Genomic DNA, 72089 nt, shown 5'->3' on the forward strand with positions numbered 1-72089 from the left:
CATTAAAAACTAAACAGAAGAGTTCTGTGAAACTGCTTTGTGAAGTATGAATCCAACTCACAGAGTTGAACACTTCCTTTCAAAGAGCAGTTTTGAAACACTCTTTTTGTAGAATCTACATGTGTTCATTTGGAGCGCTTTGAGGCCTATGGTGGAAAAGGAAATATCGTCACATAATACCTAGACAGAAGCATTCTTTGAAACTTCTTTATGATGTGTGCATTCAACTCACAGAGTTGAACTTTCCTTTTCATGGAGCAGTTTGGAAAGAGTCTTTTTGCAGCATCTGCAAGTGGATATTTGGAGCTCTTTCAGGCCTTTGTTAGAAGCGGGAATATCTTCCCATTAAAACTGGACAGAAGCATTCTCACAAACTGCTTTGTGATGTGTGTGTTCAACTCACAGAGGTGAACCTTTCCTTTGCTAGAGCAGTTATGAAACAGTCTTTTTGTAGAATCTGCAAGTGTTCATTTGGAGCGCTTTGAGGCCTATGGTGGAAAAAGAAATATCTTCACATAAAACCTAGACAGAAGCATTCTTTGAAACTTCTTTATGATGTGTGCATTCAACTCACAGAGTTGAACCTTCTTTTTCATGGAGCAGTTTGGAAAGAGTCTTTTTGCAGCATCTGCAAGTGGATATTTGGAGCTCTTTCAGGCCTTTGCTAGAAGCGGGAATATCTTCCCATAAAAACTGGACAGAAGCATTCTCACAAACTGCTTTGAGATGTGTGTGTTCAACTCACAGAGGTGAACCTTTCCTTTGCTAGAGCAGTTATGAAACACTCTTTTTGTAGAATCTGCAAGTGTTCATTTGAAGCGCTTTGAGGCCTATGGTGGAAAAAGAAATATCTTCACATAAAACCTAGACAGAAGCATTCTTTGAAACTTCTTTATGATGTGTGCATTCAACTCACAGAGTTGAACCTTCTTTTTCATGGAGCAGTTTGGAAAGAGTCTTTTTGAAGCATCTGCAAGTGGATATTTGGAGCTCTTTCAGGCCTTTGTTAGAAGCGGGAATATCTTCCCATAAAAACTAAACCAAAGCATTCTCACAAACTGCTTTGTGATGTGTGTGTTCAACTCACAGAGGTGAACCTTTCCTTTGCTAGAGCAGTTATGAAACACTCTTTTTGTAGAATCTGCAAGTGTTCATTTGGAGCGCTTTGAGGCCTATGGTGGAAAAAGAAATATCTTCATATATAAACAAGGCAGAAGCATTCTCAAAAACCCCTTTATGATGTGTGCATTCAACTCAGAGAGATAAGCCTTCCTTTTGATAGAGCAGTTTTGAACCTGTGTTTTTGCAGAATCTGCAAGTGGATATTTGGAGCCCTTTCAGGCCTTCGTTGGAAACGGGAATATCTTCCCATAAAAACTAAACAGAAGAGTTCTGTGAAACTGCTTTGTGTAGTATGACTCCAACTCACAGAGTTGAACACTTCCTTTGAAAGAGCAGTTTTGAAACACTCTTTTTGTAGAATCTGCAAGTGTTCGTTTGGAGCGCTTTGAGGCCTATGGTGGAAAAGGAAATATCTTCACATATAAACCAGGCAGAAGCATTCTCAGAAACCTCTTTATGATGTGTGCATTCAACTCGGAGTGATAAGCCTTCCTTTTGATAGAGCAGTTTTGAAAGTGTGTTTTGGCAGAATCTGCAAGTGGATACTTAGAGCCCTTTCAGGCTTTCGTTGCAAACGGGAATATCTTCCCATAAAAACGAAACAGAAACGTTCTGTGAAACTGCTTTGTGAAGTATGAATCCAACTCACAGAGTTGAACACTTCTTTTGAAAGAGCAGCTTTGAAACACTCTTTTTGTAGAATCTGCAAGTGTTCATTTGGAGCGCTTTGAGGCCTATGGTGGAAAAGAAAATATCTTCACATAAAACCTAGACAGAAGCATTCTTTGAAACTTCTTTATGATGTGTGCATTCAACACACAGAGTTGAACATTCCTTTTCATGGAGCAGTTTGGAAAGAGTCTTTTTGCAGCATCTGCAAGTGGATATTTGGAGCTCTTTCAGGCCTTTGTTAGAAGCGGGAATATCTTCCCATTAAAACTGGACAGAAGCATTCTCACAAACTGCTTTGTGATGTGTGTGTTCAACTCATAGAGGTGAACCTTTCCTTTGCTAGAGCAGTTATGAAACACTCTTTTTGTAGAATCTACATGTGTTCATTTGGAGCGCTTTGAGGCCTATGGTGGAAAAGGAAATATCGTCACATAATACCTAGACAGAAGCATTCTTTGAAACTTCTTTATGATGTGTGCATTCAACTCACAGAGTTGAACTTTCCTTTTCATGGAGCAGTTTGGAAAGAGTCTTTTTGCAGCATCTGCAAGTGGATATTTGGAGCTCTTTCAGGCCTTTGTTAGAAGCGGGAATATCTTCCCATTAAAACTGGACAGAAGCATTCTCACAAACTGCTTTGTGATGTGTGTGTTCAACTCACAGAGGTGAACCTTTCCTTTGCTAGAGCAGTTATGAAACACTCTTTTTGTAGAATCTGCAAGTGTTCATTTGGAGCGCTTTGAGGCCTATGGTGGAAAAAGAAATATCTTCACATAAAACCTAGACAGAAGCATTCTTTGAAACTTCTTTATGATGTGTGCATTCAACTCACAGAGTTGAACCTTCTTTTTCATGGAGCAGTTTGGAAAGAGTCTTTTTGCAGCATCTGCAAGTGGATATTTGGAGCTCTTTCAGGCCTTTGTTAGAAGCGGGAATATCTTCCCATAAAAACTAAACCGAAGCATTCTCCAAACTGCTTTGTGATGTGTGTGTTCAATTCACAGAGGTGAACCTTTCCTTTGCTAGAGCAGTTATGAAACACTCTTTTTGTAGAATCTGCAAGTGTTCATTTGGAGCGCTTTGAGGCCTATGGTGGAAAAAGAAATATCTTCACATAAAACCTAGACAGAAGCATTCTTTGAAACATCTTTATGATGTATGCATTCAACTCACAGAGTTGAACCTTCTTTTTCATGGAGCAGTTTGGAAAGAGTCTTTTTGCAGCATCTGCAAGTGGATATTTGGAGCTCTTCCGGCCTTTGTTAGAAGCGGGAATATCTTCCCATAAAAACTAAACCGAAGCATTCTCACAAACTGCTTTGTGATGTGTGTGTTGAACTCACAGAGGTGAACCTTTCCTTTGCTAGAGCAGTTATGAAACACTCTTTTTGTAGAATCTGCAAGTGTTCATTTGGAGCGCTTTGAGGCCTATGGTGGAAAAAGAAATATCTTCATATATAAACAAGGCAGAAGCATTCTCAGAAACCCCTTTATGATGTGTGCATTCAACTCAGAGAGATAAGCCTTCCTTTTGATAGAGCAGTTTTGAACCTGTGTTTTTGCAGAATCTGCAAGTGGATATTTGGAGCCCTTTCAGGCCTTCGTTGGAAACGGGAATATCTTCCATTAAAAACTAAACAGAAGAGTTCTGTGAAACTGCTTTGTGTAGTATGAATCCAACTCACAGAGTTGAACACTTCCTTTCAAAGAGCAGTTTTGAACCACTCTTTTTGTAGAATCTGCAAGTGTTCGTTTGGAGCGCTTTGAGGCCTATGGTGGAAAAGGAAATATCTTCACATATAAACCAGGCAGAAGCATTCTCAGAAACCTCTTTATGATGTGTGCATTCAACTCGGAGAGATAAGCCTTCCTTTTGATAGAGCAGTTTTGAAACTGTGTTTTGGCAGAATCTGCAAGTGGATACTTAGAGCCCTTTCAGGCTTTCGTTGCAAACGGGAATATCTTCCCATAAAAACGAAACAGAAACGTTCTGTGAAACTGCTTTGTGAAGTATTAATCCAACTCACAGAGTTGAACACTTCTTTTGAAAGAGCAGCTTTGAAACGCTCTTTTTGTAGAATCTGCAAGTGTTCATTTGGAGCGCTTTGAGGCCTATGGTGGAAAAGGAAATATCTTCACATAAAACCTAGACAGAAGCATTCTTTGAAACTTCTTTATGATGTGTGCATTCAACTCACAGAGTTGAACATTCCTTTTCATGGAGCAGTTTGGAAAGAGTCTTTTTGCAGCATCTGCAAGTGGATATTTGGAGCTCTTTCAGGCCTTTGTTAGAAGCGGGAATATCTTCCCATTAAAACTGGACAGAAGCATTCTCACAAACTGCTTTGTGATGTGTGTGTTCAACTCATAGAGGTGAACCTTTCCTTTGCTAGAGCAGTTATGAAACACTCTTTTTGTAGAATCTACATGTGTTCATTTGGAGCGCTTTGAGGCCTATGGTGGAAAAGGAAATATCGTCACATAATACCTAGACAGAAGCATTCTTTCAAACTTCTTTATGATGTGTGCATTCAACTCACAGAGTTGAACTTTCCTTTTCATGGAGCAGTTTGGAAAGAGTCTTTTTGCAGCATCTGCAAGTGGATATTTGGAGATCTTTCAGGCCTTTTTTAGAAGCGGGAATATCTTCCCATTAAAACTGGACAGAAGCATTCTCACAAACTGCTTTGTGATGTGTGTGTTCAACTCACAGAGGTGAACCTTTCCTTTGCTAGAGCAGTTATGAAACACTCTTTTTGTAGAATCTGCAAGTGTTCATTTGGAGCGCTTTGAGGCCTATGGTGGAAAAAGAAATATCTTCATATATAAACAAGGCAGAAGCATTCTCAGAAACCCCTTTATGATGTGTGCATTCAACTCAGAGAGATAAGCCTTCCTTTTGATAGAGCAGTTTTGAACCTGTGTTTTTGCAGAATCTGCAAGTGGATATTTGGAGCCCTTTCAGGCCTTCATTGGAAACGGGAATATCTTCCCATAAAAACTAAACAGAAAAGTTCTGTGAAACTGCTTTGTGTAGTATGAATCCAACTCACAGAGTTGAACACTTCCTTTGAAAGAGCAGTTTTGAAACACTCTTTTTGTAGAATCTGCAAGTGTTCGTTTGGAGCGCTTTGAGGCCTATGGTGGAAAAGGAAATATCTTCACTTATAAACCAGGCAGAAGCATTCTCAGAAACCTCTTTATGATGTGTGCATTCAACTCGGAGAGATAAGCCTTCCTTTTGATAGAGCAGATTTGCAACTGTGTTTTTGCAGAATCTGCAATTGTATATTTGGAGCCCTTTCAGGCCTTTGTTGGAAAAGGGAATATCTTCCCATAAAAACTAAACAGAAGCGTTCTGTGAAATTGCTTTGTGAAGTATGAATCCAAATCACAGAGTTGAACACTTCTTTTGAAAGAGCAGTTTTGAAACACTCGTTTTGTAGAATCTGCAAGTGTTCATTTGGAGCGCTTTGAGGCCTATGGTGGAAAAGGAAATATCTTCACATAAAACCTAGACAGAAGCATTCTTTGAAACTTCTTTATGATGTGTGCATTCAACTCACAGAGTTGAACCTTCCTTATCATGGTGCAGTTTGGAAAGAGTCTTTTTGCAGCATCTGCAAGTGGATATTTGCAGCTCTTTCAGGCCTTTGTTAGAAGCGGGAATATCTTCCCATAAAAACTGGACAGAAGCATTCTCACAAACTGCTTTGTGATGTGTGTGTTCAACTCACAGAGGTGAACTATTTCTTTGCTAGAGCAGTTATGAAACACTCTTTTTGTAGAACCTGCAAGTGTTCATTTGGAGCGATTTGAGGCCTATGGTTGAAAAAGAAATATCTTCATATATAAACAAGGCAGAAGCATTCTCAGAAACCTCTTTATGATGTGTGCATTCAACTCGGGGAGATAAGCCTTCCTTTTGATAGAGCAGTTTTGAAACTGTGTTTTTGCAGGATCTGCAAGTGGATATTTGGAGCCCTTTCTGGCCTTCGTTGGAAACGGGGATATCTTCCCAAAAAAACTAAAGAGAAGCGTTCTGTGAAACTGCTTTGTGTAGTATCAATCCAACTCACAGAGTTGGACACTTCCTTTGAAAGAGCTGTTTTGAAACACTCTTTTTGTAGAATCTGCAAGTGTTCATTTGGAGCGCTTTGAGGCCTATGGTGGAAAAGGAAATATCTTCACTTATAAACCAGGCAGAAGCATTCCCAGAAACCTCTGTATGATGTGTGCATTCAACTCGGAGAGATAAGCCTTCCTTTTGATAGAGCAGTTTTGAAACTGTGTTTTTGCAGAATCTACAAGTGCATATATGGAGCCCTTTCAGGCCTTCGTTGGAAACGGGAATATCTTCCCAAAAAAACTAAACAGAAGGTTCTGTGAAACTGCTTTCTGTAGTATGAATCCAACTCACAGAGTTGAACACTTCCTTTGAAAGAGCAGTTTTGAAACACTCTTTTTGTAGAATCTGCAAGTGTTCATTTGGAGCGCTTTGAGGCCTATGGTGGAAAAGGAAATATCTTCACTTATAAACCAGGCAGAAGCATTCTCAGAAACCTCTTTATGATGTGTGCATTCAACTCGGGGAGATAAGCCTTCCTTTTGATACAGCAGTTTTGGAACTGTGTTTTTGCAGAATCTGCAATTGTATATTTGGAGCCCTTTTAGGCCTTTGTTGGAAAAGGGAATATCTTCCCATAAAAACTAAACAGAAGCGTTCTGTGAAACTGCTTTGTGAAGTATGAATCCAACTCACAGAGTTGAACACTTCTTTTGAAAGAGCAGCTTTGAAACACTCTTTTTGTAGAATCTACATGTGTTCATTTGGAGCGCTTTGAGGCCTATGGTGGAAAAGGAAATATCGTCACATAATACCTAGACAGAAACATTCTTTGAAACTTCTTTATGATGTGTGCATTCAACTCACAGAGTTTAACTTTCCTTTCCATGGAGCAGTTTGGAAAGAGTCTTTTTGCAGCATCTGCAATAGGATATTTGGAGCTCTTTCAGGCCTTTGTTAGAAGCGGGAATATCTTCCCATAAAAACTGGACAGAAGCATTCTCACAAACTGCCTTGTGATGTGTGTGTTCAACTCACAGAGGTGAACCTTTCCTTTGCTAGAGCAGTTATGAAACACTCTTTTTGTAGAATCTGCAAGTGTTCATTTGGAGCGATTTGAGGCCTATGGTGGAAAAAGAAATATCTTCATATATAAACAAGGCAGAAGCATTCTCAGAAAGCTCTTTATGATGTGTGCATTCAACTCAGAGAGATAAGCCTTCCTTTTGATAGAGCAGTTTTGAAACTGTGTTTTCGCAGAATCTGCAAGTGGATATTTGGAGCCCTTTCAGGCCTTCGTTGGAAACGGGAATATCTTCCATTAAAAACTAAACAGAAGAGTTCTGTGAAACTGGTTTGTGTAGTATGAATCCAACTCAGAGAGGTGAACCTTTCCTTTGCTAGAGCAGTTATGAAACACTCTTTTTGTAGAATCTGCAAGTGTTCGTTTGGAGCGCTTTGAGGCCTATGGTGGAAAAGGAAATATCTTCACATATAATCCAGGCAGAAGCATTCTCAGAAACCTCTTTATGATGTGTGCATTCAACTCGGAGAGATAAGCCTTCCTTTTGATAGAGCAGTTTTGAAAGTGTGTTTTGGCAGAATCTGCAAGTGGATACTTAGAGCCCTTTCAGGCTTTCGTTGCAAACGGGAATATCTTCCCATAAAAACGAAACAGAAACGTTCTGTGAAACTGCTTTGTGAAGTATGAATCCAACTCACAGAGTTGAACACTTCTTTTGAAAGAGCAGCTTTGAAACACTCTTTTTGTAGAATCTGCAAGTGTTCATTTGGAGCGCTTTGAGGCCTATGGTGGAAAAGAAAATATCTTCACATAAAACCTAGACAGAAGCATTCTTTGAAACTTCTTTATGATGTGTGCATTCAACTCACAGAGTTGAACATTCCTTTTCATGGAGCAGTTTGGAAAGAGTCTTTTTGCAGCATCTGCAAGTGGATATTTGGAGCTCTTTCAGGCCTTTGTTAGAAGCGGGAATATCTTCCCATTAAAACTGGACAGAAGCATTCTCACAAACTGCTTTGTGATGTGTGTGTTCAACTCATAGAGGTGAACCTTTCCTTTGCTAGAGCAGTTATGAAACACTCTTTTTGTAGAATCTGCAAGTGTTCATTTGGAGCCCTTTGAGGCCTATGGTGGAAAAAGAAATATCTTCACATAAAACCTAGACAGAAGCATTCTTTGAAACTTCTTTATGATGTGTGCATTCAACTCACAGAGTTGAACATTCCTTTTCATGGAGCAGTTTGGAAAGAGTCTTTTTGCAGCATCTGCAAGTGGATATTTGGAGCTCTTTCAGGCCTTTGTTAGAAGCGGGAATATCTTCCCATAAAAACTAAACCGAAGCATTCTCACAAACTGCTTTGTGATGTGTGTGTTCAATTCACAGAGGTGAACCTTTCCTTTGCTAGAGCAGTTATGAAACACTCTTTTTGTAGAATCTGCAAGTGTTCATTTGGAGCGCTTTGAGGCCTATGGTGGGAAAAGAAATATCTTCATATATAAACAAGGCAGAAGCATTCTCAGAAACCCCTTTATGATGTGTGCATTCAACTCAGAGAGAGAAGCCTTCCTTTTGATAGAGCAGTTTTGAACCTGTGTTTTTGCAGAATCTGCAAGTGGATATTTGGAGCCCTTTCAGGCCTTCGTTGGAAACGGGAATATCTTCCCATAAAAACTAAACAGAAGAGTTCTGTGAAACTGCTTTGTGTAGTATGAATCCAACTCACGGAGTTGAACACTTCCTTTGAAAGAGCAGTTTTGAAACACTCGTTTTGTAGGATCTGCAAGTGTTCATTTGGAGCGCTTTGAGGCCTATGGTGGAAAAGGAAATATCTTCACATAAAACCTAGACAGAAGCATTCTTTGAAACTTCTTTAACATGTGTGCATGCAACTCACAGAGTTGAACCTTCCTTATCATGGAGCAGTTTGGAAAGAGTCTTTTTGCAGCATCTGCAAGTGGATATTTGGAGCTCTTTCAGGCGTTTGTTAAAAGCGGGAATATCTTCCCATAAAAACTAAACAGAAGCATTCTCACAAACTGCTTTGTGATATGTGTGTTCATCTCACAGAGGTGAACCTTTCCTTTGGTAGAGCAGTTATGAAACACTCTTTTTGTAGAATCTGCAAGTGTTCATTTGGAGCGCTTTGAGGCCTATGGTGGAAAAAGAAATATCTTCACATAAAACCTAGACAGAAGCATTCTTTGAAACTTCTTTATGATGTGTGCATTCAACTCACAGAGTTGAACCTTCTTTTTCATGGAGCAGTTTGGAAAGAGTCTTTTTGCAGCATCTGCAAGTGGATATTTGGAGCTCTTTCAGGCCTTTGTTAGAAGCGGGAATATCTTCCCATAAAAACTGGACAGAAGCATTCTCACAAACTGCTTTGAGATGTGTGTGTTCAACTCACAGAGGTGAACCTTTCCTTTGCTAGAGCAGTTATGAAACACTCTTTTTGTAGAATCTGCAAGTGTTCATTTGGAGCGCTTTGAGGCCTATGGTGGAAAAAGAAATATCTTCATATATAAACAAGGCAGAAGCATTCTCAGAAACCCCTTTATGATGTGTGCATTCAACTCAGAGAGATAAGCCTTCCTTTTGATAGAGCAGTTTTGAACCTGTGTTTTTGCAGAATCTGCAAGTGGATATTTGGAGACCTTTCAGGCCTTCGTTGGAAACGGGAATATCTTCCCATAAAAACTAAACAGAAGAGTTCTGTGAAACTGCTTTGTGTAGTATGAATCCAACTCACAGAGTTGAACACTTCCTTTGAAAGAGCAGTTTTGAAACACTCTTTTTGTAGAATCTGCAAGTGTTCGTTTGGAGCGCTTTGAGGCCTATGGTGGAAAAGGAAATATCTTCACATATAAACCAGGCAGAAGCATTCTCAGAAACCTCTTTATGATGTGTGCATTCAACTCGGAGAGATAAGCCTTCATTTTGATAGAGCAGTGTTGAAAGTGTGTTTTGGCAGAATCTGCAAGTGGATACTTAGAGCCCTTTCAGGCCTTCATTGCAAACGGGAATATCTTCCCATAAAAACGAAACAGAAACGTTCTGTGAAACTGCTTTGTGAAGTATGAATCCAACTCACAGAGTTGAACACTTCTTTTGAAAGAGCAGCTTTGAAACACTCTTTTTGTAGAATCTACATGTGTTCATTTGGAGCGCTTTGAGGCCTATGGTGGAAAAGGAAATATCGTCACATAATACCTAGACAGAAGCATTCTTTGAAACTTCTTTATGATGTGTGCATTCAACTCACAGAGTTGAACTTTCCTTTTCATGGAGCAGTTTGGAAAGAGTCTTTTTGCAGCATCTGCAAGTGGATATTTGGAGCTCTTTCAGGCCTTTGTTAGAAGCGGGAATATCTTCCCATTAAAACTGGACAGAAGCATTCTCACAAACTGCTTTGCGATGTGTGTGTTCAACTCACAGAGGTGAACCTTTCCTTTGCTAGAGCAGTTATGAAACACTCTTTTTGTAGAATCTGCAAGTGTTCATTTGGAGCGCTTTGAGGCCTATGGTGGAAAAAGAAATATCTTCACATAAAACCTAGACAGAAGCATTCTTTGAAACTTCTTTATGATGTGTGCATTCAACTCACAGAGTTGAACCTTCTTTTTCATGGAGCAGTTTGGAAAGAGTCTTTTTGCAGCATCTGCAAGTGGATATTTGGAGCTCTTTCACGCCTTTGCTAGAAGCGGGAATATCTTCCCATAAAAACTGGACAGAAGCATTCTCACAAACTGCTTTGAGATGTGTGTGTTCAACTCACAGAGGTGAACTTTTCCTTTGCTAGAGCAGTTATGAAACACTCTTTTTGTAGAATCTGCAAGTGTTCATTTGGAGCGATTTGAGGCCTATGGTGGAAAAAGAAATATCTTCATATATAAACAAGGCAGAAGCATTCTCAGAAACCCCTTTATGATGTGTGCATTCAACTCAGAGAGATAAGCCTTCCTTTTGATAGAGCAGTTTTGAACCTGTGTTTTTGCAGAATCTGCAAGTGGATATTTGGAGCCCTTTCAGGCCTTCGTTGGAAACGGGAATATCTTCCCATAAAAACTAAACAGAAGAGTTCTGTGAAACTGCTTTGTGTAGTATGAATCCAACTCACAGAGTTGAACACTTCCTTTGAAAGAGCAGTTTTGAAACACTCTTTTTGTAGAATCTGCAAGTGTTAGTTTGGAGCGCTTTGAGGCCTATGGTGGAAAAGGAAATATCTTCACATATAAACCAGGCAGAAGCATTCTCAGAAACCTCTTTATGATTTGTGCATTCAACTCGGAGAGATAAGACTTCCTTTTGATAGAGCAGTTTTGAAAGTGTGTTTTGGCAGAATCTGCAAGTGGATACTTAGAGCCCTTGCAGGCTTTCGTTGCAAACGGGAATATCTTCCCATAAAAACGAAACAGAAACGTTCTGTGAAACTGTTTTGTGAAGTATGAATCCAACTCACAGAGTTGAACACTTCTTTTGAAAGAGCAGCTTTGAAACACTCTTTTTGTAGAATCTGCAAGTGTTCATTTGGAGCGCTTTGAGGCCTATGGTGGAAAAGGAAATATCTTCACATAAAACCTAGACAGAAGCATTCTTTGAAACTTCTTTATGATGTGTGCATTCAACTCACAGAGTTGAACATTCCTTTTCATGGAGCAGTTTGGAAAGAGTCTTTTTGCAGCATCTGCAAGTGGATATTTGGAGCTCTTTCAGGCCTTTGTTAGAAGCGGGAATATCTTCCCATTAAAACTGGACAGAAGCATTCTCACAAACTGCTTTGTGATGTGTGTGTTCAACTCACAGAGGTGAACCTTTCCTTTGCTAGAGCAGTTATGAAACACTCTTTTTGTAGAATCTGCAAGTGTTCATTTGGAGCGCTTTGAGGCCTATGGTGGAAAAAGAAATATCTTCACATAAAACCTAGACAGAAGCATTCTTTGAAACTTCTTTATGATGTGTGCATTCAACTCAAAGAGTTGAACATACCTTTTCATGGAGCAGTTTGGAAAGAGTCTTTTTGCAGCATCTGCAAGTGGATATTTGGAGCTCTTTCAGGCCTTTGTTAGAAGCGGGAATATCTTCCCATAAAAACTAAACAGAAGCATTCTCCAAACTGCTTTGTGATGTGTGTGTTCAATTCACAGAGGTGAACCTTTCCTTTGCTAGAGCAGTTATGAAACACTCTTTTTGTAGAATCTGCAAGTGTTCATTTGGAGCGCTTTGAGGCCTATGGTGGAAAAAGAAATATCTTCACATAAAACCTAGACAGAAGCATTCTTTGAAACTTCTTTATGATGTGTGCATTCAACTCACAGAGTTGAACCTTCTTTTTCATGGAGCAGTTTGGAAAGAGTCTTTTTGCAGCATCTGCAAGTGGATATTTGGAGCTCTTCCGGCCTTTGTTAGAAGCGGGAATATCTTCCCATAAAAACTAAACCGAAGCATTCTCACAAACTGCTTTGTGATGTGTGTGTTGAACTCACAGAGGTGAACCTTTCCTTTGCTAGAGCAGTTATGAAACACTCTTTTTGTAGAATCTGCAAGTGTTCATTTGGAGCGCTTTGAGGCCTATGGTGGAAAAAGAAATATCTTCATATATAAACAAGGCAGAAGCATTCTCAGAAACCCCTTTATGATGTGTGCATTCAACTCAGAGAGATAAGCCTTCCTTTTGATAGAGCAGTTTTGAACCTGTGTTTTTGCAGAATCTGCAAGTGGATATTTGGAGCCCTTTCAGGCCTTCATTGGAAACGGGAATATCTTCCCATAAAAACTAAACAGAAAAGTTCTGTGAAACTGCTTTGTGTAGTATGAATCCAACTCACAGAGTTGAACACTTCCTTTGAAAGAGCAGTTTTGAAACACTCTTTTTGTAGAATCTGCATGTGTTCGTTTGGAGCGCTTTGAGGCCTATGGTGGAAAAGGAAATATCTTCACTTATAAACCAGGCAGAAGCATTCTCAGAAACCTCTTTATGATGTGTGCATTCAACTCGGAGAGATAAGCCTTCCTTTTGATAGAGCAGATTTGCAACTGTGTTTTTGCAGAATCTGCAATTGTATATTTGGAGCCCTTTCAGGCCTTTGTTGGAAAATGGAATATCTTCCCATAAAAACTAAACAGAAGCGTTCTGTGAAATTGCTTTGTGAAGTATGAATCCAAATCACAGAGTTGAACACTTCTTTTGAAAGAGCAGTTTTGAAAAACTCGTTTTGTAGAATCTGCAAGTGTTCATTTGGAGCGCTTTGAGGCCTATGGTGGAAAAGGAAATATCTTCACATAAAACCTAGACAGAAGCATTCTTTGAAACTTCTTTATGATATGTGCATTCAACTCACAGAGTTGAACCTTCCTTATCATGGTGCAGTTTGGAAAGAGTCTTTTTGCAGCATCTGCAAGTGGATATTTGCAGCTCTTTCAGGCCTTTGTTAGAAGCGGGAATATCTTCCCATAAAAACTGGACAGAAGCATTCTCACAAACTGCTTTGTGATGTGTGTGTTCAACTCACAGAGGTGAACTATTTCTTTGCTAGAGCAGTTATGAAACACTCTTTTTGTAGAACCTGCAAGTGTTCATTTGGAGCGCTTTGAGGCCTATGGTGGGAAAAGAAATATCTTCATATATAAACAAGGCAGAAGCATTCTCAGAAACCCCTTTATGATGTGTGCATTCAACTCAGAGAGAGAAGCCTTCCTTTTGATAGAGCAGTTTTGAACCTGTGTTTTTGCAGAATCTGCAAGTGGATATTTGGAGCCCTTTCAGGCCTTAGTTGGAAACGGGAATATCTTCCCATAAAAACTAAACAGAAGAGTTCTGTGAAACTGCTTTGTGTAGTATGAATCCAACTCACGGAGTTGAACACTTCCTTTGAAAGAGCAGTTTTGAAACACTCGTTTTGTAGGATCTGCAAGTGTTCATTTGGAGCGCTTTGAGGCCTATGGTGGAAAAGGAAATATCTTCACATATAAACCAGGCAGAAGCATTCTCAGAAACCTCTTTATGATGTGTGCATTCAACTCGGAGAGATAAGCCTTCATTTTGATAGAGCAGTGTTGAAAGTGTGTTTTGGCAGAATCTGCAAGTGGATACTTAGAGCCCTTTCAGGCCTTCGTTGCAAACGGGAATATCTTCCCATAAAAACTAAACAGAAGCGTTCTGTGAAACTGCTTTGTGAAGTATGAATCCAACTCACAGAGTTGAACACTTCTTTTGAAAGAGCAGCTTTGAAACACTCTTTTTGTAGAATCTGCAAGTGTTCATTTGGAGCGCTTTGAGGCCTATCGTGGAAAAGAAAATATCTTCACATAAAACCTAGACAGAAGCATTCTTTGAAACTTCTTTATGATGTGTGCATTCAACTCACAGAGTTGAACATTCCTTTTCATGGAGCAGTTTGGAAAGAGTCTTTTTGCAGCATCTGCAAGTGGATATTTGGAGCTCTTTCAGGCCTTTGTTAGAAGCGGGAATATCTTCCCATTAAAACTGGACAGAAGCATTCTCACAAACTGCTTTGTGATGTGTGTGTTCAACTCATAGAGGTGAACCTTTCCTTTGCTAGAGCAGTTATGAAACACTCTTTTTGTAGAATCTACATGTGTTCATTTGGAGCGCTTTGAGGCCTATGGTGGAAAAGGAAATATCGTCACATAATACCTAGACAGAAGCATTCTTTGAAACTTCTTTACGATGTGTTCATTCAACTCACAGAGTTGAACTTTCCTTTTCATGGAGCAGTTTGGAAAGAGTCTTTTTGCAGCATCTGCAAGTGGATATTTGGAGCTCTTTCAGGCCTTTGTTAGAAGCGGGAATATCTTCCCATTAAAACTGGACAGAAGCATTCTCACAAACTGCTTTGTGATGTGTGTGTTCAACTCACAGAGGTGAACCTTTCCTTTGCTAGAGCAGTTATGAAACACTCTTTTTGTAGAATCTGCAAGTGTTCATTTGGAGCGCTTTGAGGCCTATGGTGGAAAAAGAAATATCTTCACATAAAACCTAGACAGAAGCATTCTTTGAAACTTCTTTATGATGTGTGCATTCAACTCACAGAGTTGAACCTTCTTTTTCATGGAGCAGTTTGGAAAGAGTCTTTTTGCAGCATCTGCAAGTGGATATTTGGAGCTCTTTCAGGCCTTTGCTAGAAGCGGGAATATCTTCCCATAAAAACTGGACAAAAGCATTCTCACAAACTGCTTTGAGATGTGTGTGTTCAACTCACAGAGGTTAACCTTTCCTTTGCTAGAGCAGTTATGAAACACTCTTTTTGTAGTATCTGCAAGTGTTCATTTGGAGCGATTTGAGGCCTATGGTGGAAAAAGAATTATCTTCATATATAAACAAGGCAGAAGCATTCTCAGAAAGCTCTTTATGATGTGTGCATTCACCTCAGAGAGATAAGCCTTCCTTTTGATAGAGCAGTTTTGAAACTGTATTTTTGCAGAATCTGCAAGTGGATATTTGGAGCCCTTTCAGGCCTTCGTTGGAAACGGGAATATCTTCCCATAAAAACTAAACAGAAGAGTTCTGTGAAACTGCTTTGTGTAGTATGAATCCAACTCACAGAGTTGAACACTTCCTTTGAAAGAGCAGTTTTGAAACACTATTTTTGTAGAATCTGCAAGTGTTCGTTTGGAGCGCTTTGAGGCCTATGGTGGAAAAGGAAATATCTTCACATATAAACCAGGCAGAAGCATTCTCAGAAACCTCTTTATGATGTGTGCATTCAACTCGGAGAGATAAGCCTTCCTTTTGATAGAGCAGTTTTGAAACTGTGTTTTGGCAGAATCTGCAAGTGGATACTTAGAGCACTTTCAGGCCTTCGTTGCAAACGGGAATATCTTCCCATAAAAACGAAACAGAAACGTTCTGTGAAACTGCTTTGTGAAGTATGAATCCAACTCACAGAGTTGAACACTTCTTTTGAAAGAGCAGCTTTGAAACACTCTTTTTGTGGAATCTACATGTGTTCATTTGGAGCGCTTTGAGGCCTATGGTGGAAAAGGAAATATCGTCACATAATACCTAGACAGAAGCATTCTTTGAAACTTCTTTATGATGTGTGCATTCAACTCACAGAGGTGAACCTTCCTTTTAATGGAGCAGTTTGGAAAGAGTCTTTTTGCAGCATCTGCAAGTGGATATTTGGAGCTCTTTCAGGCCTTTGTTAGAAGCGGGAATATCTTCCCATAAAAACTAAACCGAAGCATTCTCACAAACTGCTTTGTGATGTGTGTGTTCAACTCACAGAGGTGAACCTTTCCTTTGCTAGAGCAGTTATGAAACACTCTTTTTGTAGAATCTGCAAGTGTTCATTTGGAGCGCTTTGAGGCCTATGGTGGAAAAAGAAATATCTTCATATATAAACAAGGCAGAAGCATTCTCAGAAACCCCTTTATGATGTGTGCATTCAACTCAGAGAGATAAGCCTTCCTTTTGATAGAGCAGTTTTGAACCTGTGTTTTTGCAGAATCTGCAAGTGGATATTTGGAGCCCTTTCAGGCCTTCATTGGAAACGGGAATATCTTCCCATAAAAACTAAACAGAAAAGTTCTGTGAAACTGCTTTGTGTAGTATGAATCCAACTCACAGAGTTGAACACTTCCCTTGAAAGAGCAGTTTTGAAACACTCTTTTTGTAGAATCTGCAAGTGTTCGTTTGGAGCGCTTTGAGGCCTATGGTGGAAAAGGAAATATCTTCACTTATAAACCAGGCAGAAGCATTCTCAGAAACCTCTTTATGATGTGTGCATTCAACTCGGAGAGATAAGCCTTCCTTTTGATAGAGCAGATTTGCAACTGTGTTTTTGCAGAATCTGCAATTGTATATTTGGAGCCCTTTCAGGCCTTTGTTGGAAAAGGGAATATCTTCCCATAAAAACTAAACAGAAGCGTTCTGTGAAATTGCTTTGTGAAGTATGAATCCAAATCACAGAGTTGAACACTTCTTTTGAAAGAGCAGTTTTGAAACACTCGTTTTGTAGAATCTGCAAGTGTTCATTTGGAGCGCTTTGAGGCCTATGGTGGAAAAGGAAATATCTTCACATAAAACCTAGACAGAAGCATTCTTTGAAACTTCTTTATGATGTGTGCATTCAACTCACAGAGTTGAACCTTCCTTATCATGGTGCAGTTTGGAAAGAGTCTTTTTGCAGCATCTGCAAGTGGATATTTGCAGCTCTTTCAGGCCTTTGTTAGAAGCGGGAATATCTTCCCATAAAAACTGGACAGAAGCATTCTCACAAACTGCTTTGTGATGTGTGTGTTCAACTCACAGAGGTGAACTATTTCTTTGCTAGAGCAGTTATGAAACACTCTTTTTGTAGAACCTGCAAGTGTTCATTTGGAGCGATTTGAGGCCTATGGTTGAAAAAGAAATATCTTCATATATAAACAAGGCAGAAGAATTCTCAGAAACCTCTTTATGATGTGTGCATTCAACTCGGGGAGATAAGCCTTCCTTTTGATAGAGCAGTTTTGAAACTGTGTTTTTGCAGGATCTGCAAGTGGATATTTGGAGCCCTTTCTGCACTTCGTTGGAAACGGGGATATCTTCCCATAAAAACTAAACAGAAGCGTTCTGTGAAACTGCTTTGTATAGTATGAATCCAACTCACAGAGTTGGACACTTCCTTTGAAAGAGCTGTTTTGGAACACTCTTTTTGTAGAATCTGCAAGTGTTCATTTGGAGCGCTTTGAGGCCTATTGTGGAAAAGGAATTATCTTCACTTATAAACCAGGCAGAAGCATTCTCAGAAACCTCTTTATGATGTGTGAATTCAACTTGGAGAGATAAGCCTTCCTTTTGATAGAGCAGTTTTGAAACTGTGTTTTGGCAGAATCTGCAAGTGGATATTTGGAGCCCTTTCAGGCCTTCGTTGGAAACGGGAATATCTTCCCATAAAAACTAAACAGAAGCGTTCTGTGAAACTGCTTTGTGAAGTATGAATCCAACTCACAGAGTTGAACACTTCTTTTGAAAGAGCAGTTTTGAAACACTCTTTTTGTAGAATCTACAAGTGTTCATTTGGTGCGCTTTGAGGCCTATGGTGGAAAAGGAAATATCGTCACATAAAACCTAGACAGAAGCATTCTTTGAAACTTCTTTATGATGTGTGCATTCAACTCACAGAGTTGAACTTTCCTTTTCATGGAGCAGTTTGGAAAGAGTCTTTTTGCAGCATCTGCAAGTGGATATTTGGAGCTCTTTCAGGCCTTTGTTAGAAGCGGGAATATCTTCCCATAAAAACTAAAGAGAAGCGTTCTGTGAAACTGCTTTGTGTAGTATCAATCCAACTCACAGAGTTGGACACTTCCTTTGAAAGAGCTGTTTTGAAACACTCTTTTTGTAGAATCTGCAAGTGTTCATTTGGAGCGCTTTGAGGCCTATGGTGGAAAAGGAAATATCTTCACTTATAAACCAGGCAGAAGCATTCCCAGAAACCTCTGTATGATGTGTGCATTCAACTCGGAGAGATAAGCCTTCCTTTTGATAGAGCAGTTTTGAAACTGTGTTTTTGCAGAATCTACAAGTGCATATATGGAGCCCTTTCAGGCCTTCGTTGGAAACGGGAATATCTTCCCAAAAAAACTAAACAGAAGGTTCTGTGAAACTGCTTTCTGTAGTATGAATCCAACTCACAGAGTTGAACACTTCCTTTGAAAGAGCAGTTTTGAAACACTCTTTTTGTAGAATCTGCAAGTGTTCCTTTGGAGCGCTTTGAGGCCTATGGTGGAAAAGGAAATATCTTCACTTATAAACCAGGCAGAAGCATTCTCAGAAACCTCTTTATGATGTGTGCATTCAACTCGGGGAGATAAGCCTTCCTTTTGATACAGCAGTTTTGGAACTGTGTTTTTGCAGAATCTGCAATTGTATATTTGGAGCCCTTTCAGGCTTTGTTGGAAAAGGGAATATCTTCCCATAAAAACTAAACAGAAGCGTTCTGTGAAACTGCTTTGTGAAGTATGAATCCAACTCACAGAGTTGAACACTTCTTTTGAAAGAGCAGCTTTGAAACACTCTTTTTGTAGAATCTACATGTGTTCATTTGGAGCGCTTTGAGGCCTATGGTGGAAAAGGAAATATCGTCACATAATACCTAGACAGAAACATTCTTTGAAACTTCTTTATGATGTGTGCATTCAACTCACAGAGTTGAACTTTCCTTTCCATGGAGCAGTTTGGAAAGAGTCTTTTTGCAGCATCTGCAATAGGATATTTGGAGCTCTTTCAGGCCTTTGTTAGAAGCGGGAATATCTTCCCATAAAAACTGGACAGAAGCATTCTCACAAACTGCCTTGTGATGTGTGTGTTCAACTCACAGAGGTGAACCTTTCCTTTGCTAGAGCAGTTATGAAACACTCTTTTTGTAGAATCTGCAAGTGTTCATTTGGAGCGATTTGAGGCCTATGGTGGAAAAAGAAATATCTTCATATATAAACAAGGCAGAAGCATTCTCAGAAAGCTCTTTATGATGTGTGCATTCAACTCAGAGAGATAAGCCTTCCTTTTGATAGAGCAGTTTTGAAACTGTGTTTTCGCAGAATCTGCAAGTGGATATTTGGAGCCCTTTCAGGCCTTCGTTGGAAACGGGAATATCTTCCATTAAAAACTAAACAGAAGAGTTCTGTGAAACTGGTTTGTGTAGTATGAATCCAACTCAGAGAGGTGAACCTTTCCTTTGCTAGAGCAGTTATGAAACACTCTTTTTGTAGAATCTGCAAGTGTTCGTTTGGAGCGCTTTGAGGCCTATGGTGGAAAAGGAAATATCTTCACATATAATCCAGGCAGAAGCATTCTCAGAAACCTCTTTATGATGTGTGCATTCAACTCGGAGAGATAAGCCTTCCTTTTGATAGAGCAGTTTTGAAAGTGTGTTTTGGCAGAATCTGCAAGTGGATACTTAGAGCCCTTTCAGGCTTTCGTTGCAAACGGGAATATCTTCCCATAAAAACGAAACAGAAACGTTCTGTGGAACTGCTTTGTGAAGTATGAATCCAACTCACAGAGTTGAACACTTCTTTTGAAAGAGCAGCTTTGAAACACTCTTTTTGTAGAATCTGCAAGTGTTCATTTGGAGCGCTTTGAGGCCTATGGTGGAAAAGAAAATATCTTCACATAAAACCTAGACAGAAGCATTCTTTGAAACTTCTTTATGATGTGTGCATTCAACTCACAGAGTTGAACATTCCTTTTCATGGAGCAGTTTGGAAAGAGTCTTTTTGCAGCATCTGCAAGTGGATATTTGGAGCTCTTTCAGGCCTTTGTTAGAAGCGGGAATATCTTCCCATTAAAACTGGACAGAAGCATTCTCACAAACTGCTTTGTGATGTGTGTGTTCAACTCATAGAGGTGAACCTTTCCTTTGCTAGAGCAGTTATGAAACACTCTTTTTGTAGAATCTGCAAGTGTTCATTTGGAGCCCTTTGAGGCCTATGGTGGAAAAAGAAATATCTTCACATAAAACCTAGACAGAAGCATTCTTTGAAACTTCTTTATGATGTGTGCATTCAACTCACAGAGTTGAACATTCCTTTTCATGGAGCAGTTTGGAAAGAGTCTTTTTGCAGCATCTGCAAGTGGATATTTGGAGCTCTTTCAGGCCTTTGTTAGAAGCGGGAATATCTTCCCATAAAAACTAAACCGAAGCATTCTCACAAACTGCTTTGTGATGTGTGTGTTCAATTCACAGAGGTGAACCTTTCCTTTGCTAGAGCAGTTATGAAACACTCTTTTTGTAGAATCTGCAAGTGTTCATTTGGAGCGCTTTGAGGCCTATGGTGGGAAAAGAAATATCTTCATATATAAACAAGGCAGAAGCATTCTCAGAAACCCCTTTATGATGTGTGCATTCAACTCAGAGAGAGAAGCCTTCCTTTTGATAGAGCAGTTTTGAACCTGTGTTTTTGCAGAATCTGCAAGTGGATATTTGGAGCCCTTTCAGGCCTTCGTTGGAAACGGGAATATCTTCCCATAAAAACTAAACAGAAGAGTTCTGTGAAACTGCTTTGTGTAGTATGAATCCAACTCACGGAGTTGAACACTTCCTTTGAAAGAGCAGTTTTGAAACACTCGTTTTGTAAGATCTGCAAGTGTTCATTTGGAGCGCTTTGAGGCCTATGGTGGAAAAGGAAATATCTTCACATAAAACCTAGACAGAAGCATTCTTTGAAACTTCTTTAAGATGTGTGCATGCAACTCACAGAGTTGAACCTTCCTTATCATGGAGCAGTTTGGAAAGAGTCTTTTTGCAGCATCTGCAAGTGGATATTTGGAGCTCTTTCAGGCGTTTGTTAAAAGCGGGAATATCTTCCCATAAAAACTAAACAGAAGCATTCTCACAAACTGCTTTGTGATATGTGTGTTCATCTCACAGAGGTGAACCTTTCCTTTGGTAGAGCAGTTATGAAACACTCTTTTTGTAGAATCTGCAAGTGTTCATTTGGAGCGCTTTGAGGCCTATGGTGGAAAAAGAAATATCTTCACATAAAACCTAGACAGAAGCATTCTTTGAAACTTCTTTATGATGTGTGCATTCAACTCACAGAGTTGAACCTTCTTTTTCATGGAGCAGTTTGGAAAGAGTCTTTTTGCAGCATCTGCAAGTGGATATTTGGAGCTCTTTCAGGCCTTTGTTAGAAGCGGGAATATCTTCCCATAAAAACTGGACAGAAGCATTCTCACAAACTGCTTTGAGATGTGTGTGTTCAACTCACAGAGGTGAACCTTTCCTTTGGTAGAGCAGTTATGAAACACTCTTTTTGTAGAATCTGCAAGTGTTCATTTGGAGCGCTTTGAGGCCTATGGTGGAAAAAGAAATATCTTCATATATAAACAAGGCAGAAGCATTCTCAGAAACCCCTTTATGATGTGTGCATTCAACTCAGAGAGATAAGCCTTCCTTTTGATAGAGCAGTTTTGAACCTGTGTTTTTGCAGAATCTGCAAGTGGATATTTGGAGACCTTTCAGGCCTTCGTTGGAAACGGGAATATCTTCCCATAAAAACTAAACAGAAGAGTTCTGTGAAACTGCTTTGTGTAGTATGAATCCAACTCACAGAGTTGAACACTTCCTTTGAAAGAGCAGTTTTGAAACACTCTTTTTGTAGAATCTGCAAGTGTTCGTTTGGAGCGCTTTGAGGCCTATGGTGGAAAAGGAAATATCTTCACATATAAACCAGGCAGAAGCATTCTCAGAAACCTCTTTATGATGTGTGCATTCAACTCGGAGAGATAAGCCTTCATTTTGATAGAGCAGTGTTGAAAGTGTGTTTTGGCAGAATCTGCAAGTGGATACTTAGAGCCCTTTCAGGCCTTCGTTGCAAACGGGAATATCTTCCCATAAAAACGAAACAGAAACGTTCTGTGAAACTGCTTTGTGAAGTATGAATCCAACTCACAGAGTTGAACACTTCTTTTGAAAGAGCAGCTTTGAAACACTCTTTTTGTAGAATCTACATGTGTTCATTTGGAGCGCTTTGAGGCCTATGGTGGAAAAGGAAATATCGTCACATAATACCTAGACAGAAGCATTCTTTGAAACTTCTTTATGATGTGTGCATTCAACTCACAGAGTTGAACTTTCCTTTTCATGGAGCAGTTTGGAAAGAGTCTTTTTGCAGCATCTGCAAGTGGATATTTGGACCTCTTTCAGGCCTTTGTTAGAAGCGGGAATATCTTCCCATTAAAACTGGACAGAAGCATTCTCACAAACTGCTTTGCGATGTGTGTGTTCAACTCACAGAGGTGAACCTTTCCTTTGCTAGAGCAGTTATGAAACACTCTTTTTGTAGAATCTGCAAGTGTTCATTTGGAGCGCTTTGAGGCCTATGGTGGAAAAAGAAATATCTTCACATAAAACCTAGACAGAAGCATTCTTTGAAACTTCTTTATGATGTGTGCATTCAACTCACAGAGTTGAACCTTCTTTTTCATGGAGCAGTTTGGAAAGAGTCTTTTTGCAGCATCTGCAAGTGGATATTTGGAGCTCTTTCACGCCTTTGCTAGAAGCGGGAATATCTTCCCATAAAAACTGGACAGAAGCATTCTCACAAACTGCTTTGAGATGTGTGTGTTCAACTCACAGAGGTGAACCTTTCCTTTGCTAGAGCAGTTATGAAACACTCTTTTTGTAGAATCTGCAAGTGTTCATTTGGAGCGATTTGAGGCCTATGGTGGAAAAAGAAATATCTTCATATATAAACAAGGCAGAAGCATTCTCAGAAACCCCTTTATGATGTGTGCATTCAACTCAGAGAGATAAGCCTTCCTTTTGATAGAGCAGTTTTGAACCTGTGTTTTTGCAGAATCTGCAAGTGAATATTTGGAGCCCTTTCAGGCCTTCGTTGGAAACGGGAATATCTTCCCATAAAAACTAAACAGAAGAGTTCTGTGAAACTGCTTTGTGTAGTATGAATCCAACTCACAGAGTTGAACACTTCCTTTGAAAGAGCAGTTTTGAAACACTCTTTTTGTAGAATCTGCAAGTGTTAGTTTGGAGCGCTTTGAGGCCTATGGTGGAAAAGGAAATATCTTCACATATAAACCAGGCAGAAGCATTCTCAGAAACCTCTTTATGATGTGTGCATTCAACTCGGAGAGATAAGCCTTCCTTTTGATAGAGCAGTTTTGAAAGTGTGTTTTGGCAGAATCTGCAAGTGGATACTTAGAGCCCTTTCAGGCTTTCGTTGCAAACGGGAATATCTTCCCATAAAAACGAAACAGAAACGTTCTGTGAAACTGTTTTGTGAAGTATGAATCCAACTCACAGAGTTGAACACTTCTTTTGTAAGAGCAGCTTTGAAACACTCTTTTTGTAGAATCTGCAAGTGTTCATTTGGAGCGCTTTGAGGCCTATGTTGGAAAAGGAAATATCTTGACATAAAACCTAGACAGAAGCATTCTTTGAAACTTCTTTATGATGTGTGCATTCAACTCACAGAGTTGAACATTCCTTTTCATGGAGCAGTTTGGAAAGAGTCTTTTTGCAGCATCTGCAAGTGGATATTTGGAGCTCTTTCAGGCCTTTGTTAGAAGCGGGAATATCTTCCCATTAAAACTGGACAGAAGCATTCTCACAAACTGCTTTGTGATGTGTGTGTTCAACTCACAGAGGTGAACCTTTCCTTTGCTAGAGCAGTTATGAAACACTCTTTTTGTAGAATCTGCAAGTGTTCATTTGGAGCGCTTTGAGGCCTATGGTGGAAAAAGAAATATCTTCACATAAAACCTAGACAGAAGCATTCTTTGAAACTTCTTTATGATGTGTGCATTCAACTCACAGAGTTGAACATACCTTTTCATGGAGCAGTTTGGAAAGAGTCTTTTTGCAGCATCTGCAAGTGGATATTTGGAGCTCTTTCAGGCCTTTGTTAGAAGCGGGAATATCTTCCCATAAAAACTAAACCGAAGCATTCTCACAAACTGCTTTGTGATGTGTGTGTTCAATTCACAGAGGTGAACCTTTCCTTTGCTAGAGCAGTTATGAAACACTCTTTTTGTAGAATCTGCAAGTGTTCATTTGGAGCGCTTTGAGGCCTATGGTGGAAAAAGAAATATCTTCATATATAAACAAGGCAGAAGCATTCTCAGAAACCCCTTTATGATGTGTGCATTCAACTCAGAGAGATAAGCCTTCCTTTTGATAGAGCAGTTTTGAACCTGTGTTTTTGCAGAATCTGCAAGTGGATATTTGGAGCCCTTTCAGGCCTTCGTTGGAAACGGGAATATCTTCCCATAAAAATTAACAGAAGAGTTCTGTGAAACTGCTTTGTGTAGTATGAATCCAACTCACAGAGTTGAGCACTTCCTTTGAAAGAGCAGTTTTGAAACACTCTTTTTGTAGAATCTGCAAGTGTTCGTTTGGAGCGCTTTGAGGCCTATGGTGGAAAAGGAAATATCTTCACATATAAACCAGGCAGAAGCATTCTCAGAAACCTCTTTATGATGTGTGCATTCAACTCGGAGAGATAAGCCTTCCTTTTGATAGAGCAGTTTTGAAAGTGTGTTTTGGCAGAATCTGCAAGTGGATACTTAGAGCCCTTTCAGGCCTTCGTTGCAAAAGGGAATATCTTCCCATAAAAACGAAACAGAAACGTTCTGTGAAACTGCTTTGTGAAGTATGAATCCAACTCACAGAGTTGAACACTTCTTTTGAAAGAGCAGCTTTGAAACACTCTTTTTGTAGAATCTACATGTGTTCATTTGGAGCGCTTTGAGGCCTATGGTGGAAAAGGAAATATCGTCACATAATACCTAGACAGAAGCATTCTTTGAAACTTCTTTATGATGTGTGCATTCAACTCACAGAGTTGAACTTTCCTTTTCATGGAGCAGTTTGGAAAGAGTCTTTTTGCAGCATCTGCAAGTGGATATTTGGAGCTCTTTCAGGCCTTTGTTAGAAGCGGGAATATCTTCCCATTAAAACTGGACAGAAGCATTCTCACAAACTGCTTTGCGATGTGTGTGTTCAACTCACAGAGGTGAACCTTTCCTTTGCTAGAGCAGTTATGAAACACTCTTTTTGTAGAATCTGCAAGTGTTCATTTGGAGCGCTTTGAGGCCTATGGTGGAAAAAGAAGTATCTTCACATAAAACCTAGACAGAAGCATTCTTTGAAACTTCTTTATGATGTGTGCATTCAACTCACAGAGTTGAACCTTCTTTTTCATGGAGCAGTTTGGAAAGAGTCTTTTTGCAGCATCTGCAAGTGGATATTTGGAGCTCTTTCAGGCCTTTGCTAGAAGCGGGAATATCTTCCCATAAAAACTGGACAGAAGCATTCTCACAAACTGCTTTGAGATGTGTGTGTTCAACTCACAGAGGTGAACCTTTCCTTTGCTAGAGCAGTTATGAAACACTCTTTTTGTAGAATCTGCAAGTGTTCATTTGGAGCGATTTGAGGCCTATGGTGGAAAAAGAAATATCTTCATATATAAACAAGGCAGAAGCATTCTCAGAAACCCCTTTATGATGTGTGCATTCACCTCAGAGAGATAAGCCTTCCTTTTGATAGAGCAGTTTTGAACCTGTGTTTTTGCAGAATCTGCAAGTGGATATTTGGAGCCCTTTCAGGCCTTCGTTGGAAACGGGAATATCTTCCCATAAAAACTAAACAGAAGAGTTCTGTGAAACTGCTTTGTGTAGTATGAATCCAACTCACAGAGTTGAACACTTCCTTTGAAAGAGCAGTTTTGAAACACTCTTTTTGTAAAATCTGCAAGTGTTCGTTTGGAGCGCTTTGAGGCCTATGGTGGAAAAGGAAATATCTTCACATATAAACCAGGCAGAAGCATTCTCAGAAACCTCTTTATGAAGTGTGCATTCAACTCGGAGAGATAAGCCTTCCTTTTGATAGAGCAGTTTTGAAAGTGTGTTTTGGCAGAATCTGCAAGTGGATACTTAGAGCCCTTTCAGGCTTTCGTTGCAAACGGGAATATCTTCCCATAAAAACGAAACAGAAACGTTCTGTGAAACTGCTTTGTGAAGTATGAATCCAACTCACAGAGTTGAACACTTCTTTTGAAAGAGCAGCTTTGAAACACTCTTTTTGTAGAATCTGCAAGTGTTCATTTGGAGCGCTTTGAGGCCTATGGTGGAAAAGGAAATATCTTCACATAAAACCTAGACAGAAGCATTCTTTGAAACTTCTTTATGATGTGTGCATTCAACTCACAGAGTTGAAAATTCCTTTTCATGGAGCAGTTTGGAAAGAGTCTTTTTGCAGCATCTGCAAGTGGATATTTGGAGCTCTTTCAGGCCTTTGTTAGAAGCGGGAATATCTTCCCATAAAAACTAAACCGAAGCATTCTCACAAACTGCTTTGTGATGTGTGTGTTCAATTCACAGAGGTGAACCTTTCCTTTGCTAGAGCAGTTATGAAACACTCTTTTTGTAGAATCTGCAAGTGTTCATTTGGAGCGCTTTGAGGCCTATGGTGGAAAAAGAAATATCTTCATATATAAACAAGGCAGAAGCATTCTCAGAAACCCCTTTATGATGTGTGCATTCAACTCAGAGAGATAAGCCTTCCTTTTGATAGAGCAGTTTTGAACCTGTGTTTTTGCAGAATCTGCAAGTGGATATTTGGAGCCCTTTCAGGCCTTCGTTGGAAACGGGAATATCTTCCCATAAAAACTAAACAGAAGAGTTCTGTGAAACTGCTTTGTGTAGTATGAATCCAACTCACAGAGTTGAACACTTCCTTTGAAAGAGCAGTTTTGAAACACTCTTTTTGTAGAATCTGCAAGTGTTCGTTTGGAGCGCTTTGAGGCCTGTGGTGGAAAAGGAAATATCTTCACATATAAACCAGGCAGAAGCATTCTCAGAAACCTCTTTATGATGTGTGCATTCAACTCGGAGAGATAAGCCTTCCTTTTGATAGAGCAGTTTTGAAAGTGTGTTTTGGCAGAATCTGCAAGTGGATACTTAGAGCCCTTTCAGGCCTTCGTTGCAAACGGGAATATCTTCCCATAAAAAAGAAACAGAAACGTTCTGTGAAACTGCTTTGTGAAGTATGAATCCAACTCACAGAGTTGAACACTTCTTTTGAAAGAGCAGCTTTGAAACACTCTTTTTGTAGAATCTACATGTGTTCATTTGGAGCGCTTTGAGGCCTATGGTGGAAAAGGAAATATCGTCACATAATACCTAGACAGAAGCATTCTTTGAAACTTCTTTATGATGTGTGCATTCAACTCACAGAGTTGAACTTTCCTTTTCATGGAGCAGTTTGGAAAGAGTCTTTTTGCAGCATCTGCAAGTGGATATTTGGAGCTCTTTCAGGCCTTTGTTAGAAGCGGGAATATCTTCCCATTAAAACTGGACAGAAGCATTCTCACAAACTGCTTTGCGATGTGTGTGTTCAACTCACAGAGGTGAACTTTTCCTTTGCTAGAGCAGTTATGAAACACTCTTTTTGTAGAATCTGCAAGTGTTCATTTGGAGCGCTTTGAGGCCTATGGTGGAAAAAGAAATATCTTCACATAAAACCTAGACAGAAGCATTCTTTGAAACTTCTTTATGATGTGTGCATTCAACTCACAGAGTTGAACCTTCTTTTTCATGGAGCAGTTTGGAAAGAGTCTTTTTGCAGCATCTGCAAGTGGATATTTGGAGCTCTTTCAGGCCTTTGTTAGAAGCGGGAATATCTTCCCATAAAAACTAAACCGAAGCATTCTCACAAACTGCTTTGTGATGTGTGTGTTCAACTCACAGAGGTGAACCTTTCCTTTGCTAGACCAGTTATGAAACACTCTTTTTGTAGAATCTGCAAGTGTTCATTTGGAGCGCTTTGAGGCCTATGGTGGAAAAAGAAATATCTTCATATATAAACAAGGCAGAAGCATTCTCAGAAACCCCTTTATGATGTGTGCATTCAACTCAGAGAGATAAGCCTTCCTTTTGATAGAGCAGTTTTGAACCTGTGTTTTTGCAGAATCTGCAAGTGGATATTTGGAGCCCTTTCAGGCCTTCGTTGGAAACGGGAATATCTTCCCATAAAAACTAAACAGAAGAGTTCTGTGAAACTGCTTTGTGTAGTATGAATCCAACTCACAGAGTTGAACACTTCCTTTGAAAGAGCAGTTTTGAAACACTCTTTTTGTAGAATCTGCAAGTGTTCGTTTGGAGCGCTTTGAGGCCTATGGTGGAAAAGGAAATATCTTCACATATAAACCAGGCAGAAGCATTCTCAGAAACCTCTTTATGATGTGTGCATTCAACTCGGAGAGATAAGCCTTCCTTTTGATAGAGCAGTTTTGAAAGTGTGTTTTGGCAGAATCTGCAAGTGGATACTTAGAGCCCTTTCAGGCCTTCGTTGCAAACGGGAATATCTTCCCATAAAAACGAAACAGAAACGTTCTGTGAAACTGCTTTGTGAAGTATGAATCCAACTCACAGAGTTGAACACTTCTTTTGAAAGAGCAGCTTTGAAACACTCTTTTTGTAGAATCTACATGTGTTCATTTGGAGCGCTTTGAGGCCTATGGTGGAAAAGGAAATATCGTCACATAATACCTAGACAGAAGCATTCTTTGAAACTTCTTTATGATGTGTGCATTCAACTCACAGAGTTGAACTTTCCTTTTCATGGAGCAGTTTGGAAAGAGTCTTTTTGCATCATCTGCAAGTGGATATTTGGAGCTCTTTCAGGCCTTTGTTAGAAGCGGGAATATCTTCCCATTAAAACTGGACAGAAGCATTCTCACAAACTGCTTTGTGATGTGTGTGTTCAACTCACAGAGGTGAACCTTTCCTTTGCTAGAGCAGTTATGAAACACTCTTTTTGTAGAATCTGCAAGTGTTCATTTGGAGCGCTTTGAGGCCTATGGTGGAAAAAGAAATATCTTCACATAAAACCTAGACAGAAGCATTCTTTGAAACTTCTTTATGATGTGTGCATTCAACTCACAGAGTTGAACCTTCTTTTTCATGGAGCAGTTTGGAAAGAGTCTTTTTGCAGCATCTGCAAGTGGATATTTGGAGCTCTTTCAGGCCTTTGTTAGAAGCGGGAATATCTTCCCATAAAAACTGGACAGAAGCATTCTCACAAACTGCTTTGAGATGTGTGTGTTCAACTCACAGAGGTGAACCTTTCCTTTGCTAGAGCAGTTATGAAACACTCTTTTTGTAGAATCTGCAAGTGTTCATTTGGAGCGCTTTGAGGCCTATGGTGGAAAAAGAAATATCTTCATATATAAACAAGGCAGAAGCATTCTCAGAAACCCCTTTATGATGTGTGCATTCAACTCAGAGAGATAAGCCTTCCTTTTGATAGAGCAGTTTTGAACCTGTGTTTTTGCAGAATCTGCAAGTGGATATTTGGAGACCTTTCAGGCCTTCGTTGGAAACGGGAATATCTTCCCATAAAAACTAAACAGAAGAGTTCTGTGAAACTGCTTTGTGTAGTATGAATCCAACTCACAGAGTTGAACACTTCCTTTGAAAGAGCAGTTTTGAAACACTCTTTTTGTAGAATCTGCAAGTGTTCGTTTGGAGCGCTTTGAGGCCTATGGTGGAAAAGGAAATATCTTCACATATAAACCAGGCAGAAGCATTCTCAGAAACCTCTTTATGATGTGTGCATTCAACTCGGAGAGATAAGCCTTCATTTTGATAGAGCAGTGTTGAAAGTGTGTTTTGGCAGAATCTGCAAGTGGATACTTAGAGCCCTTTCAGGCCTTCGTTGCAAACGGGAATATCTTCCCATAAAAACGAAACAGAAACGTTCTGTGAAACTGCTTTGTGAAGTATGAATCCAACTCACAGAGTTGAACACTTCTTTTGAAAGAGCAGCTTTGAAACACTCTTTTTGTAGAATCTACATGTGTTCATTTGGAGCGCTTTGAGGCCTATGGTGGAAAAGGAAATATCGTCACATAATACCTAGACAGAAGCATTCTTTGAAACTTCTTTATGATGTGTGCATTCAACTCACAGAGTTGAACTTTCCTTTTCATGGAGCAGTTTGGAAAGAGTCTTTTTGCAGCATCTGCAAGTGGATATTTGGACCTCTTTCAGGCCTTTGTTAGAAGCGGGAATATCTTCCCATAAAAACTGGACAGAAGCATTCTCACAAACTGCTTTGCGATGTGTGTGTTCAACTCACAGAGGTGAACCTTTCCTTTGCTAGAGCAGTTATGAAACACTCTTTTTGTAGAATCTGCAAGTGTTCATTTGGAGCGCTTTGAGGCCTATGGTGGAAAAAGAAATATCTTCACATAAAACCTAGACAGAAGCATTCTTTGAAACTTCTTTATGATGTGTGCATTCAACTCACAGAGTTGAACCTTCTTTTTCATGGAGCAGTTTGGAAAGAGTCTTTTTGCAGCATCTGCAAGTGGATATTTGGAGCTCTTTCACGCCTTTGCTAGAAGCGGGAATATCTTCCCATAAAAACTGGACAGAAGCATTCTCACAAACTGCTTTGAGATGTGTGTGTTCAACTCACAGAGGTGAACCTTTCCTTTGCTAGAGCAGTTATGAAACACTCTTTTTGTAGAATCTGCAAGTGTTCATTTGGAGCGATTTGAGGCCTATGGTGGAAAAAGAAATATCTTCATATATAAACAAGGCAGAAGCATTCTCAGAAACCCCTTTATGATGTGTGCATTCAACTCAGAGAGATAAGCCTTCCTTTTGATAGAGCAGTTTTGAACCTGTGTTTTTGCAGAATCTGCAAGTGGATATTTGGAGCCCTTTCAGGCCTTCGTTGGAAACGGGAATATCTTCCCATAAAAACTAAACAGAAGAGTTCTGTGAAACTGCTTTGTGTAGTATGAATCCAACTCACAGAGTTGAACACTTCCTTTGAAAGAGCAGTTTTGAAACACTCTTTTTGTAGAATCTGCAAGTGTTAGTTTGGAGCGCTTTGAGGCCTATGGTGGAAAAGGCAATATCTTCACATATAAACCAGGCAGAAGCATTCTCAGAAACCTCTTTATGATGTGTGCATTCAACTCGGAGAGATAAGCCTTCCTTTTGATAGAGCAGTTTTGAAAGTGTGTTTTGGCAGAATCTGCAAGTGGATACTTAGAGCCCTTTCAGGCTTTCGTTGCAAACGGGAATATCTTCCCATAAAAACGAAACAGAAACGTTCTGTGAAACTGTTTTGTGAAGTATGAATCCAACTCACAGAGTTGAACACTTCTTTTGAAAGAGCAGCTTTGAAACACTCTTTTTGTAGAATCTGCAAGTGTTCATTTGGAGCGCTTTGAGGCCTATGGTGGAAAAGGAAATATCTTCACATAAAACCTAGACAGAAGCATTCTTTGAAACTTCTTTATGATGTGTGCATTCAACTCACAGAGTTGAACATTCCTTTTCATGGAGCAGTTTGGAAAGAGTCTTTTTGCAGCATCTGCAAGTGGATATTTGGAGCTCTTTCAGGCCTTTGTTAGAAGCGGGAATATCTTCCCATTAAAACTGGACAGAAGCATTCTCACAAACTGCTTTGTGATGTGTGTGTTCAACTCACAGAGGTGAACCTTTCCTTTGCTAGAGCAGTTATGAAACACTCTTTTTGTAGAATCTGCAAGTGTTCATTTGGAGCGCTTTGAGGCCTATGGTGGAAAAAGAAATATCTTCACATAAAACCTAGACAGAAGCATTCTTTGAAACTTCTTTATGATGTGTGCATTCAACTCACAGAGTTGAACATACCTTTTCATGGAGCAGTTTGGAAAGAGTCTTTTTGCAGCATCTGCAAGTGGATATTTGGAGCTCTTTCAGGCCTTTGTTAGAAGCGGGAATATCTTCCCATAAAAACTAAACCGAAGCATTCTCACAAACTGCTTTGTGATGTGTGTGTTCAATTCACAGAGGTGAACCTTTCCTTTGCTAGAGCAGTTATGAAACACTCTTTTTGTAGAATCTGCAAGTGTTCATTTGGAGCGCTTTGAGGCCTATGGTGGAAAAAGAAATATCTTCATATATAAACAAGGCAGAAGCATTCTCAGAAACCCCTTTATGATGTGTGCATTCAACTCAGAGAGATAAGCCTTCCTTTTGATAGAGCAGTTTTGAACCTGTGTTTTTGCAGAATCTGCAAGTGGATATTTGGAGCCCTTTCAGGCCTTCGTTGGAAACGGGAATATCTTCCCATAAAAATTAACAGAAGAGTTCTGTGAAACTGCTTTGTGTAGTATGAATCCAACTCACAGAGTTGAACACTTCCTTTGAAAGAGCAGTTTTGAAACACTCTTTTTGTAGAATCTGCAAGTGTTCGTTTGGAGCGCTTTGAGGCCTATGGTGGAAAAGGAAATATCTTCACATATAAACCAGGCAGAAGCATTCTCAGAAACCTCTTTATGATGTGTGCATTCAACTCGGAGAGATAAGCCTTCCTTTTGATAGAGCAGTTTTGAAAGTGTGTTTTGGCAGAATCTGCAAGTGGATACTTAGAGCCCTTTCAGGCCTTCGTTGCAAAAGGGAATATCTTCCCATAAAAACGAAACAGAAACGTTCTGTGAAACTGCTTTGTGAAGTATGAATCCAACTCACAGAGTTGAACACTTCTTTTGAAAGAGCAGTTTTGAAACACTCTTTTTGTAGAATCTACATGTGTTCATTTGGAGCGCTTTGAGGCCTATGGTGGAAAAGGAAATATCGTCACATAATACCTAGACAGAAGCATTCTTTGAAACTTCTTTATGATGTGTGCATTCAACTCACAGAGTTGAACTTTCCTTTTCATGGAGCAGTTTGGAAAGAGTCTTTTTGCAGCATCTGCAAGTGGATATTTGGAGCTCTTTCAGGCCTTTGTTAGAAGCGGGAATATCTTCCCATTAAAACTGGACAGAAGCATTCTCACAAACTGCTTTGCGATGTGTGTGTTCAACTCACAGAGGTGAACCTTTCCTTTGCTAGAGCAGTTATGAAACACTCTTTTTGTAGAATCTGCAAGTGTTCATTTGGAGCGCTTTGAGGCCTATGGTGGAAAAGGAAATATCTTCACATAAAACCTAGACAGAAGCATTCTTTGAAACTTCTTTATGATGTGTGCATTCAACTCACAGAGTTGAAAATTCCTTTTCATGGAGCAGTTTGGAAAGAGTCTTTTTGCAGCATCTGCAAGTGGATATTTGGAGCTCTTTCAGGCCTTTGTTAGAAGCGGGAATATCTTCCCATAAAAACTAAACCGAAGCATTCTCACAAACTGCTTTGTGATGTGTGTGTTCAATTCACAGAGGTGAACCTTTCCTTTGCTAGAGCAGTTATGAAACACTCTTTTTGTAGAATCTGCAAGTGTTCATTTGGAGCACTTTGAGGCCTATGGTGGAAAAAGAAATATCTTCATATATAAACAAGGCAGAAGCATTCTCAGAAACCCCTTTATGATGTGTGCATTCAACTCAGAGAGATAAGCCTTCCTTTTGATAGAGCAGTTTTGAACCTGTGTTTTTGCAGAATCTGCAAGTGGATATTTGGAGCCCTTTCAGGCCTTCGTTGGAAACGGGAATATCTTCCCATAAAAACTAAACAGAAGAGTTCTGTGAAACTGCTTTGTGTAGTATGAATCCAACTCACAGAGTTGAACACTTCCTTTGAAAGAGCAGTTTTGAAACACTCTTTTTGTAGAATCTGCAAGTGTTCGTTTGGAGCGCTTTGAGGCCTGTGGTGGAAAAGGAAATATCTTCACATATAAACCAGGCAGAAGCATTCTCAGAAACCTCTTTATGATGTGTGCATTCAACTCGCAGAGATAATCCTTCCTTTTGATAGAGCAGTTTTGAAAGTGTGTTTTGGCAGAATCTGCAAGTGGATACTTAGAGCCCTTTCAGGCCTTCGTTGCAAACGGGAATATCTTCCCATAAAAACGAAACAGAAACGTTCTGTGAAACTGCTTTGTGAAGTATGAATCCAACTCACAGAGTTGAACACTTCTTTTGAAAGAGCAGCTTTGAAACACTCTTTTTGTAGAATCTACATGTGTTCATTTGGAGCGCTTTGAGGCCTATGGTGGAAAAGGAAATATCGTCACATAATACCTAGACAGAAGCATTCTTTGAAACTTCTTTATGATGTGTGCATTCAACTCACAGAGTTGAACTTTCCTTTTCATGGAGCAGTTTGGAAAGAGTCTTTTTGCAGCATCTGCAAGTGGATATTTGGAGCTCTTTCAGGCCTTTGTTAGAAGCGGGAATATCTTCCCATTAAAACTGGACAGAAGCATTCTCACAAACTGCTTTGCGATGTGTGTGTTCAACTCACAGAGGTGAACTTTTCCTTTGCTACAGCAGTTATGAAACACTCTTTTTGTAGAATCTGCAAGTGTTCATTTGGAGCGCTTTGAGGCCTATGGTGGAAAAAGAAATATCTTCACATAAAACCTAGACAGAAGCATTCTTTGAAACTTCTTTATGATGTGTGCATTCAACTCACAGAGTTGAACCTTCTTTTTCATGGAGCAGTTTGGAAAGAGTCTTTTTGCAGCATCTGCAAGTGGATATTTGGAGCTCTTTCAGGCCTTTGTTAGAAGCGGGAATATCTTCCCATAAAAACTAAACCGAAGCATTCTCACAAACTGCTTTGTGATGTGTGTGTTCAACTCACAGAGGTGAACCTTTCCTTTGCTAGACCAGTTATGAAACACTCTTTTTGTAGAATCTGCAAGTGTTCATTTGGAGCGATTTGAGGCCTATGGTGGAAAAAGAAATATCTTCATATATAAACAAGGCAGAAGCATTCTCAGAAACCACTTTATGATGTGTGCATTCAACTCAGAGAGATAAGCCTTCCTTTTGATAGAGCAGTTTTGAACCTGTGTTTTTGCAGAATCTGCAAGTGGATATTTGGAGCCCTTTCAGGCCTTCGTTGGAAACGGGAATATCTTCCCATAAAAACTAAACAGAAGAGTTCTGTGAAACTGCTTTGTGTAGTATGAATCCAACTCACAGAGTTGAACACTTCCTTTGAAAGAGCAGTTTTGAAACACTCTTTTTGTAGAATCTGCAAGTGTTCGTTTGGAGCGCTTTGAGGCCTATGGTGGAAAAGGTAATATCTTCACATATAAACCAGGCAGAAGCATTCTCAGAAACCTCTTTATGATGTGTGCTTTCAACTCGGAGAGATAAGCCTTCCTTTTGATAGAGCAGTTTTGAAAGTGTGTTTTGGCAGAATCTGCAAGTGGATACTTAGAGCCCTTTCAGGCCTTCGTTGCAAACGGGAATATCTTCCCATAAAAACGAAACAGAAACGTTCTGTGAAACTGCTTTGTGAAGTATGAATCCAACTCACAGAGTTGAACACTTCTTTTGAAAGAGCAGCTTTGAAACACTCTTTTTGTAGAATCTACATGTGTTCATTTGGAGCGCTTTGAGGCCTATGGTGGAAAAGGAAATATCGTCACATAATACCTAGACAGAAGCATTCTTTGAAACTTCTTTATGATGTGTGCATTCAACTCACAGAGTTGAACTTTCCTTTTCATGGAGCAGTTTGGAAAGAGTCTTTTTGCATCATCTGCAAGTGGATATTTGGAGCTCTTTCAGGCCTTTGTTAGAAGCGGGAATATCTTCCCATTAAAACTGGACAGAAGCATTCTCACAAACTGCTTTGTGATGTGTGTGTTCAACTCACAGAGGTGAACCTTTCCTTTGCTAGAGCAGTTATGAAACACTCTTTTTGTAGAATCTGCAAGTGTTCATTTGGAGCGCTTTGAGGCCTATGGTGGAAAAAGAAATATCTTCACATAAAACCTAGACAGAAGCATTCTTTGAAACTTCTTTATGATGTGTGCATTCAACTCACAGAGTTGAACCTTCTTTTTCATGGAGCAGTTTGGAAAGAGTCTTTTTGCAGCATCTGCAAGTGGATATTTGGAGCTCTTTCAGGCCTTTGTTAGAAGCGGGAATATCTTCCCATAAAAACTAAACCGAAGCATTCTCACAAACTGCTTTGTGATGTGTGTGTTCAACTCACAGAGGTGAACTTTTCCTTTGCTAGAGCAGTTATGAAACACTCTTTTTGTAGAATCTGCAAGTGTTCATTTGGAGCGCTTTGAGGCCTATGGTGGAAAAAGAAATATCTTCATATATAAACAAGGCAGAAGCATTCTCAGAAACCCCTTTATGATGTGTGCATTCAACTCAGAGAGATAAGCCTTCCTTTTGATAGAGCAGTTTTGAACCTGTGTTTTTGCAGAATCTGCAAGTGGATATTTGGAGCCCTTTCAGGCCTTCGTTGGAAACGGGAATATCTTCCCATAAAAACTAAACAGAAGAGTTCTGTGAAACTGCTTTGTGTAGTATGAATCCAACTCACAGAGTTGAACACTTCCTTTGAAAGAGCTGTTTTGAAACACTCTTTTTGTAGAATCTGCAAGTGTTCATTTGGAGCGCTTTGAGGCCTATGGTGGAAAAGGAAATATCTTCACTTATAAACCAGGCAGAAGCATTCTCAGAAACCTCTTTATGATGTGTGCATTCAACTCGGGGAGATAAGCCTTCCTTTTGATAGAGCAGTTTTGGAACTGTGTTTTGGCAGAATCTGCAATTGTATATTTGGAGCCCTTTCAGGCCTTTGTTGGAAAAGGGAATATCTTCCCATAAAAACTAAACAGAAGCGTTCTGTGAAACTGCTTTGTGAAGTATGAATCCAACTCACAGAGTTGAACTCTTCTTTTGAAAGAGCAGTTTTGAAACACTCGTTTTGTAGGATCTGCAAGTGTTCATTTGGAGCGCTTTGAGGCCTATGGTGGAAAAGGAAATATCTTCACATAAAACCTAGACAGAAGCATTCTTTGAAACTTATTTATGATGTGTGCATTCAACTCACAGAGTTGAACCTTCCTTATCATGGAGCAGTTTGGAAAGAGTCTTTTTGCAGCATCTGCAAGTGGATATTTGGAGCTCTTTCAGGCGTTTGTTAAAAGCGGGAATATCTTCCCATAAAAACTAAACAGAAGCATTCTCACAAACTGCTTTGTGATGTGTGTGTTCAACTCACAGAGGTGAACCTTTCCTTTGGTAGAGCAGTTATGAAACACTCTTTTTGTAGAATCTGCAAGTGTTCATTTGGATCGCTTTGAGGCCTATGGTGGAAAAAGAAATATCTTCACATAAAACCTAGACAGAAGCATTCTTTGAAACTTCTTTATGATGTGTGCATTCAACTCACAGAGTTGAACCTTCTTTTTCATGGAGCAGTTTGGAAAGAGTCTTTTTGCAGCATCTGCAAGTGGATATTTGGAGCTCTTTCAGGCCTTTGTTAGAAGCGGGAATATCTTCCCATAAAAACTGGACAGAAGCATTCTCACAAACTGCTTTGAGATGTGTGTGTTCAACTCACAGAGGTGAACCTTTCCTTTGCTAGAGCAGTTATGAAACACTCTTTTTGTAGAATCTGCAAGTGTTCATTTGGAGCGATTTGAGGCCTATGGTGGAAAAAGAAATATCTTCATATATAAACTAGGCAGAAGCATTCTCAGAAACCCCTTTATGATGTGTGCATTCAACTTAGAGAGATAAGCCTTCCTTTTGATAGAGCAGTTTTGAAACTGTGTTTTGGCAGAATCTGCAAGTGGATACTTAGAGCCATTTCAGGCCTTCGTTGCAAACGGGAATATCTTCCGATAAAAACGAAACAGAAACGTTCTGTGAAACTGCTTTGTGAAGTATGAATCCAACTCACAGAGTTGAACACTTCTTTTGAAAGAGCAGCTTTAAAACACTCTTTTTGTAGAATCTACATGTGTTCATTTGGAGCGCTTTGAGGCCTATGGTGGAAAAGGAAGTATCGTCACATAATACCTAGACAGAAGCATTCTTTGAAACTTCTTTATGATGTGTGCATTCAACTCACAGAGTTGAACCTTCCTTTTCATGGAGCAGTTTGGAAAGAGTCTTTTTGCAGCATCTGTAAGTGGATATTTGGAGCTCTTTCAGGCCTTTGTTAGAAGCGGGAATATCTTCCCATAAAAACTGGACAGAAGCATTCTCACAAACTGCTTTGTGATGTGTGTGTTCAACTCACAGAGGTGAACCTTTCCTTTGCTAGAGCAGTTATGAAACACTCTTTTTGTAGAATCTGCAAGTGTTCATTTGGAGCGATTTGAGGCCTATGGTGGAAAAGGAAATATCTTCACTTATAAACCAGGCAGAAGCATTCCCAGAAACCTCTGTATGATGTGTGCATTCAACTCGGAGAGATAAGACTTCCTTTTGATAGAGCAGTTTTGAAACTGTGTTTTTGCAGAATCTACAAGTGCATATCTGGAGCCATTTCAGGCCTTCGTTGGAAACGGGAATATCTTCCCAAAAAAACTAAACAGAGGGTTCTGTGAAACTGCTTTGTGTAGTATGAATCCAACTCACAGAGTTGAACACTTCCTTTGAAAGAGCTGTTTTGAAACACTCTTTTTGTAGAATCTGCAAGTGTTCCTTTGGAGCGCTTTGAGGCCTATGGTGGAAAAGGAAATATCTTCACATAAAACCTAGACAGAAGCATTCTTTGAAACTTCTTTATGATGTGTGCATTCAACTCACAGAGTTGAACCTTCCTTATCATGGAGCAGTTTGGAAAGAGTCTTTTTGCAGCATCTGCAAGTGGATATTTGGAGCTCTTTCAGGCGTTTGTTAAAAGCGGGAATATCTTCCCTTAAAAACTAAACAGAAGCATTCTCACAAACTGCTTTGCGATGTGTGTGTTCAACTCACAGAGGTGAACCTTTCCTTTGCTAGAGCAGTTATGAAACACTCTTTTTGTAGAATCTGCAAGTGTTCATTTGGAGCGCTTTGAGGCCTATGGTGGAAAAAGAAATATCTTCATATATAAACAAGGCAGAAGCATTCTCCGAAACCCCTTTATGATGTGTGCATTCAACTCAGAGAGATAAGCCTTCCTTTTGATAGAGCAGTTTTGAAACTGTGTTTTTGCCGAATCTGCAAGTGGATATTTGGAGCCCTTTCAGGCCTTCGTTGGAAACGGGAATATCTTCCCATAAAAACTAAACAGAAGAGTTCTGTGAAACTGCTTTGTGTAGTATGAATCCAACTCACAGAGTTGAACACTTCCTTTGAAAGAGCAGTTTTGAAACACTCTTTTTGTAGAATCTGCAAGTGTTAGTTTGGAGCGCTTTGAGGCCTATGGTGGAAAAGGAAATATCTTCACTTATAAACCAGGCAGAAGCATTCTCAGAAACCTCTTTATGATGTGTGGATTCAACTCGGAGAGATAAGCCTTCCTTTTGATAGAGCAGATTTGCAACTGTGTTTTTGCAGAATCTGCAATTGTATATTTGGAGCCCTTTCAGGCCTTTGTTGGAAAAGGGAATATCTTCCCATAAAAACTAAACAGAAGCGTTCTGTGAAATTGCTTTGTGAAGTATGAATCCAAATCACAGAGTTGAACACTTCTTTTGAAAGATCAGTTTTGAAACACTCGTTTTGTAGAATCTGCAAGTGTTCATTTGGAGCGCTTTGAGGCCTATGGTGGAAAAGGAAATATCTTCACATAAAACCTAGACAGAAGCATTCTTTGAAACTTCTTTATGATGTGTGGATTCAACTCACAGAGTTGAACCTTCCTTATCATGGTGCAGTTTGGAAAGAGTCTTTTTGCAGCATCTGCAAGTGGATATTTGGAGCTCTTTCAGGCCTTTGCTAGAAGCGGGAATATCTTCCCATAAAAACTGGACAGAAGCATTCTCACAAACTGCTTTGAGATGTGTGTGTTCAACTCACAGAGGTGAACTATTCCTTTGCTAGAGCAGTTATGAAACACTCTTTTTGTAGAATCTGCAAGTGTTCATTTGGAGCGATTTGAGGCCTATGGTGGAAAAAGAAATATCTTCATATATAAACAAGGCAGAAGCATTCTCAGAAACCCCTTTATGATGTGTGCATTCAACTCAGAGAGATAAGCCTTCCTTTTGTTAGAGCAGTTTGGAACCTGTGTTTTTGCAGAATCTGCAAGTGGATATTTGGAGCCCTTTCAGGCCTTCGTTGGAAATGGGAATATCTTCCCATAAAAACTAAACAGAAGAGTTCCGTGAAACTGCTTTGTGTAGTATGAATCCAACTCACAGAGTTGAACACTTCCTTTGAAAGAGCAGTTTTGAAACACTCTTTTTGTAGAATCTGCAAGTGTTAGTTTGGAGCGCTTTGAGGCCTATGGTGGAAAAGGAAATATCTTCACTTATAAACCAGGCAGAAGCATTCTCAGAAACCTCTTTATGATGTGTGCATTCAACTCGGAGAGATAAGCCTTCCTTTTGATAGAGCAGATTTGCAACTGTGTTTTTGCAGAATCTGCATTTGTATATTTGGAGCCCTTTCAGGCCTTTGTTGGAAAAGGGAATATCTTCCCATAAAAACTAAACAGAAGCGATCTGTGAAATTGCTTTGTGAAGTATGAATCCAAATCACAGAGTTGAACACTTCTTTTGAAAGAGCAGTTTTGAAACACTCGTTTTGTAGAATCTGCAAGTGTTCATTTGGAGAGCTTTGAGGCCTATGGTGGAAAAGGAAATATCTTCACATAAAACCTAGACAGAAGCATTCTTTGAAACTTCTTTATGATGTGTGCATTCAACTCACAGAGTTGAACCCTCCTTATCATGGTGCAGTTTGGAAAGAGTCTTTTTGCAGCATCTGCAAGTGGATATTTGGAGCTCTTTCAGGCCTTTGCTAGAAGCGGGAATATCTTCCCATAAAAACTGGACAGAAGCATTCTCACAAACTGCTTTGAGATGTGTGTGTTCAACTCACAGAGGTGAACTATTCCTTTGTTAGAGCAGTTATGAAACACTCTTTTTGTAGAATCTGCAAGTGTTCATTTGGGGCGATTTGAGGCCTATGGTGGAAAAAGAAATATCTTCATATATAAACAAGGCAGAAGCATTCTCAGAAAGCTCTTTATGATGTGTGCATTCAACTCAGAGAGATAAGCCTTCCTTTTGATAGAGCAGTTTTGAAACTGTATTTTTGCAGAATCTGCAAGTGGATATTGGGAGCCCTTTCAGGCCTTCGTTGGAAACGGGAATATCTTCCCATAAAAACTAAACAGAAGAGTTCTGTGAAACTGCTTTGTGTAGTATGAATCCAACTCACAGAGTTGAACACTTCCTTTGAAAGAACAGTTTTGAAACACTCTTTTTGTAGAATCTGCAAGTGTTCGTTTGGAGCGCTTTGAGGCCTATGGTGGAAAAGGAAATATCTTCACATATAAACCAGGCAGAAGCATTCTCAGAAAGCTCTTTATGATGTGTGCATTCAACTCAGAGAGATAAGCCTTCCTTTTGATAGAGCAGTTTTGAAACTGTATTTTTGCAGAATCTGCAAGTGGATATTGGGAGCCCTTTCAGGCCTTCGTTGGAAACGGGAATATCTTCCCATAAAAACTAAACAGAAGAGTTCTGTGAAACTGCTTTGTGTAGTATGAATCCAAATCACAGAGTTGAACACTTCCTTTGAAAGAGCAGTTTTGAAACACTCTTTTTGTAGAATCTGCAAGTGTTCGTTTGGAGCGCTTTGAGGCCTATGGTGGAAAAGGAAATATCTTCACATATAAACCAGGCAGAAGCATTCTCAGAAACCTCTTTATGATGTGTGCATTCAACTCGGAGAGATAAGCTTTCCTTTTGATAGAGCAGTTTTGAAACTGTGTTTTGGCAGAATCTGCAAGTGGATACTTAGAGCCCTTTCAGGCCTTCGTTGCAAACGGGAATATCTTCCCATAAAAACGAAACAGAAACGTTCTGTGAAACTGCTTTGTGAAGTATGAATCCAACTCACAGAGTTGAACACTTCTTTTGAAAGAGCAGCTTTGAAACACTCTTTTTGTAGAATCTACATGTGTTCATTTGGAGCGCTTTGAGGCCTATGGTGGAAAAGGAAATATCGTCACATAATACCTAGACAGAAGCATTCTTTGAAACTTCTTTATGATGTGTGCATTCAACTCACAGAGTTGAAATTTCCTTTTCATGGAGCAGTTTGGAAAGAGTCTTTTTGCAGCATCTGCAATAGGATATTTGGAGCTCTTTCAGGCCTTTGTTAGAAGCGGGAATATCTTCCCATAAAAACTGGACAGAAGCATTCTCACAAACTGCTTTGTGATGTGTGTGTTCAACTCACAGAGGTGAACCTTTCCTTTGCTAGAGCAGTTATGAAACACTCTTTTTGTAGAATCTGCAAGTGTTCATTTGGAGCGATTTGAGGCTTATGGTGGAAAAAGAAATATCTTCATATATAAACAAGGCAGAAGCATTCTCAGAAAGCTCTTTATGATGTGTGCATTCAACTCAGAGAGATAAGCCTTCCTTTTGATAGAGCAGTTTTGAAACTGTGTTTTTGCAGAATTTGCAAGTGGATATTTGGAGCCCTTTCAGGCCTTCGTTGGAAACGGGAATATCTTCCCATAAAAACTAAACAGAAGAGTTCTGTGAAACTGCTTTGTGTAGTATGAATCCACCTCACAGAGTTGAAAACTTCCTTTGAAAGAGCAGTTTTGAAACACTCTTTTTGTAGAATCTGCAAGTGTTAGTTTGGAGCGCTTTGAGGCCTATGGTGGAAAAGGAAATATCTTCACTTATAAACCAGGCAGAAACATTCTCAGAAACCTCTTTATCATGTGTGCATTCAACTCGGAGAGATAAGCCTTCCTTTTGATAGAGCAGATTTGCAACTGTGTTTTTGCAGAATCTGCAATTGTATATTTGGAGCCCTTTCAGGCCTTTGTTGGAAAAGGGAATATCTTCCCATAAAAACTAAACAGAAGCGTTCTGTGAAATTGCTTTGTGAAGTATGAATCCAAATCACAGAGTTGAACACTTCTTTTGAAAGATCAGTTTTGAAACACTCGTTTTGTAGAATCTGCAAGTGTTCATTTGGAGCGCTTTGAGGCCTATGGTGGAAAAGGAAATATCTTCACATAAAACCTAGACAGAAGCATTCTTTGAAACTTCTTTATGATGTGTGCATTCAACTCACAGAGTTGAACCTTCCTTATCATGGTGCAGTTTGGAAAGAGTCTTTTTGCAGCATCTGCAAGTGGATATTTGGAGCTCTTTCAGGCCTTTGTTAGAAGCGGGAATATCTTCCCATAAAAACTGGACAGAAGCATTCTCACAAACTGCTTTGTGATGTGTGTGTTCAACTCACAGAGGTGAACTATTCCTTTGCTAGAGCAGTTATGAAACACTCTTTTTGTAGAATCTGCAAGTGTTCATTTGGAGCGATTTGAGGCCTATGGTTGAAAAAGAAATATCTTCGTATATAAACAAGGCAGAAGCATTCTCAGAAACCTCTTTATGATGTGTGCATTCAACTCGGGGAGATAAGCCTTCCTTTTGATAGAGCAGTTTTGAAACTGTGTTTTTGCAGGATCTGCAAGTGGATATTTGGAGCCCTTTCTGGCCTTCGTTGGAAACCGGGATATCTTCCCAAAAAAACTAAACAGAAGCGTTCTGTGAAACTGCTTTGTATAGTATGAATCCAACTCACAGAGTTGGACACTTCCTTTGAAAGAGCTGTTTTGGAACACTCTTTTTGTAGAATCTGCAAGTGTTCATTTGGAGCGCTTTGAGGCCTATGGTGGAAAAGGAAATATCTTCACTTATAAACCAGGCAGAAGCATTCTCAGAAACCTCTTTATGATGTGTGAATTCAACTTGGAGAGATAAGCCTTCCTTTTGATAGAGCAGTTTTGAAACTGTGTTTTGGCAGAATCTGCAAGTGGATATTTAGAGCCCTTTCAGGCCTTCGTTGGAAACGGGAATATCTTCCCATAAAAACTAAACAGAAGCGTTCTGTGAAACTGCTTTGTGAAGTATGAATCCAACTCACAGAGTTGAACACTTCTTTTGAAAGAGCAGTTTTGAAACAGTCTTTTTGTAGAATCTGCAAGTGTTAATTTGGTGCGCTTTGAGGCCTATGGTGGAAAAGGAAATATCGTCACATAAAACCTAGACAGAAGCATTCTTTGAAACTTCTTTATGATGTGTGCATTCAACTCACAGAGTTGAACTTTCCTTTTCATGGAGCAGTTTGGAAAGAGTCTTTTTGCAGCATCTGCAAGTGGATATTTGGAGGTCTTTCAGGCCTTTGTTAGAAGCGGGAATATCTTCTCATAAAAACTAAAGAGAAGCGTTCTGTGAAACTGCTTTGTGTAGTATCAATCCAACTCACAGAGTTGGACACTTCCTTTGAAAGAGCTGTTTTGAAACACTCTTTTTGTAGAATCTGCAAGTGTTCATTTGGAGCGCTTTGAGGCCTATGGTGGAAAAGGAAATATCTTCACTTATAAACCAGGCAGAAGCATTCTCAGAAACCTCTTTATGATGTGTGCATTCAACACGGAGAGATAAGCCTTCCTTTTGATAGAGCAGTTTTGCAACTGTGTTTTTGCAGAATCTGCAATTGTATATTTGGAGCCCTTTCAGGCCTTTGTTGGAAAAGGGAATATCTTCCCATAAAAACTAAACAGAAGCGTTCTGTGAAACTGCTTTGTGAAGTATGAATCCAACTCACAGAGTTGAACACTTCTTTTGAAAGACCAGTTTTGAAACACTCGTTTTGTAGAATCTGCAAGTGTTCATTTGGAGCGCTTTGAGGCCTATGGTGGAAAAGGAAATATCTTCACATAAAACCTAGTCAGAAGCATTCTTTGAAACTTCTTTATGATGTGTGCATTCAACTCACAGAGTTGAACCTTCCTTATCATGGAGCAGTTTGGAAAGAGTCTTTTTGCAGCATCTGCAAGTGGATATTTGGAGCTCTTTCTGGCGTTTGTTAAAAGCGGGAATATCTTCCCATAAAAACTAAACAGAAGCATTCTCACAAACTGCTTTGTGATGTGTGTGTTCAACTCACAGAGGTGAACCTTTCCTTTGCTAGAGCAGTTATGAAACACTCTTTTTGTAGAATCTGCAAGTGTTCATTTGGAGCGCTTTGAGGCCTATGGTGGAAAAAGAAATATCTTCACATAAAACCTAGACAGAAGCATTCTTTGAAACTTCTTTATGATGTGTGCATTCAACTCACAGAGTTGAACCTTCTTTTTCATGGAGCAGTTTGGAAAGAGTCTTTTTGCAGCATCTGCAAGTGGATATTTGGAGCTCTTTCAGGCCTTTGTTAGAAGCGGGAATATCTTCCCATAAAAACTGGACAGAAGCATTCTCACAAACTGCTTTGAGATGTGTGTGTTCAACTCACAGAGGTGAACCTTTCCTTTGCTAGAGCAGTTATGAAACACTCTTGTTGTAGAATCTGCAAGTGTTCATTTGGAGCGCTTTGAGGCCTATGGTGGAAAAAGAAATATCTTCATATATAAACAAGGCAGAAGCATTCTCAGAAACCCCTTTATGATGTGTGCATTCAACTCGGAGAGATAAGCCTTCCTTTTGATAGAGCAGTTTTGAAACTGTGTTTTTGCAGAATCTGCAAGTGGATATTTGGAGCCCTTTCAGGCCTTCGTTGGAAACTGGAATATCTTCCCATAAAAACTAAACAGAAGAGTTCTGTGAAACTGCTTTGTGTAGTATGAATCCAACTCACAGAGTTGAACACTTCCTTTGAAAGAGCAGTTTTGAAACACTCTTTTTGTAGAATCTGCAAGTGTTAGTTTGGAGCGCTTTGAGGCCTATGGTGGAAAAGGAAATATCTTCACTTATAAACCAGGCAGAAGCATTCTCAGAAACCTCTTTATGATGTGTGCATTCAACTCGGAGAGATAAGCCTTCCTTTTGATAGAGCAGATTTGCAACTGTGTTTTTGCAGAATCTGCATTTGTATATTTGGAGCCCTTTCAGGCCTTTGTTGGAAAAGGGAATATCTTCCCATAAAAACTAAACAGAAGCGATCTGTGAAATTGCTTTGTGAAGTATGAATCCAAATCACAGAGTTGAACACTTCTTTTGAAAGAGCAGTTTTGAAACACTCGTTTTGTAGAATCTGCAAGTGTTCATTTGGAGAGCTTTGAGGCCTATGGTGGAAAAGGAAATATCTTCACATAAAACCTAGACAGAAGCATTCTTTGAAACTTCTTTATGATGTGTGCATTCAACTCACAGAGTTGAACCCTCCTTATCATGGTGCAGTTTGGAAAGAGTCTTTTTGCAGCATCTGCAAGTGGATATTTGGAGCTCTTTCAGGCCTTTGCTAGAAGCGGGAATATCTTCCCATAAAAACTGGACAGAAGCATTCTCACAAACTGCTTTGAGATGTGTGTGTTCAACTCACAGAGGTGAACTATTCCTTTGCTAGAGCAGTTATGAAACACTCTTTTTGTAGAATCTGCAAGTGTTCATTTGGGGCGATTTGAGGCCTATGGTGGAAAAAGAAATATCTTCATATATAAACAAGGCAGAAGCATTCTCAGAAAGCTCTTTATGATGTGTGCATTCAACTCAGAGAGATAAGCCTTCCTTTTGATAGAGCAGTTTTGAAACTGTATTTTTGCAGAATCTGCAAGTGGATATTGGGAGCCCTTTCAGGCCTTCGTTGGAAACGGGAATATCTTCCCATAAAAACTAAACAGAAGAGTTCTGTGAAACTGCTTTGTGTAGTATGAATCCAACTCACAGAGTTGAACACTTCCTTTGAAAGAACAGTTTTGAAACACTCTTTTTGTAGAATCTGCAAGTGTTCGTTGGGAGCGCTTTGAGGCCTATGGTGGAAAAGGAAATATCTTCACATATAAACCAGGCAGAAGCATTCTCAGAAAGCCCTTTATGATGTGTGCATTCAACTCAGAGAGATAAGCCTTCCTTTTGATAGAGCAGTTTTGAAACTGTATTTTTGCAGAATCTGAAAGTGGATATTGGGAGCCCTTTCAGGCCTTCGTTGGAAACGGGAATATCTTCCCATAAAAACTAAACAGAAGAGTTCTGTGAAACTGCTTTGTGTAGTATGAATCCAAATCACAGAGTTGAACACTTCCTTTGAAAGAGCAGTTTTGAAACACTCTTTTTGTAGAATCTGCAAGTGTTCGTTTGGAGCGCTTTGAGGCCTATGGTGGAAAAGGAAATATCTTCACATATAAACCAGGCAGAAGCATTCTCAGAAACCTCTTTATGATGTGTGCATTCAACTCGGAGAGATAAGCTTTCCTTTTGATAGAGCAGTTTTGAAACTGTGTTTTGGCAGAATCTGCAAGTGGATACTTAGAGCCCTTTCAGGCCTTCGTTGCAAACGGGAATATCTTCCCATAAAAACGAAACAGAAACGTTCTGTGAAACTGCTTTGTGAAGTATGAATCCAACTCACAGAGTTGAACACTTCTTTTGAAAGAGCAGCTTTGAAACACTCTTTTTGTAGAATCTACATGTGTTCATTTGGAGCGCTTTGAGGCCTATGGTGGAAAAGGAAATATCGTCACATAATACCTAGACAGAAGCATTCTTTGAAACTTCTTTATGATGTGTGCATTCAACTCACAGAGTTGAAATTTCCTTTTCATGGAGCAGTTTGGAAAGAGTCTTTTTGCAGCATCTGCAATAGGATATTTGGAGCTCTTTCAGGCCTTTGTTAGAAGCGGGAATATCTTCCCATAAAAACTGGACAGAAGCATTCTCACAAACTGCTTTGTGATGTGTGTGTTCAACTCACAGAGGTGAACCTTTCCTTTGCTAGAGCAGTTATGAAACACTCTTTTTGTAGAATCTGCAAGTGTTCATTTGGAGCGATTTGAGGCTTATGGTGGAAAAAGAAATATCTTCATATATAAACAAGGCAGAAGCATTCTCAGAAAGCTCTTTATGATGTGTGCATTCAACTCAGAGAGATAAGCCTTCCTTTTGATAGAGCAGTTTTGAAACTGTGTTTTTGCAGAATTTGCAAGTGGATATTTGGAGCCCTTTCAGGCCTTCGTTGGAAACGGGAATATCTTCCCATAAAAACTAAACAGAAGAGTTCTGTGAAACTGCTTTGTGTAGTATGAATCCACCTCACAGAGTTGAAAACTTCCTTTGAAAGAGCAGTTTTGAAACACTCTTTTTGTAGAATCTGCAAGTGTTAGTTTGGAGCGCTTTGAGGCCTATGGTGGAAAAGGAAATATCTTCACTTATAAACCAGGCAGAAACATTCTCAGAAACCTCTTTATCATGTGTGCATTCAACTCGGAGAGATAAGCCTTCCTTTTGATAGAGCAGATTTGCAACTGTGTTTTTGCAGAATCTGCAATTGTATATTTGGAGCCCTTTCAGGCCTTTGTTGGAAAAGGGAATATCTTCCCATAAAAACTAAACAGAAGCGTTCTGTGAAATTGCTTTGTGAAGTATGAATCCAAATCACAGAGTTGAACACTTCTTTTGAAAGATCAGTTTTGAAACACTCGTTTTGTAGAATCTGCAAGTGTTCATTTGGAGCGCTTTGAGGCCTATGGTGGAAAAGGAAATATCTTCACATAAAACCTAGACAGAAGCATTCTTTGAAACTTCTTTATGATGTGTGCATTCAACTCACAGAGTTGAACCTTCCTTATCATGGTGCAGTTTGGAAAGAGTCTTTTTGCAGCATCTGCAAGTGGATATTTGCAGCTCTTTCAGGCCTTTGTTAGAAGCGGGAATATCTTCCCATAAAAACTGGACAGAAGCATTCTCACAAACTGCTTTGTGATGTGTGTGTTCAACTCACAGAGGTGAACTATTCCTTTGCTAGAGCAGTTATGAAACACTCTTTTTGTAGAATCTGCAAGTGTTCATTTGGAGCGATTTGAGGCCTATGGTTGAAAAAGAAATATCTTCGTATATAAACAAGGCAGAAGCATTCTCAGAAACCTCTTTATGATGTGTGCATTCAACTCGGGGAGATAAGCCTTCCTTTTGATAGAGCAGTTTTGAAACTGTGTTTTTGCAGGATCTGCAAGTGGATATTTGGAGCCCTTTCTGGCCTTCGTTGGAAACCGGGATATCTTCCCAAAAAAACTAAACAGAAGCGTTCTGTGAAACTGCTTTGTATAGTATGAATCCAACTCACAGAGTTGGACACTTCCTTTGAAAGAGCTGTTTTGGAACACTCTTTTTGTAGAATCTGCAAGTGTTCATTTGGAGCGCTTTGAGGCCTATGGTGGAAAAGGAAATATCTTCACTTATAAACCAGGCAGAAGCATTCTCAGAAACCTCTTTATGATGTGTGAATTCAACTTGGAGAGATAAGCCTTCCTTTTGATAGAGCAGTTTTGAAACTGTGTTTTGGCAGAATCTGCAAGTGGATATTTAGGGCCCTTTCAGGCCTTCGTTGGAAACGGGAATATCTTCCCATAAAAACTAAACAGAAGCGTTCTGTGAAACTGCTTTGTGAAGTATGAATCCAACTCACAGAGTTGAACACTTCTTTTGAAAGAGCAGTTTTGAAACAGTCTTTTTGTAGAATCTGCAAGTGTTAATTTGGTGCGCTTTGAGGCCTATGGTGGAAAAGGAAATATCGTCACATAAAACCTAGACAGAAGCATTCTTTGAAACTTCTTTATGATGTGTGCATTCAACTCACAGAGTTGAACTTTCCTTTTCATGGAGCAGTTTGGAAAGAGTCTTTTTGCAGCATCTGCAAGTGGATATTTGGAGGTCTTTCAGGCCTTTGTTAGAAGCGGGAATATCTTCTCATAAAAACTAAAGAGAAGCGTTCTGTGAAACTGCTTTGTGTAGTATCAATCCAACTCACAGAGTTGGACACTTCCTTTGAAAGAGCTGTTTTGAAACACTCTTTTTGTAGAATCTGCAAGTGTTCATTTGGAGCGCTTTGAGGCCTATGGTGGAAAAGGAAATATCTTCACTTATAAACCAGGCAGAAGCATTCTCAGAAACCTCTTTATGATGTGTGCATTCAACACGGAGAGATAAGCCTTCCTTTTGATAGAGCAGTTTTGCAACTGTGTTTTTGCAGAATCTGCAATTGTATATTTGGAGCCCTTTCAGGCCTTTGTTGGAAAAGGGAATATCTTCTCATAAAAACTAAACAGAAGCGTTCTGTGAAACTGCTTTGTGAAGTATGAATCCAACTCACAGAGTTGAACACTTCTTTTGAAAGACCAGTTTTGAAACACTCGTTTTGTAGAATCTGCAAGTGTTCATTTGGAGCGCTTTGAGGCCTATGGTGGAAAAGGAAATATCTTCACATAAAACCTAGTCAGAAGCATTCTTTGAAACTTCTTTATGATGTGTGCATTCAACTCACAGAGTTGAACCTTCCTTATCATGGAGCAGTTTGGAAAGAGTCTTTTTGCAGCATCTGCAAGTGGATATTTGGAGCTCTTTCTGGCGTTTGTTAAAAGCGGGAATATCTTCCCATAAAAACTAAACAGAAGCATTCTCACAAACTGCTTTGTGATGTGTGTGTTCAACTCACAGAGGTGAACCTTTCCTTTGCTAGAGCAGTTATGAAACACTCTTTTTGTAGAATCTGCAAGTGTTCATTTGGAGCGCTTTGAGGCCTATGGTGGAAAAAGAAATATCTTCACATAAAACCTAGACAGAAGCATTCTTTGAAACTTCTTTATGATGTGTGCATTCAACTCACAGAGTTGAACCTTCTTTTTCATGGAGCAGTTTGGAAAGAGTCTTTTTGCAGCATCTGCAAGTGGATATTTGGAGCTCTTTCAGGCCTTTGTTAGAAGCGGGAATATCTTCCCATAAAAACTGGACAGAAGCATTCTCACAAACTGCTTTGAGATGTGTGTGTTCAACTCACAGAGGTGAACCTTTCCTTTGCTAGAGCAGTTATGAAACACTCTTGTTGTAGAATCTGCAAGTGTTCATTTGGAGCGCTTTGAGGCCTATGGTGGAAAAAGAAATATCTTCATATATAAACAAGGCAGAAGCATTCTCAGAAACCCCTTTATGATGTGTGCATTCAACTCAGAGAGATAAGCCTTCCTTTTGATAGAGCAGTTTTGAAACTGTGTTTTTGCAGAATCTGCAAGTGGATATTTGGAGCCCTTTCAGGCCTTCGTTGGAAACTGGAATATCTTCCCATAAAAACTAAACAGAAGAGTTCTGTGAAACTGCTTTGTGTAGTATGAATCCAACTCACAGAGTTGAACACTTCCTTTGAAAGAGCAGTTTTGAAACACTCTTTTTGTAGAATCTGCAAGTGTTAGTTTGGAGCGCTTTGAGGCCTATGGTGGAAAAGGAAATATCTTCACTTATAAACCAGGCAGAAGCATTCTCAGAAACCTCTTTATGATGTGTGCATTCAACTCGGAGAGATAAGCCTTCCTTTTGATAGAGCAGATTTGCAACTGTGTTTTTGCAGAATCTGCATTTGTATATTTGGAGCCCTTTCAGGCCTTTGTTGGAAAAGGGAATATCTTCCCATAAAAACTAAACAGAAGCGATCTGTGAAATTGCTTTGTGAAGTATGAATCCAAATCACAGAGTTGAACACTTCTTTTGAAAGAGCAGTTTTGAAACACTCGTTTTGTAGAATCTGCAAGTGTTCATTTGGAGCGCTTTGAGGCCTATGGTGGAAAAGGAAATATCTTCACATAAAACCTAGACAGAAGCATTCTTTGAAACTTCTTTATGATGTGTGCATTCAACTCACAGAGTTGAACCTTCCTTATCATGGTGCAGTTTGGGAAGAGTCTTTTTGCAGCATCTGCAAGTGGATATTTGCAGCTCTTTCAGGCCTTTGTTAGAAGCGGGAATATCTTCCCATAAAAACTGGACAGAAGCATTCTCACAAACTGCTTTGTGATGTGTGTGTTCAACTCACGGAGGTGAACTATTTCTTTGCCAGAGCAGTTATGAAACACTCTTTTTGTAGAATCTGCAAGTGTTCATTTGGAGCGATTTGAGGCCTATGGTTGAAAAAGAAATATCTTCATATATAAACAAGGCAGAAGCATTCTCAGAAACCTCTTTATGATGAGTGCATTCACCTCGGGGAGATAAGCCTTCCTTTTGATAGAGCAGTTTTGAAACTGTGTTTTTGCAGGATCTGCAAGTGGATATTTGGAGCCCTTTCTGGCCTTCGTTGGAAACGGGGATATCTTCCCAAAAAAACTAAACAGAAGCGTTCTGTGAAACTGCTTTGTATAGTATGAATCCAACTCACAGAGTTGGACACTTCCTTTGAAAGAGCTGTTTTGGAACACTCTTTTTGTAGAATCTGCAAGTGTTCATTTGGAGCGCTTTGAGGCCTATGGTGGAAAAGGAAATATCTTCACTTATAAACCAGGCAGAAGCATTCTCAGAAACCTCTTTATGATGTGTGAATTCAACTTGGAGAGATAAGCCTTCCTTTTGATAGAGCAGTTTTGAAACTGTGTTTTGGCAGAATCTGCAAGTGGATATTTAGAGCCCTTTCAGGCCTTCGTTGGAAACGGGAATATCTTCCCATAAAAACTAAACAGAAGCGTTCTGTGAAACTGCTTTGTGAAGTATGAATCCAACTCACAGAGTTGAACACTTCTTTTGAAAGAGCAGTTTTGAAACACTCTTTTTGTGAAATCTACAAGTGTTCATTTGGTGCGCTTTGAGGCCTATGGTGGAAAAGGAAATATCGTCACATAAAACCTAGACAGAAGCATTCTTTGAAACTTCTTTATGATGTGTGCATTCAACTCACAGAGTTGAACTTTCCTTTTCATGGAGCAGTTTGGAAAGAGTCTTTTTGCAGCATCTGCAAGTGGATATTTGGAGCTCTTTCAGGCCTTTGTTAGAAGCGGGAATATCTTCCCATAAAAACTAAAGAGAAGCGTTCTGTGAAAATGCTTTGTGTAGTATCAATCCAACTCACAGAGTTGGACACTTCCTTTGAAAGAGCTGTTTTGAAACACTCTTTTTGTAGAATCTGCAAGTGTTCATTTGGAGCGCTTTGAGGCCTATGGTGGAAAAGGAAATATCTTCACATATAAACCAGGCAGAAGCATTCCCAGAAACCTCTGTATGATGTTTGCATTCAACTCGGAGAGATAAGACTTCCTTTTGATAGAGCAGTTTTGAAACTGTGTTTTTGCAGGATCTACAAGTGCATATATGGAGCCCTTTCAGGCCTTCGTTGGAAACGGGAATATCTTCCCAAAAAATCTAAACAGAAGGTTCTGTGAAACTGCTTTGTGTAGTATGAATCCAACTCACAGAGATGAACATTTCCTTTGAAAGAGCTGTTTTGAAACACTCTTTTTGTAGAATCTGCAAGTGTTCATTTGGAGCGCTTTGAGGCCTATGGTGGAAAAGGAAATATCTTCACTTATAAACCAGGCAGAAGCATTCTCAGAAACCTCTTTATGATGTGTGCATTCAACTCGGGGAGATAAGCCTTCCTTTTGATAGAGCAGTTTTGGAACTGTGTTTTTGCAGAATCTGCAATTGTATATTTGGAGCCCTTTAAGGCCTTTGTTGGAAAAGGGAATATCTTCCCATAAAAACTAAACAGAAGCGTTCTGTGAAACTGCTTTGTGAAGTATGAATCCAACTCACAGAGTTGAACTCTTCTTTTGAAAGAGCAGTTTTGAAACACTCGTTTTGTAGGATCTGCAAGTGTTCATTTGGAGCGCTTTGAGGCCTATGGTGGAAAAGGAAATATCTTCACATAAAACCTAGACAGAAGCATTCTTTGAAACTTATTTATGATGTGTGCATTCAACTCACAGAGTTGAACCTTCCTTATCATGGAGCAGTTTGGAAAGAGTCTTTTTGCAGCATCTGCAAGTGGATATTTGGAGCTCTTTCAGGCGTTTGTTAAAAGCGGGAATATCTTCCCATAAAAACTAAACAGAAGCATTCTCACAAACTGCTTTGTAATGTGTGTGTTCAACTCACAGAGGTGAACCTTTCCTTTGGTAGAGCAGTTATGAAACACTCTTTTTGTAGAATCTGCAAGTGTTCATTTGGAGCGCTTTGAGGCCTATGGTGGAAAAAGAAATATCTTCACATAAAACCTAGACAGAAGCATTCTTTGAAACTTCTTTATGATGTGTGCATTCAACTCACAGAGTTGAACCTTCTTTTTCATGGAGCAGTTTGGAAAGAGTCTTTTTGCAGCATCTGCAAGTGGATATTTGGAGCTCTTTCAGGCCTTTGTTAGAAGCGGGAATATCTTCCCATAAAAACTGGACAGAAGCATTCTCACAAACTGCTTTGAGATGTGTGTGTTCAACTCACAGAGGTGAACCTTTCCTTTGCTAGAGCAGTTATGAAACACTCTTTTTGTAGAATCTGCAAGTGTTCATTTGGAGCGATTTGAGGCCTATGGTGGAAAAAGAAATATCTTCATATATAAACTAGGCAGAAGCATTCTCAGAAACCCCTTTATGATGTGTGCATTCAACTTAGAGAGATAAGCCTTCCTTTTGATAGAGCAGTTTTGAAACTGTGTTTTGGCAGAATCTGCAAGTGGATACTTAGAGCCCTTTCAGGCCTTCGTTGCAAACGGGAATATCTTCCGATAAAAACGAAACAGAAACGTTCTGTGAAACTGCTTTGTGAAGTATGAATCCAACTCACAGAGTTGAACACTTCTTTTGAAAGAGCAGCTTTAAAACACTCTTTTTCTAGAATCTACATGTGTTCATTTGCAGCGCTTTGAGGCCTATGGTGGAAAAGGAAATATCGTCACATAATACCTAGACAGAAGCATTCTTTGAAACTTCTTTATGATGTGTGCATTCAACTCACAGAGTTGAACTTTCCTTTTCATGGAGCAGTTTGGAAAGAGTCTTTTTGCAGCATCTGTAAGTGGATATTTGGAGCTCTTTCAGGCCTTTGTTAGAAGCGGGAATATCTTCCCATAAAAACTGGACAGAAGCATTCTCACAAACTGCTTTGTGATGTGTGTGTTCAACTCACAGAGGTGAACCTTTCCTTTGCTAGAGCAGTTATGAAACACTCTTTTTGTAGAATCTGCAAGTGTTCATTTGGAGCGATTTGAGGCCTATGGTGGAAAAAGAAATATCTTCATATATAAACAAGGCAGAAGAATTCTCAGAAAGCTCTTTATGATGTGTGCATTCCACTCAGAGAGATAAGCCTTCCTTTTGATAGAGCAGTTTTGCAACTGTGTTTTTGCAGAATCTGCAAGTGGATATTTGGAGTCCTTTCAGGCCTTCGTTGGAAACGGGAATATCTTCCCATAAAAACTAAACAGAAGAGTTCTGTGAAACTCCTTTGTGAAGTATGAATCCAACTCACAGAGCTGAACACTTCTTTTGAAAGAGCAGCTTTGGAACACTCTTTTTGTAGAATCTGCAAGTGTTCATTTGGAGCCCTTTGAGGCCTATGGTGGAAAAAGAAATATCTTCACATAAAACCTAGACAGAAGCATTCTTTGAAACTTCTTTATGATGTGTGCATTCAACTCACAGAGTTGAACCTTCTTTTTCATGGAGCAGTTTGGAAAGAGTCTTTTTGCAGCATCTGCAAGTGGATATTTGGAGCTCTTTCAGGCCTTTGCTAGAAGCGGGAATATCTTCCCATAAAAACTGGACAGAAGCATTCTCACAAACTGCTTTGTGATGTGTGTGTTCAACTCACAGAGGTGAACCTTTCCTTTGCCAGAGCAGTTATGAAACACTCTTTTTGTAGAATCTGCAAGTGTTCATTTGGAGCGATTTGAGGCCTATGGTGGAAAAAGAAATATCTTCATATATCAACAAGGCAGAAGCATTCTCAGAAAGCTCTTTATGATGTGTGCATTCAACTCAGAGAGATAAGCCTTCCTTTTGATAGAGCAGTTTTGAAACTGTATTTTTGCAGAATCTGCAAGTGGATATTTGGAGCCCTTTCAGGCCTTCGTTGGAAACGGGTATATCTTCCCATAAAAACTAAACAGAAGAGTTCTGTGAAACTGCTTTGTGTAGTATGAATCCAACTCACAGAGTTGAACACTTCCTTTGAAAGAGCAGTTTTGAAACACTCTTTTTGTAGAATCTGCAAGTGTTCGTTTGGAGCGCTTTGAGGCCTATGGTGGAAAAGGAAATATCTTCACATATAAACCAGGCAGAAGCATTCTCAGAAACCTCTTTATGATGTGTGCATTCAACTCGGAGAGATAAGCCTTCCTTTTGATAGAGCAGTTTTGAAACTGTGTTTTGGCAGTATCTGCAAGTGGATACTTAGAGCCCTTTCAGGCCTTCGTTGCAAAACGGGAATATCTTCCCATAAAAACGAAACAGAAACGTTCTGTGAAACTGCTTTGTGAAGTATGAATCCAACTCACAGAGTTGAACACTTCTTTTGAAAGAGCAGTTTTGAAACACTCGTTTTGTAGAATCTGCAAGTGTTCATTTGGAGCACTTTGAGGCCTATGGTGGAAAAAGAAATATCTTCATATATAAACAAGGCAGAAGCATTCTCAGAAAGCTCTTTATGATGTGTGCATTCAACTCAGAGAGATAAGCCTTCCTTTTGATAGAGCAGTTTTGCAACTGTGTTTTTGCAGAATCTGCAAGTGGATATTTGGAGCCCTTTCAGGCCTTCGTTGGAAACGGGAATATCTTCCATTAAAAACTAAACAGAAGCGTTCTGTGAAACTCCTTTGTGAAGTATGAATCCAACTCACAGAGTTGAACACTTCTTTTGAAAGAGCAGCTTTGAAACACTCTTTTTGTAGAATCTGCAAGTGTTCGTTTGCAGCGCTTTGAGGCCTATGGTGGAAAAGGAAATATCTTCACATATAAACCAGGCAGAAGCATTCTCAGAAACCTCTTTATGATGTGTGCATTCAACTCGGAGAGATAAGCCTTCCTTATGATAGAGCAGTTTTGAAACTGTGTTTTGGCAGAATCTGCAAGTGGATACTTAGAGCCCTTTCAGGCCTTCGTTGCAAACGGGAATATCTTCCGATAAAAACGAAACAGAAACCTTCTGTGAAACTGCTTTGTGAAGTATGAATCCAACTCACAGAGTTGAACACTTCTTTTGAAAGAGCAGCTTTGAAACACTCTTTTTGTAGAATCTACATGTGTTCATTTGGAGCGCTTTGAGGCCTATGGTGGAAAAGGAAATATCGTCACATAATACCTACACAGAAGCATTCTTTGAAACTTCTTTATGATGTGTGCATTCAACTCACAGAGTTGAACATTCCTTTTCATGGAGCAGTTTGGAAAGAGTCTTTTTGCAGCATCTGCAAGTGGATATTTGGAGCTCTTTCAGGCCTTTGTTTGAAGCGGGAATATCTTCCCATAAAAACTGGACAGAAGCATTCTCACAAACTGCTTTGTGATGTGTGTGTTCAACTCACAGAGGTGAACCTTTCCTTTGCTAGAGCAGTTATGAAACACTCTTTTTGTAGAATCTGCAAGTGTTCATTTGGAGCGCTTTGAGGCCTATGGTGGAAAAAGAAATATCTTCACATAAAACCTAGACAGAAGCATTCTTTGAAACTTCTTTATGATGTGTGCATTCAACTCACAGAGTTGAACCTTCTTTTTCATGGAGCAGTTTGGAAAGAGTCTTTTTGCAGCATCTGCAAGTGGATATTTGGAGCTCTTTCAGGCCTTTGCTAGAAGCGGGAATATCTTCCCATAAAAACTGGACAGAAGCATTCTCACAAACTGCTTTGAGATGTGTGTGTTCAACTCACAGAGGTGAACCTTTCCTTTGCTAGAGCAGTTATGAAACACTCTTTTTGTAGAATCTGCAAGTTTTCATTTGGAGCGATTTGAGGCCTATGGTGGAAAAAGAAATATCTTCATATATAAACAAGGCAGAAGCATTCTCAGAAAGCTCTTTATGATGTGTGCATTCAACTCAGAGAGATAAGCCTTCCTTTTGATAGAGCAGTTTTGAAACTGTATTTTTGCAGAATCTGCAAGTGGATATTTGGAGCCCTTTCAGGCCTTCGTTGGAAACGGGAATATCTTCCCATAAAAACTAAACAGAAGAGTTCTGTGAAACTGCTTTGTGTAGTATGAATCCAACTCACAGAGTTGAACACTTCCTTTGAAAGAGCAGTTTTGAAACACTCTTTTTGTAGAATCTGCAAGTGTTCGTTTGGAGCGCTTTTTGGCCTATGGTGGAAAAGGAAATATCTTCACATATAAACCAGGCAGAAGCATTCTCAGAAACCTCTTTATGATGTGTGCATTCAACTCGGAGAGATAAGCCTTCCTTTTGATTGAGCAGTTTTGAAAGTGTGTTTTGGCAGAATCTGCAAGTGGTTACTTAGAGCCCTTTCAGGCCTTCGTTGCAAACGGGAATATCTTCCCATAACAACGAAACTGAAACGTTCTGTGAAACTGCTTTGTGAAGTATGAATCCAACTCACAGAGTTGAACACTTCTTTTGAAAGAGCAGCTTTGAAACACTCTTTTTGTAGAATCTACATGTGTTCATTTGGAGCGCTTTGAGGCCTATGGTGGAAAAGGAAATATCGTCACATAATACCTAGACAGAAGCATTCTTTGAAACTTCTTTATGATGTGTGCATTCAACTCACAGAGTTGAACTTTCCTTTTCATGGAGCAGTTTGGAAAGAGTCTTTTTGCAGCATCTGCAATAGGATACTTGGAGATCCTTCAGGCCTTTGTTAGAAGCGGGAATATCTTCCCATAAAAACTGGACAGAAGCATTCTCACAAACTGCTTTGTGATGTGTGTGTTCAACTCACAGAGGTGAACCTTTCCTTTGCTAGAGCAGTTATGAAACACTCTTTTTGTAGAATCTGCAAGTGTTCATTTGGAGCGATTTGAGGCCTATGTTGGAAAAAGAAATATCTTCATATATAAACAAGGCAGAAGCATTCTCAGAAAGCTCTTTATGATGTGTGCATTCAACTCAGAGAGATAAGCCTTCCTTTTGATAGAGCAGTTTTGCAACTGTGTTTTTGCAGAATCTGCAAGTGGATATTGGGAGCCCTTTCAGGCCTTCGTTGGAAACGGGAATATCTTCCCATAAAAACTAAACAGAAGCGTTCTGTGAAACTCCTTTGTGAAGTATGAATCCAACTCACAGAGTTGAACACTTCTTTTGAAAGAGCAGCTTTGAAACACTCTTTTTGTAGAATCTGCAATTGTTCATTTGGAGCGCTTTGAGGCCTATGGTGGAATAGGAAATATCTTCACATAAAACCTAGACAGAAGCATTCTTTGAAACTTCTTTATGATGTGTGCATTCAACTCACAGAGTTGAACATTCCTTTTCATGGAGCAGTTTGGAAAGAGTCTTTTTGCAGCATCTGCAAGTGGATATTTGGAGCTCTTTCAGGCCTTTGTTTGAAGCGGGAATATCTTCCCATAAAAACTGGACAGAAGCATTCTCACAAACTGCTTTGTGATGTGTGTGTTCAACTCACAGAGGTGAACCTTTCCTTTGCTAGAGCAGTTATGAAACACTCTTTTTGTAGAATCTGCAAGTGTTCATTTGGAGCGATTTGAGGCCTATGGTGGAAAAAGAAATATCTTCACATAAAACCTAGACAGAAGCATTCTTTGAAACTTCTTTATGATGTGTGCATTCAACTCACAGAGTTGAACCTTCTTTTTCATGGAACAGTTTGGAAAGAGTCTTTTTGCAGCATCTGCAAGTGGATATTTGGAGCTCTTTCAGGCCTTTGCTAGAAGCGGGAATATCTTCCCATAAAAACTGGACAGAAGCATTCTCACAAACTGCTTTGAGATGTGTGTGTTCAACTCACAGAGGTGAACCTTTCCTTTGCTAGAGCAGTTATGAAACACTCTTTTTGTAGAATCTGCAAGTTTTCATTTGGAGCGATTTGAGGCCTATGGTGGAAAAAGAAATATCTTCATATATAAACAAGGCAGAAGCATTCTCAGAAAGCTCTTTATGATGTGTGCATTCAACTCAGAGAGATAAGCCTTCCTTTTGATAGAGCAGTTTTGAAACTGTATTTTTGCAGAATCTGCAAGTGGATATTTGGAGCCCTTTCAGGCCTTCGTTGGAAACGGGAATATCTTCCCATAAAAACTAAACAGAAGAGTTCTGTGAAACTGCTTTGTGTAGTATGAATCCAACTCACAGAGTTGAACACTTCCTTTGAAAGAGCAGTTTTGAAACACTCTTTTTGTAGAATCTGCAAGTGTTCGTTTGGAGCGCTTTTTGGCCTATGGTGGAAAAGGAAATATCTTCACATATAAACCAGGCAGAAGCATTCTCAGAAACCTCTTTATGATGTGTGCATTCAACTCGGAGAGATAAGCCTTCCTTTTGATAGAGCAGTTTTGAAAGTGTGTTTTGGCAGAATCTGCAAGTGGTTACTTAGAGCCCTTTCAGGCCTTCGTTGCAAACGGGAATATCTTCCCATAACAACGAAACTGAAACGTTCTGTGAAACTGCTTTGTGAAGTATGAATCCAACTCACAGAGTTGAACACTTCTTTTGAAAGAGCAGCTTTGAAACACTCTTTTTGTAGAATCTACATGTGTTCATTTGGAGCGCTTTGAGGCCTATGGTGGAAAAGGAAATATCGTCGCATAATACCTAGACAGAAGCATTCTTTGAAACTTCTTTATGATGTGTGCATTCAACTCACAGAGTTGAACTTTCCTTTTCATGGAGCAGTTTGGAAAGAGTCTTTTTGCAGCATCTGCAAGTGGATATTTGGAGCTCTTTCAGGCCTTTGTTAGAAGCGGGAATATCTTACCATAAAAACTGGACAGAAGCATTCTCACAAACTGCTTTGTGATGTGTGTGTTCAACTCACAGAGGTGAACCTTTCCTTTGCTAGAGCAGTTATGAAACACTCTTTTTGTAGAATCTGCAAGTGTTCATTTGGAGCGATTTGAGGCCTATGGTGGAAAAAGAAATATCTTCATATATAAACAAGGCAGAAGCATTCTCAGAAAGCTCTTTATGATGTGTGCATTCAACTCAGAGAGATAAGCCTTCCTTTTGATAGAGCAGTTTTGAAACTGTGTTTTTGCAGAATCTGCAAGTGGATATTTGGAGCCCTTTCAGGCCTTCGTTGGAAACGGGAATATCTTCCCATAAAAACTAAACAGAAGCGTTCTGTGAAACTCCTTTGTGAAGTATGAATCCAACTCACAGAGTTGAACACTTCTTTTGAAAGAGCAGCTTTGAAACACTCTTTTTGTAGAATCTGCAATTGTTCATTTGGAGCGCTTTGAGGCCTATGGTGGAATAGGAAATATCTTCACATAAAACCTAGACAGAAGCATTCTTTGAAACTTCTTTATGATGTGTGCATTCAACTCACAGAGTTGAACATTCCTTTTCATGGAGCAGTTTGGAAAGAGTCTTTTTGCAGCATCTGCAAGTGGATATTTGGAGCTCTTTCAGGCCTTTGTTAGAAGCGGGAATATCTTCCCATTAAAACTGGACAGAAGCATTCTCACAAACTGCTTTGTGATGTGTGTGTTCAACTCACAGAGGTGAACCTTTCCTTTGCTAGAGCAGTTATGAAACACTCTTTTTGTAGAATCTGCAAGTGTTCATTTGGAGCGCTTTGAGGCCTATGGTGGAAAAAGAAATATCTTCACATAAAACCTAGACAGAAGCATTCTTTGAAACTTCTTTATGATGTGTGCATTCAACTCACAGAGTTGAACTTTGTTTTTCATGGAGCAGTTTGGAAAGAGTCTTTTTGCAGCATCTGCAAGTGGATATTTGTAGCTCTTTCAGGCCTTTGTTAGAAGCGGGAATATCTTCCCATAAAAACTAAACCGAAGCATTCTCACAACCTGCTTTGTGATGTGTGTGTTCAACTCACAGAGGTGAACCTTTCCTTTGCTAGAGCAGTTATGAAACACTCTTTTTGTAGAATCTGCAAGTGTTCATTTGGAGCGCTTTGAGGCCTATGGTGGAAAAAGAAATATCTTCATATATAAACAAGGCAGAAGCATTCTCAGAAACCCCTTTATGATGTGTGCATTCAACTCAGAGAGATAAGCCTTCCTTTTGATAGAGCAGTTTTGAACCTGTGTTTTTGCAGAATCTGCAAGTGGATATTTGGAGCCCTTTCAGGCCTTCGTTGGAAACGGGAATATCTTCCCATAAAAACTAAACAGAAGAGTTCTGTGAAACTGCTTTGTGTAGTATGAATCCAACTCACAGAGTTGAACACTTCCTTTGAAAGAGCAGTTTTGAAACACTCTTTTTGTAGAATCTGCAAGTGTTCGTTTGGAGCGCTTTGAGGCCTATGGTGGAAAAGGAAATATCTTCACATATAAACCAGGCAGAAGCATTCTCAGAAACCTCTTTATGATGTGTGCATTCAACTCGGAGAGATAAGCCTTCCTTTTGATAGAGCAGTTTTGAAAGTGTGTTTTGGCAGAATCTGCAAGTGGATACTTAGAGCCCTTTCAGGCCTTCGTTGCAAACGGGAATATCTTCCCATAAAAACGAAACAGAAACGTTCTGTGAAACTGCTTTGTGAAGTATGAATCCAACTCACAGAGTTGAACACTTCTTTTGAAAGAGCAGCTTTGAAACACTCTTTTTGTAGAATCTACATGTGTTCATTTGGAGCGCTTTGAGGCCTATGGTGGAAAAGGAAATATCGTCACATAATACCTACACAGAAGCATTCTTTGAAACTTCTTTATGATGTGTGCATTCAACTCACAGAGTTGAACTTTCCTTTTCATGGAGCAGTTTGGAAAGAGTCTTTTTGCAGCATCTGCAAGTGGATATTTGGAGCTCTTTCAGGCCTTTGTTTGAAGCGGGAATATCTTCCCATAAAAACTGGACAGAAGCATTCTCACAAACTGCTTTGTGATGTGTGTGTTCAACTCACAGAGGTGAACCTTTCCTTTGCTAGAGCAGTTATGAAACACTCTTTTTGTAGAATCTGCAAGTGTTCATTTGGAGCGATTTGAGGCCTATGGTGGAAAAAGAAATATCTTCACATAAAACCTAGACAGAAGCATTCTTTGAAACTTCTTTATGATGTGTGCATTCAACTCACAGAGTTGAACCTTCTTTTTCATGGAGCAGTTTGGAAAGAGTCTTTTTGCAGCATCTGCAAGTGGATATTTGGAGCTCTTTCAGGCCTTTGCTAGAAGCGGGAATATCTTCCCATAAAAACTGGACAGAAGCATTCTCACAAACTGCTTTGAGATGTGTGTGTTCAACTCACAGAGGTGAACCTTTCCTTTGCTAGAGCAGTTATGAAACACTCTTTTTGTAGAATCTGCAAGTTTTCATTTGGAGCGATTTGAGGCCTATGGTGGAAAAAGAAATATCTTCATATATAAACAAGGCAGAAGCATTCTCAGAAAGCTCTTTATGATGTGTGCATTCAACTCAGAGAGATAAGCCTTCCGTTTGATAGAGCAGTTTTGAAACTGTATTTTTGCAGAATCTGCAAGTGGATATTTGGAGCCCTTTCAGGCCTTCGTTGGAAACGGGAATATCTTCCCATAAAAACTAAACAGAAGAGTTCTGTGAAACTGCTTTGTGTAGTATGAATCCAACTCACAGAGTTGAACACTTCCTTTGAAAGAGCAGTTTTGAAACACTCTTTTTGTAGAATCTGCAAGTGTTCGTTTGGAGCGCTTTTTGGCCTATGGTGGAAAAGGAAATATCTTCACATATAAACCAAGCAGAAGCATTCTCAGAAACCTCTTTATGATGTGTGCATTCAACTCGGAGAGATAAGCCTTCCTTTTGATTGAGCAGTTTTGAAAGTGTGTTTTGGCAGAATCTGCAAGTGGTTACTTAGAGCCCTTTCAGGCCTTCGTTGCAAACGGGAATATCTTCCCATAACAACGAAACTGAAAAGTTCTGTGAAACTGCTTTGTGAAGTATGAATCCAACTCACAGAGTTGAACACTTCTTTTGAAAGAGCAGCTTTGAAACACTCTTTTTGTAGAATCTACATGTGTTCATTTGGAGCGCTTTGAGGCCTATGGTGGAAAAGGAAATATCGTCACATAATACCTAGACAGAAGCATTCTTTGAAACTTCTTTATGATGTGTGCATTCAACTCACAGAGTTGAACTTTCCTTTTCATGGAGCAGTTTGGAAAGAGTCTTTTTGCAGCATCTGCAAGTGGATATTTGGAGCTCTTTCAGGCCTTTGTTAGAAGCGGGAATATCTTCCCATTAAAACTGGACAGAAGCATTCTCACAAACTGCTTTGTGATGTGTGTGTTCAACTCACAGAGGTGAACCTTTCCTTTGCTAGAGCAGTTATGAAACACTCTTTTTGTAGAATCTGCAAGTGTTCATTTGGAGCGCTTTGAGGCCTATGGTGGAAAAAGAAATATCTTCACATAAAACCTAGACAGAAGCATTCTTTGAAACTTCTTTATGATGTGTGCATTCAACTCACAGAGTTGAACCTTGTTTTTCATGGAGCAGTTTGGAAAGAGTCTTTTTGCAGCATCTGCAAGTGGATATTTGTAGCTCTTTCAGGCCTTTGTTAGAAGCGGGAATATCTTCCCATAAAAACTAAACCGAAGCATTCTCACAACCTGCTTTGTGATGTGTGTGTTCAACTCACAGAGGTGAACCTTTCCTTTGCTAGAGCAGTTATGAAACACTCTTTTTGTAGAATCTGCAAGTGTTCATTTGGAGCGCTTTGAGGCCTATGGTGGAAAAAGAAATATCTTCATATATAAACAAGGCAGAAGCATTCTCAGAAACCCCTTTATGATGTGTGCATTCAACTCAGAGAGATAAGCCTTCCTTTTGATAGAGCAGTTTTGAACCTGTGTTTTTGCAGAATCTGCAAGTGGATATTTGGAGCCCTTTCAGGCCTTCGTTGGAAACGGGAATATCTTCCCATAAAAACTAAACAGAAGAGTTCTGTGAAACTGCTTTGTGTAGTATGAATCCAACTCACAGAGTTGAACACTTCCTTTGAAAGAGCAGTTTTGAAACACTCTTTTTGTAGAATCTGCAAGTGTTCGTTTGGAGCGCTTTGAGGCCTATGGTGGAAAAGGAAATATCTTCACATATAAACCAGGCAGAAGCATTCTCAGAAACCTCTTTATGATGTGTGCATTCAACTCGGAGAGATAAGCCTTCCTTTTGATAGAGCAGTTTTGAAAGTGTGTTTTGGCAGAATCTGCAAGTGGATACTTAGAGCCCTTTCAGGCCTTCGTTGCAAACGGGAATATCTTCCCATAAAAACGAAACAGAAACGTTCTGTGAAACTGCTTTGTGAAGTATGAATCCAACTCACAGAGTTGAACACTTCTTTTGAAAGAGCAGCTTTGAAACACTCTTTTTGTAGAATCTACATGTGTTCATTTGGAGCGCTTTGAGGCCTATGGTGGAAAAGGAAATATCGTCACATAATACCTAGACAGAAGCATTCTTTGAAACTTCTTTATGATGTGTGCATTCAACTCACAGAGTTGAACTTTCCTTTTCATGGAGCAGTTTGGAAAGAGTCTTTTTGCAGCATCTGCAAGTGGATATTTGGAGCTCTTTCAGGCCTTTGTTTGAAGCGGGAATATCTTCCCATAAAAACTGGACAGAAGCATTCTCACAAACTGCTTTGTGATGTGTGTGTTCAACTCACAGAGGTGAACCTTTCCTTTGCTAGAGCAGTTATGAAACACTCTTTTTGTAGAATCTGCAAGTGTTCATTTGGAGCGATTTGAGGCCTATGGTGGAAAAAGAAATATCTTCACATAAAACCTAGACAGAAGCATTCTTTGAAACTTCTTTATGATGTGTGCATTCAACTCACAGAGTTGAACCTTCTTTTTCATGGAGCAGTTTGGAAAGAGTCTTTTTGCAGCATCTGCAAGTGGATATTTGGAGCTCTTTCAGGCCTTTGCTAGAAGCGGGAATATCTTCCCATAAAAACTGGACAGAAGCATTCTCACAAACTGCTTTGAGATGTGTGTGTTCAACTCACAGAGGTGAACCTTTCCTTTGCTAGAGCAGTTATGAAACACTCTTTTTGTAGAATCTGCAAGTTTTCATTTGGAGCGATTTGAGGCCTATGGTGGAAAAAGAAATATCTTCATATATAAACAAGGCAGAAGCATTCTCAGAAAGCTCTTTATGATGTGTGCATTCAACTCAGAGAGATAAGCCTTCCTTTTGATAGAGCAGTTTTGAAACTGTATTTTTGCAGAATCTGCAAGTGGATATTTGGAGCCCTTTCAGGCCTTCGTTGGAAACGGGAATATCTTCCCATAAAAACTAAACAGAAGAGTTCTGTGAAACTGCTTTGTGTAGTATGAATCCAACTCACAGAGTTGAACACTTCCTTTGAAAGAGCAGTTTTGAAACACTCTTTTTGTAGAATCTGCAAGTGTTCGTTTGGAGCGCTTTTTGGCCTATGGTGGAAAAGGAAATATCTTCACATATAAACCAGGCAGAAGCATTCTCAGAAACCTCTTTATGATGTGTGCATTCAACTCGGAGAGATAAGCCTTCCTTTTGATTGAGCAGTTTTGAAAGTGTGTTTTGGCAGAATCTGCAAGTGGTTACTTAGAGCCCTTTCAGGCCTTCGTTGCAAACGGGAATATCTTCCCATAACAACGAAACTGAAACGTTCTGTGAAACTGCTTTGTGAAGTATGAATCCAACTCACAGAGTTGAACACTTCTTTTGAAAGAGCAGCTTTGAAACACTCTTTTTGTAGAATCTACATGTGTTCATTTGGAGCGCTTTGAGGCCTATGGTGGAAAAGGAAATATCGTCACATAATACCTAGACAGAAGCATTCTTTGAAACTTCTTTATGATGTGTGCATTCAACTCACAGAGTTGAACTTTCCTTTTCATGGAGCAGTTTGGAAAGAGTCTTTTTGCAGCATCTGCAATAGGATACTTGGAGCTCCTTCAGGCCTTTGTTAGAAGCGGGAATATCTTCCCATAAAAACTGGACAGAAGCATTCTCACAAACTGCTTTGTGATGTGTGTGTTCAACTCACAGAGGTGAACATTTCCTTTGCTAGAGCAGTTATGAAACACTCTTTTTGTAGAATCTGCAAGTGTTCATTTGGAGCGATTTGAGGCCTATGTTGGAAAAAGAAATATCTTCATATATAAACAAGGCAGAAGCATTCTCAGAAAGCTCTTTATGATGTGTGCATTCAACTCAGAGAGATAAGCCTTCCTTTTGATAGAGCAGTTTTGCAACTGTGTTTTTGCAGAATCTGCAAGTGGATATTTGGAGCCCTTTCAGGCCTTCGTTGGAAACGGGAATATCTTCCCATAAAAACTAAACAGAAGCGTTCTGTGAAACTCCTTTGTGAAGTATGAATCCAACTCACAGAGTTGAACACTTCTTTTGAAAGAGCAGCTTTGAAACACTCTTTTTGTAGAATCTGCAATTGTTCATTTGGAGCGCTTTGAGGCCTATGGTGGAATAGGGAATATCTTCACATAAAACCTAGACAGAAGCATTCTTTGAAACTTCTTTATGATGTGTGCATTCAACTCACAGAGTTGAACATTCCTTTTCATGGAGCAGTTTGGAAAGAGTCTTCTTGCAGCATCTGCAAGTGGATATTTGGAGCTCTTTCAGGCCTTTGTTTGAAGCGGGAATATCTTCCCATAAAAACTGGACAGAAGCATTCTCACAAACTGCTTTGTGATGTGTGTGTTCAACTCACAGAGGTGAACCTTTCCTTTGCTAGAGCAGTTATGAAACACTCTTTTTGTAGAATCTGCAAGTGTTCATTTGGAGCGATTTGAGGCCTATGGTGGAAAAAGAAATATCTTCACATAAAACCTAGACAGAAGCATTCTTTGAAACTTCTTTATGATGTGTGCATTCAACTCACAGAGTTGAACCTTCTTTTTCATGGAGCAGTTTGGAAAGAGTCTTTTTGCAGCATCTGCAAGTGGATATTTGGAGCTCTTTCAGGCCTTTGCTAGAAGCGGGAATATCTTCCCATAAAAACTGGACAGAAGCATTCTCACAAACTGCTTTGAGATGTGTGTGTTCAACTCACAGAGGTGAACCTTTCCTTTGCTAGAGCAGTTATGAAACACTCTTTTTGTAGAATCTGCAAGTTTTCATTTGGAGCGATTTGAGGCCTATGGTGGAAAAAGAAATATCTTCATATATAAACAAGGCAGAAGCATTCTCAGAAAGCTCTTTATGATGTGTGCATTCAACTCAGAGAGATAAGCCTTCCTTTTGATAGAGCAGTTTTGAAACTGTATTTTTGCAGAATCTGCAAGTGGATATTTGGAGCCCTTTCAGGCCTTCGTTGGAAACGGGAATATCTTCCCATAAAAACTAAACAGAAGAGTTCTGTGAAACTGCTTTGTGTAGTATGAATCCAACTCACAGAGTTGAACACTTCCTTTGAAAGAGCAGTTTTGAAACACTCTTTTTGTAGAATCTGCAAGTGTTCGTTTGGAGCGCTTTTTGGCCTATGGTGGAAAAGGAAATATCTTCACATATAAACCAAGCAGAAGCATTCTCAGAAACCTCTTTATGATGTGTGCATTCAACTCGGAGAGATAAGCCTTCCTTTTGATTGAGCAGTTTTGAAAGTGTGTTTTGGCAGAATCTGCAAGTGGTTACTTAGAGCCCTTTCAGGCCTTCGTTGCAAACGGGAATATCTTCCCATAACAACGAAACTGAAACGTTCTGTGAAACTGCTTTGTGAAGTATGAATCCAACTCACAGAGTTGAACACTTCTTTTGAAAGAGCAGCTTTGAAACACTCTTTTTGTAGAATCTACATGTGTTCATTTGGAGCGCTTTGAGGCCTATGGTGGAAAAGGAAATATCGTCACATAATACCTAGACAGAAGCATTCTTTGAAACTTCTTTATGATGTGTGCATTCAACTCACAGAGTTGAACTTTCCTTTTCATGGAGCAGTTTGGAAAGAGTCTTTTTGCAGCATCTGCAATAGGATACTTGGAGCTCCTTCAGGCCTTTGTTAGAAGCGGGAATATCTTCCCATAAAAACTGGACAGAAGCATTCTCACAAACTGCTTTGTGATGTGTGTGTTCAACTCACAGAGGTGAACCTTTCCTTTGCTAGAGCAGTTATGAAACACTCTTTTTGTAGAATCTGCAAGTGTTCATTTGGAGCGCTTTGAGGCCTATGGTGGAAAAAGAAATATCTTCATATATAAACAAGGCAGAAGCATTCTCAGAAACCCCTTTATCATGTGTGCATTCAACTCAGAGAGATAAGCCTTCCTTTTGATAGAGCAGTTTTGAACCTGTGTTTTTGCAGAATCTGCAAGTGGATATTTGGAGCCCTTTCAGGCCTTCGTTGGAAACGGGAATATCTTCCCATAAAAACTAAACAGAAGAGTTCTGTGAAACTGCTTTGTGTAGTATGAATCCAACTCACAGAGTTGAACACTTTCTTTCAAAGAGCAGTTTTGAAACACTCTTTTTGTAGAATCTGCAAGTGTTCGTTTGGAGCGCTTTGAGGACTATGGTGGAAAAGGAAATATCTTCACATATAATCCAGGCAGAAGCATTCTCAGAAACCTCTTTATGATGTGTGCATTCAACTCGGAGAGATAAGCCTTCCTTTTGATAGAGCAGTTTTGCAACTGTGTTTTTGCAGAATCTGCAAGTGGATATTTGGAGCCCTTTCAGGCCTTCGTTGGAAACGGGAATATCTTCCCATAAAAACTAAACAGAAGCGTTCTGTGAAACTCCTTTGTGAAGTATGAATCCAACTCACAGAGTTGAACACTTCTTTTGAAAGAGCAGCTTTGAAACACTCTTTTTGTAGAATCTGCAAGTGTTCATTTGGAGCGCTTTGAGGCCTATGGTGGAAAAGGAAATATCTTCACATAAAACCTAGACAGAAGCATTCTTTGAAACTTCTTTATGATGTGTGCATTCAACTCACAGAGTTGAACATTCCTTTTCATGGAGCAGTTTGGAAAGAGTCTTTTTGCAGCATCTGCAAGTGGATATTTGGAGCTCTTTCAGGCCTTTGTTAGAAGCGGGAATATCTTCCCATTAAAACTGGACAGAAGCATTCTCACAAACTGCTTTGTGATGTGTGTGTTCAACACACAGAGGTGAACCTTTCCTTTGCTAGAGCAGTTATGAAACACTCTTTTTGTAGAATCTGCAAGTGTTCATTTGGAGCCCTTTGAGGCCTATGGTGGAAAAAGAAATATCTTCACATAAAACCTAGACAGAAGCATTCTTTGAAACTTCTTTATGATGTGTGCATTCAACTCACAGAGTTGAACCTTCTTTTTCATGGAGCAGTTTGGAAAGAGTCTTTTTGCAGCATCTGCAAGTGGATATTTGGAGCTCTTTCAGGCCTTTGCTAGAAGCGGGAATATCTTCCCATAAAAACTGGACAGAAGCATTCTCACAAACTGCTTTGAGATGTGTGTGTTCAACTCACAGAGGTGAACCTTTCCTTTGCCAGAGCAGTTATGAAACACTCTTTTTGTAGAATCTGCAAGTGTTCATTTGGAGCGATTTGAGGCCTATGGTGGAAAAAGAAATATCTTCATATATCAACAAGGCAGAAGCATTCTCAGAAAGCTCTTTATGATGTGTGCATTCAACTCAGAGAGATAAGCCTTCCTTTTGATAGAGCAGTTTTGAAACTGTATTTTTGCAGAATCTGCAAGTGGATATTTGGAGCCCTTTCAGGCCTTCGTTGGAAACGGGTATATCTTCCCATAAAAACTAAACAGAAGAGTTCTGTGAAACTGCTTTGTGTAGTATGAATCCAACTCACAGAGTTGAACACTTCCTTTGAAAGAGCAGTTTTGAAACACTCTTTTTGTAGAATCTGCAAGTGTTCGTTTGGAGCGCTTTGAGGCCTATGGTGGAAAAGGAAATATCTTCACATATAAACCAGGCAGAAGCATTCTCAGAAACCTCTTTATGATGTGTGCATTCAACTCGGAGAGATAAGCCTTCCTTTTGATAGAGCAGTTTTGAAACTGTGTTTTGGCAGTATCTGTAAGTGGATACTTAGAGCCCTTTCAGGCCTTCGTTGCAAAACGGGAATATCTTCCCATAAAAACGAAACAGAAACGTTCTGTGAAACTGCTTTGTGAAGTATGAATCCAACTCACAGAGTTGAACACTTCTTTTGAAAGAGCAGCTTTGAAACACTCTTTTTGTAGAATCTACATGTGTTCATTTGGAGCGCTTTGAGGCCTATGGTGGAAAAGGAAATATCGTCACATAATACCTAGACAGAAGCATTCTTTGAAACTTCTTTATGATGTGTGCATTCAACTCACAGAGTTGAACATTCCTTTTCATGGAGCAGTTTGGAAAGAGTCTTTTTGCAGCATCTGCAAGTGGATATTTGGAGCTCTTTCAGGCCTTTGTTAGAAGCGGGAATATCTTTCCATAAAAACTGGACAGAAGCATTCTCACATACTGCTTTGTGATGTGTGTGTTCAAATCACAGAGGTTAACCTTTCCTTTGCTAGAGCAGTTATGAAACACTCTTTTTGTAGAATCTGCAAGTGTTCATTTGGAGCGATTTGAGGCCTATGGTGGAAAAAGAAATATCTTCATATATAAACAAGGCAGAAGCATTCTCAGAAAGCTCTTTATGATGTGTGCATTCAACTCAGAGAGATAAGCCTTCCTTTTGATAGAGCAGTTTTGAAACTGTGTTTTTGCAGAATCTGCAAGTGGATATTTGGAGCCATTTCAGGCCTTCGTTGGAAACGGGAATATCTTCCCATAAAAACTAAACAGAAGAGTTCTGTGAAACTGCTTTGTGTAGTATGAATCCAACTCACAGAGTTGAACACTTCCTTTGAAAGAGCAGTTTTGAAACACTCTTTTTGTAGAATCTGTAAGTGTTCGTTTGGAGCGCTTTGAGGCCTATGGTGGAAAAGGAAATATCTCCACATATAAACCAGGCAGAAGCATTCTCAGAAACCTCTTTATGATGTGTGCATTCAAGTCGGAGAGATAAGCCTTCCTTTTGATAGAGCAGTTTTGAAACTGTGTTTT

The sequence above is a fragment of the Pongo pygmaeus genome, chromosome 3 (genome assembly GCF_028885625.2).
Source record: "Pongo pygmaeus isolate AG05252 chromosome 3, NHGRI_mPonPyg2-v2.0_pri, whole genome shotgun sequence".
Lineage (NCBI taxonomy): Eukaryota > Metazoa > Chordata > Mammalia > Primates > Hominidae > Pongo > Pongo pygmaeus.